General features: G+C 34.9%; 1 protein-coding gene across 4 annotated transcripts; it reads left to right on the top strand.

Annotated features, from left to right (window-relative positions):
- The first annotated feature begins 19,009 nt into the window (after positions 1–19,009).
- EMC2 (ER membrane protein complex subunit 2) lies at positions 19,010–70,839 on the top strand. Of its 4 annotated transcripts, none has more exons than XM_030303804.1 (12): positions 19,067–19,106; positions 25,859–25,972; positions 26,458–26,522; positions 29,563–29,648; positions 37,247–37,304; positions 48,915–49,000; positions 49,151–49,210; positions 54,784–54,865; positions 55,671–55,781; positions 57,882–57,986; positions 67,098–67,185; positions 70,668–70,839. In XM_030303804.1, exons 1-11 carry the CDS (start codon positions 19,067–19,069, stop codon positions 67,182–67,184), a joined length of 894 nt encoding a protein of 297 aa, XP_030159664.1. In that variant the 3' UTR covers position 67,185; positions 70,668–70,839. The 4 variants fall into 4 exon arrangements, with proteins under 4 accessions (XP_030159662.1, XP_030159664.1, XP_030159663.1 ...); XM_030303803.1 differs by having other exon boundaries at positions 69,981–70,837; XM_030303802.2 differs by having other exon boundaries at positions 19,010–19,106; positions 67,098–70,837.
- The last annotated feature ends 1,250 nt before the right edge of the window (positions 70,840–72,089 follow it).

Below are 72,089 nucleotides of genomic sequence, written 5' to 3'. Positions count from 1 at the left end.
GGCCTAAGCCCACAGTTACACAGTGTTTTTTCAAAGACCGCAGAATGGTTGTACCTATCATATGGTGGCAGAAGTGGGGTGAAATTAAGAAAGGACAGGCTTATTTGTTAAACTGCACTAAGCTATTCTCCTAACTAATCTGATATTATTTAGCATAGAGTTTACAACCAGATTTTCCTAACTCTGATAAAGTAATTTGAAAGCTTTGGCCAATGTTTAAAAGTTCAGATGACTTCTAGTAGTGAAGAGTGACTCTGGTAAACTAAAATTTTGTACTTTATTTTTAAGGTTGCAGTTTAAAGAGCAAAGCACATTAATGGGATCAGTGGCAAACACATGGCATTCTCCTTCTTTGGGGATGTCCCTGGAGCTTCATCACTCAGCTTGATCATATTAACTGAATCATTGTTCCACTCACTGAGCCAGTGTGTTCACTGGCTAAAAATTCACAACTCTGCCAACTGTGGCTACCACCATTATGGTGTGCTTTTTCCTGTTGGCTAATTTGCTTTTTATTAAGGAAAACTATAGAACATTGTAATTGAAATTTCTTTATGTAAATTCAGGAAAATTCTTCATGCTAGTTTTTTCATATTGAATTATTTTACCCTGGGGATAAACTCAGGACCTGGCAAGAGGGATGAGCAGAACCATCTTTTAGAAGGGAAACTAAATTTATACTACATGAAATGAGGAGAAAACTTCTGATTAACTAGGCATCAATTTCCTCATTCTCTTGAAGCACCAATAAAGTAAAGGAATAAAAAGAGAACAAAAAAAAAATGAAGGGAGATAAAGATGATGGGAGATTTAAATGGAATTCTCTGGGTGATAGAAAGCAGATGGAGAGTGGTGTTCAGTAAATGAAGCTAAAACGTGGGTATACACATAGGACGTTACCCAGAAAAAACATGTTTTTTGTCTTTTTTTTCTTCTTCCATTTTTCTTTTTGGTTTAATTTGCCCTACAGAAACATGGAAAGATTTAGGACATTGAGGCACAGGGTACTGGGGAAGTTGGTAGTGACACTCAATGCTAAAACCAAGGAAAATGGTTGAAAGTAGCTAGATCTTCAGATTTTATCTATTCCCCCACACTTCTAAGCTAAGTAATGCCCTCCCTATTTTCTTCCCACCTTCTACCCTGGAGGATATCAATGCTTCAGCTTCTAGATAATTTACTACATCCCAGAGGCTTTGGAGCACTAATCAACATGAGGTATGGGAAAGCAAATGGGGCTGAGGCCAAAAAGATAAGTCAAAATTTTTATACTGATTGATGGGATTCTGGCCCCCTTCTGGACCCTGCTCCTGGAATATAGGTGTTGAGACATATACCCACCCAGTTAGAAGAATAAGAGAATACTTCTCTGGAGAATCAAATGACCCCCAAAGAAAAGGCCTAATGAAACTGACATTGAGAGATCCTAATTAAAAAAAAAAAAAAAAAAAGCCACACCCTATTCATCATAAACACATAGTGCTTCCATATAACATTCTAGTGACTTATACTTAAATATGAAACAGACAGCTGAGCATCACAAGACATTGAGTAAAGTCTTCAACATGAAAGGCAGACATTAGACAAGATAAAGAGAAAATGAAACATCTAAAGAAAACAGACACTGAAAGGAGCAGAACATACTTTACATAGTATTCTCAGAAAGGTAACAGATGATTACTGCTAACTAAAATAAGAACAACATGCTATTGGAAACACAGGGAACAAGGAAGGCTTAGGAATAAAAAATAAGATAGCCCAAAGACCAATTTAATAGAAGATTTGGAAGATGATATTGAAGACATTTCCCAAAAAGTAGAGCAAAAAAGTCAAGGAGATGGGAAACGAGATGAAAAACAAAGAATTTAGAGGATCCAACAAAAGATCCAACTTGCAAGCAAGAAAATGGAGGGAATGAAATCATCTAAAGAATTACACAAGAAAATTCCCCAGAACTGAAATGTGTAAAGAACAGTCCAGGTTGGAACAGGGTATAGAAGAGAAATTAAAAGCAGAGAAAGAAGAAATTGATGATTGAACACTCAAAAACAGTACTGAAAAACTACAGTAAATTTAGACAAATAAATAATAAAAACTGGCAAATGAACACTTTAAGTAATTACTAAATCCAAGAAAAAATGAAAGGTTATAGAGATGGAAGGAAGAATTGCTGTGTTCTAGTTGGCCTATGATGGCAAAAGGTATTTGCGTGTTTGAATAAATTTGGGTGTTTGGGAAAAGTAAACCCTATATAAAAAGGGAATGCAAAGGGGAAAAGAAGCAGTGGCAGCAATGACACTGCTATACTGAGATAACAGTAAACAATATTATTTAGAAATACAGAAATAGCAGGGAAACATACATTTAGAAGAATTCAGTATTTGGTTTGGGTGAAGAAGATAGGCATTATTATAATTACTTCAGCAAAATTTGCCTTAATAAAAACTATGTACATATATTTGATAAAAATAAAAATCTAACACAAAAAGGAAAATCCAAGATTATAACAAGGGGTAAGAGAGACTAGAAAACAGTCAAGATGCACATATTTCATCTATATGTAAACTTTAAACATTATAAAAGAACTTTTAAGTGTAAAGCTGGACTCTATTTGTAATAGTTTTTTTTAGTATGATCAAATAATATTTATCTTACTTCACATTAGATTAATGCCTTCATTTATGAAATTTCTGCTTTTGTTTGACATCTTTACACTTACACATGTACTACCTTTTATTAAAAAAATTTTTTTTTAATGTTTATTTATTTTTGAGACAGACAGAGACAGAATACAAGTGGGTTGGGGCAGAGAGAGAGAGAGGCACAGAATCTGAAGCAGGCTCCAGGCTCTGAGCTGTCAGCACAGAGCCTGAAGCAGAGTCCGAACTCACAAGCTGTGAGATCATGACCTGAGCTGAGATCGGACGCTCAACCGACTGAGCCACCCAAGCGCCTCAACACACATACTACCTTTCAAAAACAAAACCAAAAGACCCAAACTGTCATACACATTCTACCAAATTAATAATAGTAACTTTAAGAATATAGTTCTGTAAAACTTTGTTTTCAAGTAAGACTAGGCTTACTTCTTACCTTAGTCATTGGTTGTAAGGAATACAGACTCACTCAAACTAATTAATTAGTGAAGGGAAATTCATTTAAAGGATAAAACACTATTTAAAAAACTCAGGGGCAGGTTTTTTGAGAGACTGGAACAAGGAAACAGAATACCATCAAGATCTAAGGCTGTTGATTTCATTCTCTCTATTCTCTCCCTCTAGGATCAAAGAGACTTTCATTTCTTCATTTTTTTATGCGCCTGAATCAATTTTTTTCTTTCTCTGTGGAGATTTCTGTGTTTCACTTACGCAAGCTCAAACATGGCCATTCCAGGGTCAGCTTTACATGGTCTCCCTAAGTGGCCCAAAGCTGCCAAGTAGAATTTCTAAATTCTAATTCCAAATGTTTGGAAGATGAATCTGATTGGTTCAGCTCGAGTCAAGTACCTATAATTAATACAATCAGCTGTGGGTTGTGTTTGAGGGATCTGTCATGTGACCTGACACTCACTGACAGGGACCATGGAACGAGAGAAGAGATTAACAAATAGGCAAATTGACTAACACACTTGCTCTACCTTTCCAGCTCTCTTGATAAGGACTCAAAAGGTTTCTTTTCACTCCTAACCCGTTCCTCCAAACAAAATAGACACTCCAAATTGGATTGACTGACAGGTATCCCAAATGAAGTGGTGAAATGAAAAAAGCATAAGAATGTATGTCTCTCTTTTTCTTGAATTTTTTTCTTCACATACATGAAAGTTCTAAATCAGGGAAGTTATAGGAAACTTCTTAGTATTATTTTTCATCCTAGAGACATTCCCACAATTGACCAGTATTTTAAGGCCAATATGATTCCCTGGTGATGTGAGTTATTACTTGATTTTCATTATGGCTATTGATGGTATGACAGTAGATGCTGTGTCACAGGAAAAGTTTCCAGAAGTTATTGTTCATGCTATTGTTGTTTTGCTTTATATTACAGGATTAAAATTACAATTATATTTCCAACTATGTGAAGCAAATTTTTGCATTCCCACCTATTTTATATCCCTTGTAGATAAGTATTAAGGAACAGGATTGGCATGAGTGATGAGCTGGAAGAAATACATTAGATTCTAACACAGGAGCTATTTGAACTAGCATTATGTTAGCCGTCATTAAAATATCCCATATGCTCTTTTCTTGATAACTGCTTTCATTTCCTTTCAAAGCTGAAAAAAGTAAAATTATGTTAAATGACACTTATACCTTGGCTTTTTTTCTTAAGGATATTAAGGAGAAATTCCAAGGAGAAAGAAACTCTTTATGTGTGGGAAGAGATGTGAGAACACATGTGATTATAATCTCATTGCATTCCACATCTTCATGGACAAGTTAAAGAGTGTTTTTTTTTTTAATGTTTATTTATTTACTTTGAGAGAGAGAAAGAGAGGGCGTGCAAGCAGGGGAGGGGCAGAGAGAGGAGAGAGAGAATCCCAAGCAGGCTCCGTGCTGTCAGCACAGAGCCCAGCATGAGGCTTGATGGAGGGCTTGATCTTATCAACCATGAGACCATGACCTGAGCAGAAATCAAGAGTTGGATGCTCAGCTGACTGAGCCACCGAGGCACCCCCATGGACAAGTTCGTTTTGAGTAGGCAGTTGCTTATTTTATAAACTTAAAAAACCATCTGAGTTTCCTGGCTATCTGGCTGAAAATTCAGAACAACTGCCTGCGGATTTTATAAATTTAAAGTAGATGGATTAGTGAAGTGTGGATAAAAATGTAACAAATAGCAATTATCTTTGTTTCTTCCAAGATATTATTGTCAAATCTACCTCAGGCTTCTATTTAACTGTCGCCAAGGAAATATTACACAATTTGCCAGATCATCCTTTACTAGAGCTGAATGATGAATGGAAAACAAAATAGAACTAGTCCATGACATGATGACTTCATTACAGTGATTATTTTTAACCACTTAAAGTTAATTTTATTCATGTGTCAGGTATTGTGCTATAGTTTCACAGCCATTTGCACATTTAATCTTCTTAATAACCTCCTAAGGTAGGTATTATTATCTTCTTTCAAATGACATAATCAGAGGACCTACACCAGGTCATGTTATGAATAGTTGGTAAAGTAAGAAATGAAGTCAAGGTTTTACGATTCCAAGGAATATCAGTGTTTTAATATATTAACTGCAATAGAAAAAAACTTCATAGAGTTTCTTTTCGGCAGTAGCTGTGAGAAATGGCATGTCTGTATATTTGTGTCATATATTTATTCAGATCACAATTTGCATGCCTACAATTTCATTTGAGTGTCTACCCCTTGGTGACAATTTCGTCAGAAACAATTGCCTCCTTATAGGCTTGCCCACTGGTAATTCAAAGACATATTTCAGAAGCTCAGCTACCTAAGTCTTTCAACAGAAAGGGTTTTTATAACTTCATTGAGTAATATACACCTCTTTCTCCCTCAAATTAAAAAAATATATTTATCTTTTCTAATTAAAAAATTGTCTATTTGAGTTAACTCATGCAACTGCTCTAAGGTGACTATAATCTGAAACTTTGGAGAACTCTCAGAATCAAATCAGTGTACTCTGGTTGAACTTTGGTTTTTCAGTTAATTGTGCTTAGCATGCAACTCAGGTTGATAATCTTGTCCGTGTTGACACTAAAGTATCTGCTTAGTGATATTATGCTGCCAATTATAACAATTTTTGTAAGTAATAAACCAAATTTAGCTCCTGATAGGAAAACTATTTAACTCTTATCATTAACACTTCTCAAAAAATGATATTATCAACAGAATTTTTTAATTTCCTAGCATTTTGAGAATGGGAAAACTTTTGTTCAAAATTAATGGCTCAACATGTTATTAGCTATTCATGAACTAAATGAAAACCTGCAAGACTATCTTACATTTCTAAAAATATATAGTGTAAATGTGACCTCTTGTGCCCTACACTCATACTGAATCAGGCTAGATTAATAATAATGATAAATACCATTTCTGGCCACTCAATTGTTCCTTAAGTTAATACATTCAGTAGTATCATAATTGCGACAATCAATATGTTAAAACAGATTACTTTTCATAAGTTTTATTTTACATGTGGTGTGTTTCATACCAGAGTCAATGTACTACTCTTTTATGTTGAAGAATTCTGATGAGGCAAAAAAACACTATGTAAAAATAGCATAATTCATCTGGAGAGTTTATAATGTAGAGAGATCTATAATTCACAAGGTTTCTATTTTTTATTCCTGCATGTGGGTTTGTTTATCTACTATTTAATTAAGAGGCTGGACTTAGGCTGTGAAATTTACTTGTGAAATAGTTTTATAACATAAAATAACATGGCTTTACTTTCAGCATTCTATTCTGTATACTATGGTAAGAAAAAAATGGACTAAAACCAGAATATTAAGGCCTCTTTTCTTTTTTCCCCTCAGGACAGCAACAAAGTTATAATACAAAGAAAAATAAGAATAAGGAGAAAGATATTTGTGAAGGCACAATTCAGATTCAGAAATCTGTCCTTGTCTGAAGCATTACAACAGACACAGCATGCAGGCAGGATCTTTAAGGGAGTCTCCTGTGTCATCAAGGCCCTAGATTACATCATCACTGATTTCATCTTTTCCATCTCCCAATTTTAATGTCTCTGCTTTTCCAAAGGCTGCTGTAATTTATCCCATGGGTTCTCAAAATAAGTGACATTTAAAATAGAAACATGGCTTCTGTGTTTTCTTTATTGTCTTTGCCATTTGTCGATACCACACCTATTTGAAGTGATAACAGTACCTTCTGTTCCAGTTCCAATGAAAATGCTCTTTACATATCCACTGTTTTGTCAAGAACTTTTCTGATTCGTAAAATGAATCACTAATAATACATTTATGTTGCTTTAGTGTGCAATTTAATCAAAATGAATTTTGCTTAATTTATGAGACAAGAGCTATATTCAACATAAACATGCCAGAAGTGTTTTGCGTCATGCGATGATCCTTCAACTATAATTTTATTTTTCTTCTTAGATCAGACTGGAGCAACCCCTCCCTGAACATGTTTTAAAGACAAACAAAATTACAGTAGCTCTTACTTTATAATATGTTCACTCCTTCAGGGTTTTGAATCCAAAATTCTTGAAGAGGCTAGTAAGTCCCAGCTGAGAATCATGTGCCAAGATGTTCAGTGACTTTTTTTTTTTCTTTAAAGACACAGATAGTAAGGACAAGAAACAAGTTTTAGCTATTTGGGAATGTTTCATTAAAAAAAATCTAGAAGGTGCCCCCTTGGAAACAGGTGAATTATCATTTCAAATCTACGTAAGTTACCTATCTGAAAGTAGGAAGGGACTTAAGAAGTTTCAGCAGTTCTCAAATGTGTCTGCCATGTGGTGCCAATTCAGGTAGAAGTTGTAACTGGTCTCTGGTAAAGAGGTTAAACACTCCTTTTCAGGGACTATTCTTTAGTGAATCTAACTCTTTTGGTGTTAAATAGCAATTTTAAGATAAAATTATTTGACGCTAAACTGTGGTTATTGCTTTTAATGTCCTCCCTTAGCAAAATATAAAGTTGGCAATTTATATTGACTCCTTCACCTTTTTCCTGGAAATTTTACTGGGTCATAAAGCCCCAAATAAGTAAGCATTGATCTAATGGAGCTTCTGCCTTTCTACAAATAATTATTGAGTCTCTGGGGACAGATCATGAACATGACACACAGATGTTGAATGGAGCTTAGAGTCTAGTGCTAGACACAAATGATGATATATAAAGATTATAATACAGTGGGATAAGTGCTTTTAGGGAGAGAGAATACTGGATGGAGCATATGAGCAGGGCACCTAACCCCAGTCTGGGGAAGTCAGACAAGGATCTCTGCAGGAAAGAGATACAAAATATGAAGTATAGTATCAATATACTTTTTGATTTCCTCACAGGTTTTGTGAGGAAAGTAACTCCTTCAAGTACCTGTCTAGGTACTTGGAAAATTAAACCAAAGTGTTGCTTTATCATCATGGAATTAGAGCAAACAGGTATAACGAGGGCCTGTTGAATTTTGATGTAATAATCATGCCTCAGCTAATACAACAGTTTTTTAGTGGGCAGATATCAATTTCTCTAGACACAGATCAGTGGGATAACATTTTTAAGGTAAGAAATGACATTCTCTTTTTCTGCCTGTCTCTCTGAAAGTGAAACTTGCCTCACCTTCCTCCAGACCCTGAATTTACTGTCTTAGGGAGTGTCAGGGAGAAAACTGGGAAGTCAGGAACCTCATCTCTCTGGTTTTGGTTTTCAAAAATCATCAGAGAGGATGTACGTAGGTGCCTCTGGAAAAATCACAAGACAATGCCTGGGGAATAAAGCATTGAGGATGAAGGGGTATGTTCCTTGAGACTGAAATATTGTTCACATAGGGTTGGGGAATGGAGGCCAGAGTGGTAAGGAAGAGGAGTCTCAAGGGAAGCCGATAAAATTTAAGTTTGGAGCCTCCTAGGGAGAGAAGCCTTATATCTCTTCAGGATCTCAAGGAGGTGAAAGGACCCAGAAAAATAAAAGACTGGAAATATGCATAAGGAGGGAACCTCAAATGCCCACTTTACCCAGAAGTAGTTAGGAGAGCCACAGGACCTGGAGGCACTTGTGGAGAGAAACAAGGACTGTACTGCTAACTGGACTTAGGTGGGCTTCCCAATGCCTTGAGACCACATAAACATGACTGGTATAGAACTGGTATGGCTGTACTGGTTGATAAATTATCAAAGTACTTTGCATTCACTGATAAATAGACATTTACCCAGAATCACCTACCCTCCCCAAACTAAAGGATAATGCCTCAAGTAGCAGAGGAGGCTCCAGGATGCTTCATAAGCACTAAAGCCAGTATCTATATCCCTTGTGATTGTTTGGTGTATTAGTTATCTATTGTTGTATACACTTCATTCCACAACCTGGCAGCTTAAAACAACAATAAACATTTGTAATCCCACATAATTTCTCTGGGTCAGGAATTTGGGAAAAACTTAGCTGAGCTGTTCTGGCTAAATATATATCATCAGTTTGCACTCACTAGGTCAGCTGAGTCTGAAGTCTTGACTGAGAATAGAGGACCAGTTCTAAGATGTGTCACTCACATGGCTTGCAAGTTGCAGGACACCTCAGCTCCTCACTATGTGGATCTCTCTGTAAAGCTGCATGATTGTCTTCATGACATGGGAGCTTTCTTCCCCAGAATGAGTGATCTAAGAGAGAGCAAGGCAGAAGCTACAATGTCTTTTATTACAGCTTCAAAAGTTATACTTCATCATTTCTGAAATACTGATAACACAGGTCACCCATATTCAGTGTGGGAGGGGCCATACATAGGGTGCTAACGAGGAGGTGAAAATCATTGGGGACCATCTTGAAGGCTCCTATCACAGTGACCTTGCCCCATGGTTTGTTCAATATTCTAAATATCACTTTCACATTAAGTTAGAGTAGCCTTGAAAAAGGAGAAGGCAGCAATGCAGGGGCAAATTCCAAACTGAGATTAAATTTTTGTCTTCTTCCAAGAAGATACTCAAATAGAAATTGAGTTTTATAAAAATGTAAGTTTTGTTCTTACACACCTGAATTTGTGCATTGAGATTCATAGTTTCTGTGTCCCGTGTAACTGTTCCCTGAAAATAACCACTAAAGTTTTTGTTCACCACTACTTTTTTGTTGCTTTAATTCTTTCTTTAAAAGGTACGGTCCTTCAATAACTTTGCTTATTCATTTGATTCTGGGAAGCACTCTGCCTTCTCCCATTAGGCACCGATTTCATTATATCATTCATTCTGGCAGGCCAGGATATGAAGCACGTGTAATACCCTTTTTAGAAGGGCATCTGTGCAGTGCAGCAAATGCTAACTAGGACCATCTTGGCATTCAGAAGGGAGAAGTACAGGTTGACAGTGAGGGCCTTTGGATTTATGCACCATTCATATTTCAGACCTGTAATTAATTTTGTTTTTTGGTGGTAAAGTATTAATAAAATTTGGCCTTACTTAAGTTTATTAACAAGCAATCATCAATGGTAGTATGGCAGCTACTCAATGAATTATCAAGGGGCATTGTGAGTACAGTATCTTTGGAATTTTCCAGTACTTTATGGAGATCTTGAGTTCTAGAATTTTAAAACTGCTGCCATTTTTCAATTATACTGTTATTCTTGGAAAGATGTTTAAAAATTCTAAATTACTTGTATATATTTGGAATCCTACTGAAAAAAGAAAGAAATATGAAATTCTAGGTAATTTATCAATGGCAGTGGCATGAATTCCAATACCAAGAAAAGAATGAATAATTCCTGATTAGTGTCTCATAAAAAAACAAGCAAATTTTCATGTCTCTGTGGGCTATATATAATCTACCATGTTTTTTCTTCAATACAAAACAACTATTACTGACCTAGTAATCATATGTGGGGAGAAGACATTCTGTGGAGTTGAAATGAAATTTCCATGCCTACTAGCTATGTTAAACAGCTTCTGGGTCTAGCTAGTTTTTCAAGAGACTTACTTCTGAACAAAAAATGGAAGATTACACCCAGAATGGAATAATATTAATAATAGCTCCTGTGGCAGCTAGGGAGGGGCACCGTCAGAATCTCGCTTCAATTAAGAACTTGCTATTCAACTGCAAGGGAGTTCAAGGAAGCTGACAGCCTCTAGTTATTAAAGCCTTCAAAATTTATCTCAGCCTCTGAGCAGGCAGCCCCTAGCCAACAAATGAACATGTGGTAGTTCTGGGGCCTGGTCATTTCTGCCCAGTGTAGGTTTCCTCTAATGGGTAATCTTTGCTCAGGAGCTTTTTTATTGAATTGGCTAATACTTTGTCAGATCTAAATCATGGCATGAGCCTCCTTCTGTCCAATCCAACTTCCTACTCTCTTTTCTTTCATGGGCATCAAATAGGCATCATCTGAAAACTTTCCCCACCCAAGCTTTCCCTTCCCAGAGTACCAAAATGACAAAGCTACTTTTTACTAAGATCCAACTCTGGGAAGGGGCATATCATAATTTATTTGGGCGAGTTATTTAACCTTTCCAAACTATTCCCTTATCTGCAAAGTGGGGTTGTTGTAAAAACTAAATGAAATAATCAACAAAGAGCAACTTGTAAAGGGCCTCGTACACAGTAAGTACTTAATAATTGGTATATAATTGTAGAGTATTATACCACATGCCAAACTCTGTGTGAGAAATTCTGTGTTTATTACTTGTAATCCTTGTTATAATCAGCAAGTATTAATATGCTCATTTGACATATGAGGAAAGTAGGGTTCAATGAAGTTAAAATAACTAGCTCAAATTGCTTAATCACATAGCTAGAATAGGCAACCTGGGGTTAGAGAGCAACGTACATATGTGTTGGCAAATAATCCATAGCTGTTACTTTGGAATGTAATGAAACTGCATACCTTCTATGACATGGTATGTACAATTTGTAATTAATACAAACTACTTTGGGGACTTTCACAACTTTTAAGACTGTACACTTAATTCCACCACATATAGGACATTAAAATCTGTCAATGGATGTCTAAGACTAAGCATTTGTCTAAAAGCTTAGAAGAACAGTATATGTCACTGTTGCTCTCTAATGACTACTACTGAGTTATTCTTGTAGAATGGCTCTCAGTCTGGGTTTGTCTGATGTTTTCTCAAGATTAGATTGGGGCGCCTGGGTGGCGCAGTCGGTTAAGCGCCCGACTTCAACCAGGTCACGATCTCGCGGTCCGGGAGTTCGAGCCCCGCGTCAGGCTCTGGGCTGATGGCTCAGAGCCTGGAGCCTGTTTCCGATTCTGTGTCTCCCTCTCTCTCTGCCCCTCTCCCGTTCATGCTCTGTCTCTCTCTGTCCCAAAAATAAATAAACGTTGAAAAACAAATTTTTAAAGATTAGATAGAGGTTATGTTTAATATTCTATACTCTTGCTATTGCTAGAAACTGCATCAATTGAAAACACCCGCCTTTGACAGCTGCAGCTCCCACCCCACCCACAGAAATGCTCAAACCCATTATTAAAAGATGAAAAAGAATCTGTATTGGAAGTATAATGGCAGAAGGAAGTTAAAATATTCTATTGCTCAAAAAATCTCCAGTAAGATGGCAGCAATTTGAACTGAATTGCAGCTTTAAAGCACACTTACATTGTTCCCTACCTCACAGTTCTAAGATAAAGAACCAGAATGAGATATCACCTTACACCTGTCAGAATAATTAAGCTCAAAAAGACAAGAAATAACAAGTGTTGACGAGGATGTGAAGAAAAGGAACCCCTGTGCACTGCTGGTGGGAATGTAAGTTGGTGCAGCCACTGTGGAAAATAGTATGGTGGTTTCCCCCAAATATTAAAAATACAATTACCATATGATCCAGTTAATTCCACTGCTGGGTATTTACCCAAAGAAAACAAAAACAATTCAAAAACATATATGCATCCTTATGTTCATTGCAGTATTATTTACAATAGCCAAAATATGGAAGTAACCCAAGTTACATCCATTTATGGATGAGTGGATAAAGAAAATGCACAATTAATACACAAGTAATAATTCTTCATTACTTAGCCATAAAAAAGAATGACATCTTGCCATTTGCAACAACTAAATGGACTTAGAGAATATAATGCTAAGTGAAATAAGACAGAGAAAGACAAATACTATATGATTTCACTCGTATGTGCAATCTAAGAGACAAACAAGCAAAGAAAAAAGGAAACAAAAAAGCAGACTCTTAAATACAGAGGATGAATGGGTGACTGCCAGAGAGGAGGTAGTTAGGAGGATGGGTGAAGTAGATAAGAGAGATGAAGAGTACACTTCTCATGATGAGCACTGAGTCATGTATAGAATTGTTGAGCCATTGGACTGTATACCTGAAACCAATACAACAGTATGCTAATTATACTTCAACTAAGAAAAAATAATTTTAAGTAGAATTTAAAAATTATGTTACATAAGTTTAAAAAAACATTTGACATTGTGCTGTTTCTGCAGGTATGAGATAGAAATGGATGAGGTTGGTAGAATGGATTTGGGGGATGGGCAGTTTTCTTAGTGAAATTCTGCCAAGAAACCAGACTTTTTCCCAAATAAATCCATGGAGTTGCCCAAGTAAGCCCCTGTATGTGCAAAAAAGCATACAATTTATGATCTGTAAGATAAGATGGACACTTAGTGCCCACTGTTGCTGCTGGCATTTCAGTCAATTCTAGCCAAAAATGGTCAGCATGACCATAGAGAGAGAAAGATGACCAGTAGAGGAAATGAACTTGTGCCCTGATGGCAAGGCTGATACATCAGAGCTTTAGGTTTGAATGAACAACTTAAGCCACTTGTGGCTAGAATGATGCTAACAAATCACAGAAGAGAGACTGTAGAAAAACAAAAATTGTGTCTGTAACAGAGTAACATGTACTTAGACAAAAATATGTAAGTTAACACTCAGTATATTTTTATGTGAATTTACCCATAATGCAGTTTATTCATTGTGAATAAATACTTTTTTTAATATTTCTTCAAGTAAAGAATTTAGTTATAGTTCTATTGTAGAAAATGAAGTCTAGATGGGCTCTAGAGACCATCAGGTCACTGTAATAGTTTGTAAAGACTCCTGGATGTTTGGTACCCAAAAGGGATGTTTACAAAAATGCCTTTCTGCACAAGGACTGTTTCATACGCACAGATATATGTGTGTATCAGAACAGAATATGCACTTTGGGGAAATTAACTAAGTATCATTTGAAAAAGTGGATTCTTAAGTATGGTTATAAATCTCAAAAAGAAACAGCTCTAATTTATTGCTTATGTGGGAGAAATTCTGGGTGTACTCTTTCTGGATGTACTTTCCTCTTCCCTGTTACAACTATGGCACAGAGCGGTAATTATCAGTTTGTGAATTCTACTATGAAAGGACCAAAGTGATCTCACTGGAAATGTTTCCCAGAGACTCTCCTTTATTTTCTAAAATAATATAATTGGGATGTGAAATGAACTGCTGGAACATTTTAAAACATATATACTGCAAATAATGGCAAAGATGGAAAAACTAGAAGTGCCTAAATGCTACAACTGTGCCAGCAAAGGGGGTATAGGCTATCTTGTTTGGACAGGCCATATAAAATTACAAAATCTGTAAAAAATGTAATAAAAACAATGTTCAGAAAGTTCCTAAAACAACTCCATGTTAACCTGGCTTTTGGTAAATAAAACTCTAAGGAAAACTTCCTTCCAAATGTGAATGTATCACAGTCAAAATCTAGCGACACGGAATGAAGATGAAATAAGTAATATTTTCCCTTAAATACAAAGGGATTTGTGGTTATGATTCACTAATTAGAAACAATAACACAATTTAAAAGCTATAGTAAATTTTATATGAAAGTTATAGTGATACAAATTTACTTTCATGGATAATTGTCGTAGTAAACAGAAGTTATAAACTGTGCTACATAATGTGGGATATTTTAATTCACTATGACTAAGACAGAACAAAACAGATAGTAGATTCTAAGTACATGATTTGATGATGATGTTGGATATTGCAAAATCAATTAAAATGGTATTATGCTCTGTCCTGTTAAATGATGTCCATTTTATAAATGTCATAAGGTTTATTACTCTTAAGAAATTGCTTTAGTCTTTCATAATGTCTGAGATAGTAACTGAATTAAGTAAACTTTGATCATAAAAGAGAAGCACTCCAAAGTGCTTTGTGGGCCAATCAGGCTTAATAAATAAAGCTTGTCCCATCTCAAAGAAAATAAAGTCTTATTCAAAGTTATTCCTTTCTGAATCTAGTTCATTCTGATGTATTATCATTCTAACTATTCAAACATGAGCCTATAAAAAAAATGAAAATCATACAATAGTGTCAAAATAAAAAAGGCATATCATAAACCATATTCATGTGCTTTTTTCATTGTTTAACTGAGATCATTAAATGAGATAGCATTTCCCATGGTGTCTAACATGGTATAATCCAATATTTGACTGCTTGGATATTTCCTTGGTATTTGTCACCAATGCTGGGGAGTGTTCAGTCAAAAAACTGAATTAAGTATTTTTAACATACATGAATCAAAGCTTCTTTTCCAAAGAAGTGAGAGAGTGAGAGATAACATTTTGAAAATATTTTATAAAAGTAAATTTATAGAAAGTACACTTGATGTTTATATTCTCAGGGTTATGGTTTTATCTATAGAAGATATTTCTTTTTAATTTACATTTACAATTACATTATAAAATGTTAGAGAAGAATAAAAAGTTTTGTCACTGACATACCAGTTTTTTCCTGAGTGTGCTGAGGAGGGCAAGTTTTATTAGATATCTAAAATGTTACGATATGTAAACACCGTCATTTTCCCGCTTCAGGAAGTACTATTGGTAAAAAAAATTTCCCTTAAATATATTTTTCCTATAAATATATCATCTTTTATCTAGGATCTAAACAGCTGATCTCCTTCATATGTATTTGCCATCTCTGTTACCCACTAGTGGCAAGAACTTGAGCAAATCATCACTTCAGGGCCTCAGATTAGGAAACATATACAACGTCCAATTGTTTTTCAAAGTACTGGCATTACCCCATTAGTGGGTTGCACCTAGTGTTTTTAGAAAACAAAATAAAATTGACTCAATTTGAATAGAAACTATAGAGGACAAGACACATTGTAGGGCTAGGTTGTAAATTTTGTTTCGGTTTTATACATAATGTACGCATACTGTGTGATGTAAAATGTATTTTCTTAATATAGGTTGCAGGCGAAAAAGTTTGAAAAATGTAGTTTTAACAATTCATAAATACCTTTTAAATCTAAAATGAAATCATTCAAATTTCCAGCTAAAAAATTCTGAAAATGACCTCCTTTAACACAATGTCATAAGGTTTATTGCCTGAGAGACAGTAGCAGCCAGTTACAAGGGCATTTAGTTGAAATGACTAGAGAATATTTACTCCCTTAATTAGTTGTAGTTGTTAATATCCATTGTAAGTATTTAAAAGATACCTCCTTGGGCTTCCAATTTCTTGAGGATTTCCCTCAAGAAATCCAACAAAATGTTGGGCATAAACAATTTAGTACAAATAGTAAATTGTAGATGTATGTCACAAATACATATACCAAATACTGTGTTAAGTGGCTGGGAGATGTTAAACAGATAGGTATGGTCCCAAACTCACTATGTTTATAATTTTTAGGAAAATATAGATAATATAAAGAGAGAACCTCCCATCCATAACCAAGGAGTAGAATTCATATGTTCACTACTATGAAATATTATCCTAACAATCACTTATACAAGCTGTTATGTTTTTGAGTATCCAACTCACTCATTCAACATTTACCATATGCCAGGTGTTTTCCTATGTTCAATTGACAAGGCTAAGATGACAAAGTCTATACTCTCAAGGAACTTAGATAATAATGAAAAATACAGAAAATAAGTAAACAGAAAAAGTGATAAGTGTCATAATGATGCAAAAGGCATTAACTAGGAGACACTTGTTATTGGAGAGTCAAGAAAGGCCTCTTCATAAGTAGATAGTTTTCAATACAACTGAGATATGAATGACAAAAAGAAGACAGCCACTTGAAGATATGGAGATGAACATTCCAGGAAAAGGGGTAATGGGCAAATGCCAGACTAAAGGCAGATAGGAGTCTGGCATGTTTGAGGAATAGGGAGTAGGGAGAACGGCTTGGGTCTAGTGAAGAAAGAATGGTAGGAGAGAGCCAGAGAGAGTAAAGCCCTGTAAACTGTGGTAAAGTGTTTACAGTATATGGGTTTATTGTCTGGGGGAGTCATTTGAGAGCCATAAGCATTCAGGTGAGAGATGGTTGTGGCTTAGACTGAAGTAGTAGCAGTGGAGATGCAAATAGACTTTGGGAAAAATTTTAGAAGTACAATACAGAATTTGCTGATAGACTGCATGTAGGGGATGGAGAATCAACAATACTTCTTAAAATTTTAGTTTGTGCAACTTCGGTGGACAGTGTCATCAACTGCAGTGGGGAAGGGCAACTTGGGGGGGCATGGTGGCAGGAATCCAGAATTCTGTTTGGGATATGCTAACTTAGAGATGCATATTAGCTATCTAAGTGAGTATGTCAAAAAAGCCAAACTAGGTTTCAGGGGAGAATTTCTGGAGTCATCAGCATATTTATATTTATAGCCAAAGGACTGGTACCTCCATGGGAGTGTCATGCAGTATCCTTTAATCTTGATAACAACTCAAAGTAGGTATTTTCTTTTTATATAGATATAATTAACTCCTTTTATAAATGAGCATCTCTGGTGCTTAGAGATACACATGCTGAAAGTCACGCAGCTACTAAATAGAGCCTGGACTCAAATCTGTGTGATTGAGTCCTTGTTTCCATCACACCAAGTTGTTTTATTGAAGAATTAGAATATGTGAATTTCTTTTATTTTTTAATAAAATTTTTTAAGTGTTTATTTATTTTTGAGAAAGACCCACCCGCACACACACACACACACACACACACACACACAGTGCAAGCGGGGGAGGGGCAGAGAGAGCGAGACACAGAATCCCATGCAGGCTCCAGGCTCTGAGCTGTTAGCACAGAGTCCTACAGTGGGCTCGAACCCACCAATGGTGAGATCATGACCTGAGCTGAAATCAAGAGTCTGATGCTTAAGTGACTGAGCCACCCAGGCGGCCCAAATATGTGAATTTCTGAGCGGAGTGTTTTTACTTTTTTTAGTGAAGAACTTCTAAAAAGTTCTGTTTACAGAAAATGAAGCTCATTCGAATAGAATCTACTCCAACTGTATAAGTTCAAGTCTTTTCTGCCCTTACATAACTTGTCTGTGGCGGGTGCCATTGATAGTTGTGTGTGTGTGTGTGTGTGTTTTCTTTTAAAATTGTACTCCCTTGGTTGTGGGATAGGACTCTCTTTTCTCCTTTCTCTATCTTGATTGCCTGTTCTTCACTGACCCTTAACTACAGGGATTTTTAGGCTTCTTTCCTCACTTTACATATTCTCTCTTTACGATTTTGTTCCATTATTTTTAAACACTAAATATATGCGTTTGAATTTATTATTATTATTATTATTATTATTGCTTCTCCTCCGGACATTTCTTCTTAGCTCTAGTAAACTACGTCTAAAAGTTTCTGAAAGCAATTAGCTTGGTGGGAAAGGGTGGGGAAAGAGGGCTTCCTTCCCCCTCCCCCCCCATTTGAGATTACAGAGGAGCGACGTGCAGGGGCTCTGATGGTTTCATTCGTACATTTATTCAGTATTTCTTTCATTCATTTAATTATAAGGGCTTACAAATTGGCTGATTTTACGAGATTTCAAATCTAGAGTGGCAGACAGTGATCCAGGTTGGCACGAAGACATTCACGTGAACGTTAAGAAGTCCTCGGCCACACAAACGTTATGTGCAAAGGCAGAATCCCGCTTAGTCCCTCAAAGAGATTAATAAAAAATTTTGGAGTGTATCAGTTTAGTCGAAATTCAAAAGGATATGGAAAGCAAATCCCATTTAGGAAGTAGGAAGATTGCGGACAAATAAAGGATTGGAGCAGAAAATTACATTGCAGCAGTACCTGAAGAGAACAAGATACTGACCGGGGAGTGGGAAAAGAATGAATACACCCATGTAAAAACAAGAAAAAGAAAAACCGGGTGTGGCGCACATTAAAAACTCATAGCATTTACTAAAACTCCCCGGTGAAATAGTCACCTCATCCCACGCCGACTCCCGCCTCCGGCGGTTAGCCGCTCTGTCCTCCGAGTCCCATAGTGCCGCTCACCCCCCAGCTCGCTCCGCCCCCTTCTCCAACAGCCCCTCCACGGAGCCGCGTGCACGTGCGCGGAGGATCCGGCCCCCTCCGCTCTCTCGACCAATGAGAAATGGTGTCGTAAGTCGCTACCGCCCGGTCGTAGGTCACGTGACGGTGTTTCCCCTCCCTCTGACCCCCTGCCTCCAGGTTCTGAGAAGATGGCGAAGGTCTCAGAGCTTTACGATGTCACTTGGGAAGGTAACTGGGAGCAGGGCGGGTGCGGAGAGACCAAAAGTCCTGGGAAGCGGTTCGGCAGTACCTGCTGCCGGTGGAGGCCTGGGTTTTCCGGTCTGTCTTCTGCACTTGAGCTCTGTCTGGACGGGCCAAGTTGAGAAGAAGGTTGAGGCCGGCTCCTTCCGTGGCCCGGTCACAGACTAGAATCCACGGTGTTCCCTCGCGGCACCCCCCCCCCCCCCCCCCGGTCCCCCGCTTGTGCTCCGATAGACTCAGTGACCCACATACCTCCGTTCCAGTACAGTGGCCCAGGGCAGCTTCCATTATAAAGCGGGAGGGACCTGGGGCTGTCACACATTTTATAGTGGCTGCTGGGCGGCGAAGAGGAAGCGGGGTAGTTGCTTGCTGAAGCTTCCCTGCAGCCAAGAAATATAGGGCCTGTAGGCCCTGTATTCAGTGCTGTGTAAGGGTTACAACTCTATGAAGGTCTGTGGAAGAGTCATGAACAAATCTGATTCTTCTACATGCCACTTTACATTTTGTTCTCTCTGCATAACTGGATCTCTGATTTCTCTTAATTATTCGCAGCCCCATTCTCTCTGAAAACACATTTATGCACATAACACAATTTTCTTCTTACTTCTTACTTCCTAGGAAGGGGTAAAGAACTGGTTATGTTGGGCATACGCTCAAGTGTGGTAGGTTTCTTTATCCATCCTACTTTAAGGTGGAGTGTGTTCTTTAAATTTGGAAGCAGCCAGACTTTGAACCAATTCTGTAAGAGAGATTTTTCTCTTAAAAACTTCAGTGGGAAGCATGGCTAAGAGGACAGCTAAGAGTTTCTCTAAGGCATGAAACTTGTGTAATTGAAATTTATATTCCCAGCATTTAACAGACTTCAGTAGCTTATTGGTTTAGTGAATGCCTTCTTCAGATGTTTAAACAATGACCTAATAACATGTGGACTGAAAGTTATATTGACCATTTAATGGTGAATATATCTATCCAGTATTACAGAATTGCAAACCTGTATGGGAAAAAGTAAAATCCCATTATACTTGAAATGAATTCAATAATTTATTATTGGTTTTGTGGTCTCTAGTGCACTGTGAACCTCAGTATTTCTACCTGTATTTGGAGAATTACTTATATTAAACAAAAGTATTAACTGCTTAGTGCTAAATCTTGGATATATTAAATAACACACAGTACCTACCTTCACGGAGTCTAATGGAGAAGTCTAATGGAGTTCTAATGGAGAAGACAGTCTAATGGAGAAGACAAACCTGTAAATACATAGTTTTAAAAGGCTTGTGTCAGGATATTTACTAGCCAGGTGGTAGATATGTGGCTGTTATTTTTATTTTATTTGTTTATTTATTTTTATTTATTTTATTTATTTATTTATTTATTTATTTATTTTTATTATTTGTTTTTATTTATTATTTTGACAATATGAAGTTTATTGTCAAATTGGTTTCCATACAACACCCAGTGCTCATCCCAAAAGGTGCCCTCCTCAATACCATCACCCACCCTCCCCTCCCTCCCACCCCCCATCAACCCTCAGTTTGTTCTCAGTTTTTAAGAATCTCTTATGCTTTGGCTCTCTTCCACTCTAACCTCTTTTTTTTTTTTTTTTTCCTTCCCCTCCCCCATGGGTTTCTGTTAAGCTTCTCAGGATCCACATGTGGCTGTTATTTTTAATGCTACTTTAAAAATGTTTCAAATATTTCATACTTTTTTTTCTTTTTTTTAAATTTTTTTTTCAAATATTTCATACTTTTTAGAAAGTGCTACTTTGAAGGTATGTTCAGTATAGGTTTATTAGATGGTAGGAACAAGTAGGTGTGTAACTGTCATACCTACCAGCAGACAAGGTGATTTAACTGGGTAACTTGGACCTTACCCTGTAGGCATTCTGATGAGAAGTAATGTAATTAGATTTAGAATAATAAATATTAACTACTTCACAGGTTTAAACAACAACAAAAAAAGAAAACATTAAAGTGCTTTTAAACTATTAAGTGCTTTATAAAAAAGATGGTTTAGCTCCTGTCTGTGTCTCCAGCTGTATTTTAAAACTATTTACCCCCTTACTCTATGAGCTGACTATGCTGACTTTTGTTGAATTCCCTAAACGTCTTATGCTCCTCTTGTCTTAGGGCTAGACAGATGTTATTTCTTCCACCAGGAGTGTTTCTCCCTTCTTGCCCTACACTTGCTACCATTATACATTACCATTTCTCAGAATTCCCTTTATAGGTCACATACTTCAGAAAGCTTTCCTTGACCACCCTACCCCACTCCTCCACTAAAATTTTTAAAAAGAAAAAAAATAGCAAAGTCAACAAAATATACCCTGGTCCTTTGACTCCATGTCCTCATACTACTGAAGTACTTATTCAGTTTGTTAAGTTTTAGAATTTTCTTTCCTAGAATGAAGGGAGGGACCAGGCATATCTTGTTCTTATGCTAGACATTTTGGAGGAACTCAGTAATTATTTGTTGACTAAATGAATTGTTAATGACATTAATAATAAACATTAACACATTTTCACAGAAAGACTGTAAATCATTTTTCTAGTGTTGGAATCATTCCTTTTGTATCTAAGATAGACTTAGGCAGCTCACTATACTAATAGGATATGTTTGCTTGTTTGTAAAATGAAGGTTTCAGACCTTTCCAGAAGCAAACTCCATTGAATAGCATCATGAATTAAAGCTATGGAAATGACTTATTCAGAAAGTACTATAATTCTTGTGATAGGAAAATTTATCATGTATAAAAGATCCGTATAGTGAGTCTAATACTCTTCAATTGGGATCTAAAAAAAAGTAGAATATATAGTTTACTCATTTGGCCAGTTGAAAATTAATGATGTTTATTATACAGAGGAGTTATGAGTTTAGAGGTAGAAAAGAGAGTTGTGGGGTTTCTGAGTGGTTCAGTTGGTTAAGCATCCGACCCTTGATTTCAGCTCATATCATGATCTCATAGTTCATGGGTTCGAGCCCCACATCAGGCTTTGTGCTGACAGTGCACAGAGCCTGCTTGGAATTCTCTCTCTCTCTGCTCCTACCCCCACTCGCGTGTGTGCTTTCTCTCTCTCTCTCTCTCTCAAAATAAATAATAAAAAAAAATTTTTAGAAGAAAAACTCTTTAAAAGAAAAAGAACTCTTTAAAAGAACTCTGTAAAAGAAAAAGAGTTCTAAGAAGGGTATAGTCAAATTTTTTGAAAGTAGGATAGTTGGCCAGGATATGGATAGGATGTCTAGCACAATGCCTAGCCTGTAATAGGCACTAAATGAGTATTTGTTGAAGACATATTTATAAAATGTTTGAAAGGATTTTAGTTTTTTATGCTTACTGTCTCTACTTCCTCTCTTTTTATTAAGACCTTCAACAAACGTAATTTGTTTTCCATTCTCTATCACTCCAATAGGATTTCTAGGGTGACCTAATGCCAGGTCTAATGAATGTGGGTTTTTGTTTGTTGGTTTGTTTGTTTTGTTTTTACATCTATACTGTATTTGTTGTTGTGGATCACTCCTTCCATGAAACATTCTTTCCTTGGTTTCATAATAACATAAAGGGTCTCCTCTTTTCAGACCTTTTTTTGTGAGTTTTCTACAGCTATTTGGTCCTTGATTTTTGGTGTTCTTAGTGGTTCTTTTTTTAGCACTCAATCTTATCAATGGTTATTGAATCTGAGATCAGTATACTCCTGACTGATGGAGGGGTGTTTTATGTGGCCTTTGAATTTCCTGGAATTATATGTAAAATTTAGTGTATGTAAATGTGTACATATTTCTGGGAAGAGAAAGTTCAAAGGTCTCATCGGCTTCAAAGAGTCTAAAATTGAAAAGTTAAATGCCTTCTTTGGGTGATCTTATCCATACCTAGCTTTAACTATTAGTTTATATACTAAATGACATGTTAATTAAATACATGTCTGAGTACTTTGCACCAAGCACTGTTCCAATTCTTAAGGATACAGTGCTAAATAAGACAGGCAGGGTCCCAGATCTCATGGAAAATACCCTGAGATTTCACTTCTAGGCTAAAGATCTGTATTTATGGAGATATATATATATATATGTTTTGTGAAGGTAATTTTTTCAAGGTAAGACCTAGAAAGATAGTTTGGCCCTTTGAGTGCTAGCCTAATTTGGGTGTCAGCATATGGGCAAGGGGTGCAGTGTAATGGAACATATCTATAAAACACTAAGTAATTTATATTCTCAAGGCATTTACTCTTTTAAAATAATCTGCCAGGTTGAAAGTGAAAATGGGTTTAAGACTATGTAAGTGAACCATGGCATAGGGGGATAATGTTTGAATGAGTTCTGAGAACCCATGCTGTGGATCTAAAGATAACATGTTATGTTGTGATATAATAAGGGATATATAGGGGCGCCTGGGTGGCGCAGTCGGTTAAGCGTCCGACTTCAGCCAGGTCACGATCTCGCGGTCCAGGAGTTCGAGCCCCGCGTCAGGCTCTGGGCTGATGGCTCGGAGCCTGGAGCCTGTTTCCGATTCTGTGTCTCCCTCTCTCTCTGCCCCTCCCCCGTTCATGCTCTGTCTCTCTCTGTCCCAAAAATAAATAAACGTTGAAAAAAAAAATTAAAAAAAAAAAAATAAGGGATATATATTTGGTCTTTGTCCCCAGTTCCTGTCACAGAGCTCCTAAACCCTTGAAATCTCCTGAATGGTAGGGTTGATAGGAATATCTTTTGTTGTATTTAGTCTTATTCCTGAGTTTCTGACACAAGAGCCTCTAAGACCTTTGGAGTTTCTAGAATGAGTATCTTTTTGTATGCTAATGGGATGATCTGTGGGTCATCCCATTATGCTGGATAGCTTCAGATTGAAGGCTGGTCACCCAAAAGACCATGATCCCTGATTGGAACTTTAGTCTCATTCCCTGAGTTTCTGGGAGGGGAGAGGATCTGGAGAACACTTATGCCCATGGAATGAAACCTCTATAAACCCCCCTAAACTACAGGGTTTGGAGATCGTCCAGGTTGGTAAGCACATCAAGGTGCTGGGATGGTGATTAGCTTAGAAAAAGCATGGAAGTTCCTTTGCTTCCCCTCTCCCCCCTCACTTTGCCCTATGTATCTCTTCCATTTGACTGTTCCTGAATTATATGCTTTAAAATAAAACCGTAATAGTGAGTTCTTATCTAAATTCTGTGATGCATTCTAGCAAACCTGCAGAGGAGGTTGTGAGAACCCCAGACTTTATAGCGAGTTGGTCAGCAGTACTGGTGGCCCTGACTTGTGATTGATGTCTAAAGTGGGGGCAGTTTTGTGGGACTGAGCCCTTAACCTGTGGAGTATGAATGACCTGCTTTTTTGTTTGTTCATTTCCTCTTCAACCTTGTCAGATTTAGTTCAGACCCTGTGGAGAATGAGAGTCCAGCTGATTTCTAGTTGTCAGTAGAAGGAATTAACTGTGTTAACTTGATTTGCTAAGACCATTTAAGATCTGTTTTCATCTTACAATTTTTATTTTCATTTTTAGACTTTGAGCTTTAGGGATTCAGATAATGCTTATAAAAGTAGAGAAAATCCCTTTTGCTTCTTTTATACTTATTCTTTAGGGGCCTGTCATTGTTTATTTAACTTATGTGTTCAGCAACAATGTAACTGTTTAAATCTATTCTGCATCTGTCTATAGGCGAGTAAGTGTGTTAGATTTTCAGAGGTAGAAGTAAGAAAGCATATATATGATTTGTGAATTGGAGAATTTTTTCTATCTTAACTATATGAAAAAGTGATCTTTTGTTTACTGGATTAGGTACTGTTTCTTCTTCTCAGTTATTTCTGCTATTATCAAATGCTGCTTTTAAAAACTTTTCAGTTCACTCTTATTTTATAATATGCAAAATTGTTCTTGTAACACTTTTGTTTGCAGGTGCTTTTTACCTTACTTTCTTCTTTCCATTTATTATTATGTGTGTAACTGAAAGATTTCCTTTATTCTGATTTTTTACGTGGTTTATTTTCCTGCATGGTTGTGTATCCTTATACATTATATGTACTGTTGTAATGTTATTAATGAAGTTTTGTGAATATCCTGTCAGTGCTGATACCAAATATGATCCTCTGAGTATGAAATTTTGCATTCTTGAGTGAGTAGGTGAGCTTCAGGAGCACCTTGGATTTTTGAGATTTCTATGCATAATTTTATGTGTTTCTTTTTTTCTGGGAAAATAATCCCTAGCTTTTATCAAATTCTGAAAGTTGTCTGTAACTTCAAAAAAATTAAGATCCATAGTTGCTTCAAGGGATGGGGGATCTTTGTGGCAGACTCATGCCATTTGTTACTTTTATAGTTGTGACATCAATTGTGATGTCTTTTTAATCTTATAAGGGGTCTATTGCTCTTGTTAAATTGATTTTCTGCTTTATGAACTTTGACATACCATAGACTTACATTAATATGACCTTATTTTCCGGGGCGCCTGGGTGGCTTAGTCGGTTGAGTGTCTGACTTTGGCTCCTGATCTTGCGGTTCGTGAGTTCGAGCCCCGTGTTGGGCTCTGTGCTGACAGCTCAGAGCCTGGAGCCTGCTTCAGATTCTGTGTCCCCATCTCTCTCTGCCCCACCCCTGCTTGTGCTGTGTTTTTCTCTGTCTTTCAAAAATGAATAAACATAAAAAAAATTTTAAATATGGCCTTATTTTCCTGAAAAGTTGATTTCAACTTCCTTGTCAATTTTTTGGCTTTGATCAAATATGTATGTAATAACAACTTTATTTTTTTCAGAGATGCGAGATAAAATGAGAAAATGGAGAGAAGAAAACTCACGAAATAGTGAGCAAATTGTGGAAGTTGGAGAGGAATTAATTAATGAATATGCTTCTAAGCTTGGAGATGATAGTGAGTTCTTATTCATGCTTAGTTCATGTTCTATTTATGGCTTTTAGTTCTTTTAAAAACCATCTTTTCATTATGTTTTCCTGCTGTCCAATCTGATTTGTCCCTTTTTAAGAAGAGTTTTCAGGAAGTCAATGATACATCATTTTGAGAAGGATTTCTAATTCCTGGTTGTAGTGGAGCTATCAAATAGGCCTTTTTGTTTTAATGCCCACAGGGCTATCATCCTGATCTGGTCACAATGTGCCTCATAAAGAATGTTTTAGAAGAGCCCAGGTATTAAACAACGGGAGATCTTTTTACTTTATAAGATACTAAGATATTTTTATATTACTGAAAGTATATGAGGATGCTTTCTTAATTCCAGATATAATATGGTATATCAATTTTTAGTTATAAGTGACTTTAAAATATTAGAAACAAGAAAAATCTCTAATTTGTGCTGGGAGATTTTGACATTAAATTCAGTTTTTTCTCTCTCTCTATAGTTTGGATCATATATGAACAAGTAATGATTGCAGCCCTAGACTATGGTCGAGATGACTTGGCATTGGTAGGTATTTAAACTAATTTTATTTCATTTTAAATTTGCTTCATGAAGTATATATAAGTAGCTAAGACTTAGTATATGGCTTGTATTTGAATGCTTTTATAGCTAGTTTTCAGTGCTACTCTTTTTTTTTTTTTTAAGTTATTTTTTTTTGAGAGAGAGTGTAAGCGGGGGAGGGGGAGGGAGAGGATAGGATCTGAAGCAGGCTCTCCCCTGACAGCAGAAAAGCCTGATGTGGGGCTTGAACTCACAAACTGTGAGATCACAACCTAAGCCAGAGTCAGGTGCTCAACTAACTGAGCCACCCAGGTACCCCTTCATTACTACTCTTAAGAGTAGGTAAGACTGACTAGGTACTTGGGGACAGCGAACGTTCTTAAATCTTCTTAACAGTACTGAAGAAGTTAAATTAGTTGGTGAAGATTATACACTTAAGAGTTGAATTATGCTATATTATAGATTTAAAAATAAGCAGCGGATGGTTTAAAACAAGTTTTTCTTTTGGGTTGTGGAATGACTTTCATAGCACAGACAGTCACAGACTTAGGATGATTTGACTTAGGATTTTTTTTTTTTAACTTTTTTTTTTTTTTTTAACATTTATTTATTTTTGAGAGAGAGAGAGAGCATGAGCAGGGGAGGGTCAGAGAGAGAGGGAGACACAGAATCCGAAACAGGCTCCAGGGTCTGAGCTATCAGCCCAGAGCCCAGTGCAGGGCTTGAACTCACGGACCGCAAGATCATGACCTGAGCCGAAGTCGGACGCCCAACAGGCTTCCCTGACGTAGGATTTTTTGACTTTACGATGGTGTGGAAGCAATATACATTCAGTAGAAACTGCTTTGAAGTTTGAATTTTGATCTTTGCCCGGGCTAGTGGTCGGTGATACCATGATGCTGGGCAGTGGCAATGGGCTGCACCTTCCAGCAGGCATGTGATCACAAGGGTAAACAATCGATAAACTTATTGCCATTCTGTACCCTTACAGCCATTCTGTTTTTCACTTACAGTACAGTATTCAATAAATTACATGAGGTAGTTGATACTTCATTATAAAATAGGCTTTGTGTTAGATGATTTTGTCCATCTGTAGACTAATGTAAGTGTTCTGAGCATATTTAAGGCAAGCTAGCCTAAGCTATTCTGTTCAATAGGTTGGGTGTGTTAAAAATGCATTCTTGACATTCAGTATTTTCGACTTACCATGGGTTATGGGATGTAACCCCATTGTAAATCGAATATTAAATACTCTTTTGCAGTGCTGTAAATGTATCTCTTTCTTAAATTACTAGAAAATCCTAACATACATAGAACATGACTTAAAATACTAAGTATAGCTTTTAAAATAAAAGAATAACTCATGTGGTAGGCACTGTGCTATAAGTGCTTTATAGCAGGCTTTATTTAATCTTCACTTTGATTTGTGCTTGACACTGTTATATTAATTTTATAAATCAAGAAGTAGAGGTTTCTGCTCTTTTATTCTATTGTTTTATAATCCTGAGTTCTTAAGTATCATCTCCTCATTTAAGCCAAAAAAAAAAAAAAAAAATACATGCAAACTGAAAGTTGAAATACCAGGAGAACATACTCCTATCTGAATTAGCATTATTTTTTCCAAGGTAATTATGTGATATTGTCTCTACACCTAATTTTAGTGGAACTGTTAGTGGTAAATAAATATTCCATAAAATCTTTTGGATTACCTTCAGAACCTATGACGTATAGTCTTTGTAATAGTCACAGAGGTGGCAGCTTACATCTTAAGGGAGATATTAAGGTTTTTTTTTAAGTAGCTAAATGCCATTTGACAAATTAGGAGATCAAATTATATAATATTGATAACCAAAGCAGGAGATCAAATTAAATGCTAACTTTTTTTGTAACTTAGTATTTTTTTTAATGATTCAGAATTTCTACACAGCTTGATTGACCAAATAATACGAGTTTTGTGTGGTGTCATAGAAATAAATGAACATCATCTTTATTTTTAACTAATTGTAATGTTTTTCTTAGTGTGGCAGGTTTTTAGCCACATACTTGGAAGCAATACTTGCAGATCATATTAAAACTTATTTTATTACTGATTAATAGTTTCTTCACTAATGAAATGTATTTTTTTGGTCACTTATGCTTTGGGGCACTAGAATGGATCATTTTTATAATCCTCGACATTTCTAGCATTCAGATGTTGGTGAGATCATAGTTGGTGCTCAGTAAGTATTTGATTATTTAAATTAATGGATGAATTATATATATTTCCCAAAGGAGATTGGCTCCATAGACTTGGTGTCTGCATTTTATGACCCCAAATCAGGTTATGTGTACTGACAAGATGATTGATTAATACATGATTTCAACAGGGAAAAATTGAACAAAGTGTTAATATTATTTGCTAGGGACTTGAGAATACTATCAAAGAGCTTAATTTTTATAAAGAGAATACTTAGGCAATAGTTAGAAGCAAAAAACCTGGAAGCTGTTATAAGCATGTAAGTTGGGTCTGGCACATTATGGAAGCAATTTTTTTTTAAAGTTCTTTTATTATTTCTGAGACAGAGAGGGAGAGAGAGAATGAACAAGAGGGCAAGGGGCAGAGAGATTGGCAGACACAGAATCTGAAGCAGGCTTCAGGCTCTGAACTGTCAGCACAGAGCGCAAAGCAAGGCTCGAACTCATGAATTGTGAGATCATGACCTGAGCTGAAGTTGGATGCTTAACCGACTGAGCCACCAGGCACCCCAGAAGCCATTTTTAAGGAGGAATAATATGGCAGTATCTCAAGAGTTATTAGTGTACTCCATGACTTGCTCATTTTCCCAGTTAAGATTTTGAGAACTGATTGTTACTCGCACTGTGATTTCAGACTTCTTCTTTTACCCCATTATTTATTACCAATTAATTTCATTTCATGTCATTAGATTACACAGATGAAATGATTTAAGAAGATACACTGAAGACTGTAGGCCATTCCTTGTGGCCCATTTGGTACATGTAATGTAATTACTACTATTTAAGCCTTTTTTACCAATTATTTTTTCAGTTTTGTCTTCAGGAGTTGAGAAGACAGTTCCCTGGCAGTCATAGAGTCAAGAGACTAACTGGGATGAGATTTGAAGCCATGGAAAGGTAACTGAATCTTAAAAACAGTGTGATCCCATTTTATTTATTTTTTTAATTTTTTTTTTTCAAGGTTTTTTATTTATTTTTGGGACAGAGAGAGACAGAGCATGAACGGGGGAGGGGCAGAGAGAGAGGGAGACACAGAATCGGAAGCAGGCTCCAGGCCCTGAGCCATCAGCCCAGAGCCCGACGCGGGGCTCGAACTCACGGACCGCGAGATCGTGACCTGGCTGAAGTTGGACGCTTAACCGACTGCGCCACCCAGGCGCCCCAGTGTGATCCCATTTTAAAATGGTAAACATGGGTATAGATGTAGGGCCTACCTACATGGCAACATTGTTAATTGTGCAAGATTTTTTGCTACTGAGTTTCAGAATAGTGTCAGTGCTTCTCAGCATAAGTTTTGCCAATTACTCCCAATAAATAGGATTTGACATAGGCGTGTAATTCATTTACCATCTCTGGCCTAGAGAAATGGGATCATGTTCTGGAGTAAGGACAGTTTTATATCCTCTTTCTAGGATTTATTAGCTGTTTACCTGACACATTATTTAACTTATTTTTGTTTAAGCCTTTTAGCTTTACTCCTTTGCAAAACAGGAATATTACCAACTTGTCAGGGTTGTTTTGGGAATTAGTAATGACGTATGTGTAGTATCCATACAGGCATTCAAGGTATAGAAGGTATTATTATTTTTTTAATTGAGATACAATTGACATTCTGTCGGTTTCAGTTGTATGATATCATGATTTGATATTCATATATATTGTGAAATGATTACCGCAATAAGTTTAGTTAACATCCATCACCATACATTGTTACAATATTTTTTTTTATGAGAACTTTTAAGATTTACTCTCTTAGCAACAGCTTTCAAGTACACAACAGTATTGTTAACTATGGTAACCATGCTGTACATTATATTCCCGGGACTTTAACTGGACGTTTGTACCTTTTGACCACTGTTACCTAGAATGCCCACCCCCACAGCCCACCTCTGGCAACCACCAATCTGTTTTCTGATTCTATGAGTTTGTGTTCTTTTTGATTCTACCTGTAAGTGAGATTATACAGTATTTGTCTTTGTCTTTGTTTTTGACTATTACACTTAGCATATGCCCAGGTCATCCAACTTCATAAATGGCAGAATTTCTTCCTTTTTTATGGCTGAATAATATTCCATTATATCAAACTTCTTTATATCCACTTATCTGTCACTGGATACTTAGGTTGGTTCCATGTATTGGCTACTGCAAATAATGCTGTAGTGAACATGAGTGTGGAAATAAATATCTTTTCAAGATAGTGATTTTATTTCTTTTGGATAAATACCCAGAAGTGGAATTGCCAGATCAAATGGTAGTTATATTTTGAATTTTTTAAGGAACCTTCATACTGTTTTTCATAGCGGCTCTGCTAATTTACATTCCCACCCACGGTGCATAAGGGTTCCCTTTGCATACTTGTCAACACTTATATCTTGTCTTCTTGACAATAGTCATTTTATTATGTGTGAGGTGATAGCTCATTGTGGTTTTGATTTTTGTTTCCCTGTTGATTAATGATGTTGAACACCGTTTCATATACCTGTTTGCCATTTGTATGTCTTCCTCGGCAAATGTCTTTTTCAATTCCTCTGCCTCTTCTTAGCCGCATTTTTATTTTTTGCGATTGTGAGTTTGTTTTGTTGTTTTGTTTTGTTTTTGTTTTGTTTTCATTTTAGAGAGAGCCAGCAGGGGAGATGGGCAGAGGGAGAAGAGACAGGGAGAGAGAGAATCTTAAGCAGCTTCCTTGGCCAGCGTGGAGCCCTATGTGGGGCTCAGTCTCACAACCGCAAGTTCTTGACCTGAGCCAAAGTAAGGAGTGGGACACCCAGGTGTCCCTGTATAAAGTCTTTATATGTATTAGATACTAACTCCTTATCAGATATTTGCAAACATCAGATGATTTGTAAATATTTTTTCCCATTCTGTAAGTTGTCTTTTCATTTTGTTGAATGTTTTTTTGTTGTTGTTTTACAGAAGCTTTTTAGTTTGATGTTGTCCCATTTCTTTATTTTTGTTTTTGTCGGCCTTTGCTCCTTCTAAAAAATTATCACCAAGACTCTTGTCAGAGAGCTTATGCCTATGTTTTCTTCTAGGAGTTTTACGATTTCATATCTTATGTTGAGGTCTTTAATCAATTTTGAGTTGATTTTTGCATATGGTATAAAGATAGTAGTCCAGCTTTATGTCTTTTGCATATGACTGTCCAGTTTTCCCAGCATCATTTATTGAAGAGACTATCCTTCTCCCATTGTATATTCTTATCTTCTCCTTGGTAAATTAATTGACCATTTATGTTTGGGTTTGTTACTGGATTCTCTGTTGTGTTCCATTAATCTGTGTGTCTCTTGTTATGCCAATACCATAATGCTTTGATTATTATGCCTTTTTTATATGGTTTGAAGTATGATGTCTTAAGCTTTGTTCTTATTGTGCAGGATGGCTTTGGATATTCAGGGTCATTTGTGGTTCCATACAAATTTTGGGACTTTTCTAGTTCTGTGGGAAATGCCATTGGAATTTTTATAGGAATTGCACAGAATCTTTAAATTACTTTGAGTAGTATGGAAATTTTACCAATAATCTTCCAATCCATGGGCATGGATATCTTTTGATTTTCTTCAATTTCTTTCATGAGTGTGGTATAGTTTTCAACATACAGGGCTTTCACCTCTTTGGTTAAATACATTCCTGGGTAGTGTATTCTTTTTGATGACTTGTAAATGAGATTAATAGATTATTATTAGTATATTATTAGTGTATTAGCTTATTAATAGATTATTATTAGTGTATTAAAATGCAACAGATTTTTATATCTTGATTTTCTATCCTGCAACCTTACTGAATTCATTTATTAGCTCTAACAGTTTTTGATGGGATCTTATGTTCCATTGAGCTATGTTTATCTGTATTGATCTATCTCTTAATTTTAGGGGCAGTGGTTTACTTGGTCAATTTTCTGATGGATCTAAAAAGAGTTGTTAGTTTGTTCACTTTGTTTAGCTTTTTTCTTGTGAGGATGGGAGTGATGACTTTCAGAATCATCATGTGCCAAACCAGGAACTAGAAATCTTGAGCATCTTTTCATACAATTATTGGCCATTTGGAGAAATGTCTATTCATATTTGCTTCTAGATGGGAGTTACTTATAAGAGTTCTTTAAATATAGTCTAGATGCACGTCCCTGGTCAGATAATATGATTTGTAAAACTTCTCACATTATGTGAGTTGTCTTTTCACTTGCCTGATGGTATCCTTTGATTACAAAAGTTTTTTATTTTTTATGAAGTCCAGTTCTGTTTTTCCATTGTCACTTGTACTTACGGTGTCATGTAGAAACCATTGCCTAATCAGGGTCACAAAGGTTACACCTGTCCTTTCTTCTAAGAGTTTTATGTTGCTGTTAGTTTTTATATTTAGGTCTTTGATCTGTTTCAGTTAATATTTTTTATGGTGTGAGGTAGTTGCCCAACTTTATTCTTTGGCATGTGAATATCCAGTTGTCCCAGCATCTTTGTTGAAATAACTTTGCTTTCCCCATTTAATTGTCTGGCACCCTTGTTGAAAATTAATTGAATGTAAATGTGAGGGTTGATTACTGGGCTTTCAGTTCTGTTCCATTGATCTATATGTTTATCACATACCACAGTGTATTGATTCCACACTATTGATAGTGTAGCTTTGTGGTAAGTTCTGAAATTTGTAAGTATGAGGCCTTTGACTTCCTTCTTTTCTTTCCCCAAAGAGGATTTTGTCTATTCTGAGTCCTTTGAATTTATTACATGTGAATTTTAGGGTTAGCTTATTGCCCCTTACTTTTTTTTTTTTTTTTTTTTTTTTTTCAACGTTTATTTATTTTTGGGACAGAGAGAGACAGAGCATGAACGGGGGAGGGGCAGAGAGAGAGGGAGACACAGAATCGGAAACAGGCTCCAGGCTCTGAGCCATCAGCCCAGAGCCCGACGCGGGGCTCGAACTCACGGACCGCGAGATCGTGACCTGGCTGAAGTCGGACGCTTAACCGACTGCGCCACCCAGGCGCCCCAACCCCTTACTTTTTTAATTTGGTGTTTTAAGTAAGAGGTAACTTGTACCTAGTTACAGTAGCTTTTAATAAGCAAGATGTATTGATATAATTTTTCTTAACCCTTTTGTTCCTTGGCTTTTGGCTTACGTGTTTGTTTATATGTACATTTTAATCTCATTGGATCTTCTCTGTAAGCAAGCAAAGGGCATAAAGAAAAATAAATAAAATAGTATTATTTTAGGTTAACAGAAAGTAATTTGAATCAGGGGACAGAATGGAAGAAATCTACAAAGGATTGTTCCTGAATTAGTGTTCTACTCTAATATCCCTTTTTGTTTTATTTCAACTATAGTATATCTAGTATTTTTAGACCATTCTTAAAATATGTAAATAGCCAAACACATCCCAGAATCCAACATGAATGATTTTTAAAATTATCTTGTAAAGGTTTGAGAGGTACTAGTTTCCAAAGGACACATTTTAATAGTTCCTATCCCTCCACCCCCTTTCTAACTGTATAAAAAATTGATATGGTAACAATAATTTATTCTTAAGTCAAGTTTTCTAAGATACCTAGTGAACTTTAATTTCTTTACACCTTGCTCTTTAATTGAAACTCATATAATCATTTTACCTAGTAAAGTTTTGCTGTTGTGTTCTTTAATTTTTCTTCTCCTGAAAGAGTGGCTATTATGTGTCTTTGTTACATGGGGCCATTAACCATTGATTCTCATATACGATTGTGTGAATTAGAGTGATCTGTGCCCTTTAAAAAAAAATACGTAGTTGCCTAGTCTCCATTTTACTGAGATCAGTTTGTTAGTGGTGTAATCCAGAATTTTCTTTAAAGGAAGCCCTGCAGGAGAATTGACAAGTAGATTTGAGAACATTGCTGACTAAAGGTAAATTTTTGTAGACCTGCAGTGTATTAGGAGTCTCTAGAGAAACAGAATCTAGAGGGTATTTGTATACATATATGGGGTAGGAGGAGGGAGGTAGGATGCAAAGGGAGAGGGAGAGAGATTTATTATGAAGCAATTATGGAGGCTGAGAAGTCCCAGAATCTGCTATCTGCAACTTGGAGAGCCAGGAAGTTGGTGCTGTAATTCTGAGTCCAAGTCCAAAGGCCTGAGAACCAAGGGAACTAATGGTGTAAATCCCAGACTGAGGGCAAGAAAAGATGAGATGAGATGTCCCAGCTCATGTAGTGAGACATGAAAAAGGGATGAATAACTCTTTGCTCTGCATTTGTTCTTTTCAAACTCTCAAGAGATTGGGTGATGTCCACCTACATTGGGAAAGGCAGTCCGTTTTACTGAGTATACAGATTCAAATGCAAATCTCATCTGGAAACAACCTCAGACATGCCCAGGAATAATATTTAATCTGGGTATCTCATGGCCAGTTAATACATCACACTCAGTTAAAAAAATTAACCACCACATTCAGTTTTTACAGAACTGAATATTTTGGGGGCTCCTGGGTGGCTTAGTTGGTTAAGTGTCCAACTTTGGCTCAGGTCATGATCTTATGTTTCGTGAGTTCAAGCCCCACGTTGGGCTCTGTGGGGACAACTCAGAGCCTGGAACCTGCTTTAGATTCTGTGTCTACTTCTCCACTCACGCTGTCTCTCTTTCTCTCTCTCTCTTAAAAGTAAATAAACATATGGGCACCTGGGTGGCTCAGTCGGTTAAGCGTCTGACTTCGCTTCAGGTCATAATCTCAGGGTTTGTGAGTTTGAGCCTTGTGTCAGGCTCTGTGCCGACAGCTTGGACCCTGGAGCCTGCTTCAGATTCTGTGTCTCCCCCTCTCTGCCTCTCCCATGCTCATGCTCTGTCTCTCTCTGTCTCTCAATCATAAATAAATGTTAAAAAATTTTAAAAGTAAATACATAAACATTAAAATTTTCTTTAATAAATTACTATATTTTTATTATAGTAAAACTTCAATGTAATATAAAACTAGGTATTAATAATGTCTTATGTGTATAGTTTTTATATAGCTGTAAAAGCAATGTAAGTTTTCTAATAAAATACTCCCCAAAACTAGAAGACTACTAAAATTCAGATTATCATTATATTAGTAAAAGGAATGGTTTCCTACCTTCCTGTGTCATTTTCTTTGTATTTCCCAGAGTTTACATAGTTGGAGAAGGATTCCCAGGGGATTTTTATGTACCGTGTCTTATATACTGTGTCATAGAACCCTTGCTCTATAGCATTAATTTTATCTTTATATACTTCATTGTTTTGCTTTATTAATATTTAATGATTTTATTTTAGATTTCCCCATTTAATTGCAGGTTCTTTTGAGGCTAGCCATACTTACTATTTTAGCATGTATTTGAGGTCCAAACTAATTTTATTTGAACTGCTTTTAAGTCTAATTGACTTAATGTGCAGTGATGCTGTTTGGCCTTCACATGGTATGGACCCATTTACAAATTAAGTCTGCTTTTCTTTTTCTCAGTTGTCTGCTACAGTTGAAATATTCTTACCTTCTGGCATGATCATAATCACAAAGAGGCTTGGGCACTAAATTTGTGGGGCAGTATTCAGTTAAAAGATGTGTCATCATAATGATCTAGAATATTTATATATTGAATATCATTAACAGAAAAATATAAAATTAAAAAACTCTCTTAGGAAACTTATGAATAGATTTCAAGAATGTAGCTGTTGTTTCTAGTTTTAGAAACACTGTTGTGAAAGTTTTTAAATACTGTTTTTGTTTTCTCTAAAGATCTGTATCTGGAATAAAGAAATTGATTTGGAATGGAGTTGGGGTTGTGGATGTTGTTAGGAAGGAATTTCAGGATCACTTAGCTATTTTCTTGCATCCTGAGCAAGATTACCATTTGTAAGACTATATGATGTTCTTTATGTGATTTTTGATGTATTCCTCCCCTTGATTCCCTATGACATAATGTTCATTTTGGGTTGTTAGTTATATGCTGTCATGTTTGATTATTTTTTTCATTTGATAAATTGTCAACTATTTTTCTTATAAGATTGTAACTCACTAAAGTGTATTGCAAGTGTATATTTAACAGGTGCTTAATGAATTGAACTGAACGAGCTCAACTAAGAAAAGCTATCATAAGTATTCATTAAAGGAGAATTAAATCATAGATCATTTACTTGTGAATTTGTTTAAAATTAAACTTGCTCTTCTGCCTTACTGGCTGTAATTCTAGGTATATCTAAGACCACAAAAGTATCTCTCTGTGCTGCTAGTTTTTACCTTTGTATTTGGCCAAATTGAATCCATGTATTTTTGTTCATCTCTGTTTTTCTTTGTTCATGAATCAGTATATTTTTGAAGTCAGTTTTTTTTTTTATAAATGCTTTTATACATGAAGCTTTTCTGTAAAAAATTTCTAGCAAATTACTGTTACATGAAGATCAGAAGAGAGTTGGATTCCAATTGTCAATGCATTTAAAGTCCTGCCAGTTTAATGTTTTTCTGTATTTACTATTTGTCACTAAATATTAAGGTAATGATTCTTGATGTTTCTTTTTTTTTAAAATAGATACGATGATGCTATACAACTGTATGATCGAATTTTACAAGAAGATCCAACTAACACTGTAAGTTAGCTGACTGTCTAAATTTTATTTTAAAAGGTGAAATTTATTCATTTTTGAAATAATGTGAAAATACATATGAAGCCAGGTTTTAGCTTCTTATTTTAAATAATTTATGTTGAGGGTGCCTGGGTGGCTCTGTCGGTTAAGTGTCCAACTCCTGAAATCAGCTCAGGTTCTGATCTTGTGGTTGTGGGATTGCATAGGGCTCTGTGCTGAGCATGGAGCCTTCTTGGGATTCTCCCTCTCCCTCTCTCTCTTCCACTCCACCATTCACTTGCTTTCTCTCTCTCTCCCTAAATAAATAAACCTGAAAAAAAAATATATGTTGGACCACAGTTTTAAAATAGATTTAGGGGCGCCTGGGTGGCGCAGTCGGTTAAGGGTCCGACTTCAGCCAGGTCACGATCTCGCGGTCCGTGAGTTCGAGCCCCGCGTCACAGGCTCTGGGCTGATGGCTCAGAGCCTGGAGCCTGTTTCCGATTCTGTGTCTCCCTCTCTCTCTGCCCCTCCCCCACTCATGCTCTGTCTCTCTCTGTCCCAAAAATAAATAAACGTTGAAAAAAAATTTTAAAATAGATTTAAAACTCTTCTGTAAAATTTGACTCATAAGATACCTTATTAAAAAGAAACTAGTGGAGGGACCCCTGAGTGGTTCAGTCAGTTAAGTGTCTGACTTCGGCTCAGGTCATGATCTCACGGTTCCTGAAGTCGAGGACCATGTTGGGGTCTGCCCTGATAGCTAGGAACCTGCTTGGGATTCTCTCTCTCTCTACCCCTCCCTTGCTCTCTGTCTTTCTCTCTCTGTCTCAAAATAAATAAACTTAAAAAAAAAAAAGAAAAGAAACTATTGGAAATTTAGAAAGAAAGAATTTTATGTGCTTGCAAAAAAGCCCAGCAGAGTTCAGTGGTTTTGTAATATTTTTAAGTTTATGATATACTAACTTGTTTTGTTTTGGTAGTTATATTTTAGTTGTCTCAATGAATAATGAAGTCATGACAGTAATTGGTATATAGAATTAATAAAGGTGTTTTGTTTTTTTTCGGTCTTATACCTAGATAAGAACATATATATGTACGTATAACATACATGTATACATATATACACATAAAGAAGAAAAATAGGGGCGCCTGGGTGGCGCAGTCGGTTAAACGTCCGACCTCAGCCAGGTCACGATCTCGCGGTCCGTGAGTTCGAGCCCCGCGTCGGGCTCTGGGCTGATGGCTCAGAGCCTGGAGCCTGTTTCCGATTCTGTGTCTCCCTCTCTCTCTGCCCCTCCCCCGTTCATGCTCTGTCTCTCTCTGTCCCAAAAAAAATAAATAAACGTTGAAAAAAAAAAATTTAAAAAAAGAAGAAAAATATATTGTGTTTCCCATAAGATAACATCTTTAATTATCCTGATTTGAACAAATATATTAGTGTATTGTGCAGAGCATTTGTTCCAGATATACTTATGGAATGTTACTTGTTTTTAAAATACTCTGGTGAAGATTTTTTTTAATTTTGAGAACATTTTAGTTTACTACTTTTGCATAATGGCTTTCCTCAGACTTATCTTTTATTCAATGAAAAGTTAGATTTTTAGATAACATATCAGGCATTTTAACTTTTTATTATGTCCATGCATACATATGCCTGCTAAAAGAAAATATTTTTAGAAATTTTGAACAAAAACCAGTTTGATGGGGCGTCTGGATAGCTCAGTCGGTTGAGCGTCCAACTTTGGCTCAAGTCATGATCTTGTGGTTTTGTGAGTTTAAGCCCTACGTCGTGCTCTGTGCTGATGGCTCAGAGCCTGGAGCTGCTTCAGATTCTGTGTCCCCCTTTCTCTCCACCCCACCCCTGCTTGTGCTCTGTCTCTCTCTCTTTCAAAAATGAATAAACATAAAAAAATAAAAAAAAACAACCAAAAACCAGTTTGAGTTTGTTTTGTCCTTTTAGAGGAGGAGAAATTGTTATATTAGCATAATACAAATACATGAAGGTTTTCTCTTTTTGGCAAGCATTTCATTCAAAATACACATTTTTGAAAAGTCATTTGATGTATGATTGTGGATTATAAGATGCAGAAATACTGAATATTAAACATTAGGTACTTGATTTGTTTAAGTAAATTATGCATGTTGGGGAATTATTTAATATTGAACTGTCCAATATTTAGTTAGCATTTATCTCAGGCATTCATTAGTCATAAACCCCCAATCTCTGCTATCTCTTCTGATACCCTGTAGTAATTCTTATGTTTGTTGCTTGAATGATAAGCTTTTTTCAACTTTATTGAGATTTAATTGACAACATTTCGTAAGTTACACATGGTGGTAATATATATCTATGTAGTGAAATGGTTTAGATTTTTGCTGTTAATATTATCCCATCCCAGGGAAATTTTCTCTGGAAACTTCCTAGGGTTTTTTGGGAGGGGCTGGGGGAATGGAGTGTAGAGGTAGATATTTGAATGGCAAGGATGTATTATTTTATGAGGATTCTCAGCATATAGAAAGTTCAGGGAAAAGTTTTGACAGAGCTGCAAGCCTATCTGTTATTAAAAACAGAAACAGAGTTGTTATTTATCTAGATATTTCCAATAAAAAGGGAGTTAAAATGGGAAAGTTTTGAATACTTTTTTTAATCTTAACTATCGTAATTGCTTGCCACCTGTTTTAAGAAAATGGCAGTTTTTCTTTCCTTACAGATTTTCTCATGTACTTATTTCAGTTATAAGACTTTACCACAGTTTCAAAGGTATTCATTTTTAATGCAGTCATATATTGAAAATACAAACTCACGTTTCTGAAAAGTTTCAAAACAATTTTTTTGATAACAGTTAAAAATCAATAGCTTATAACTTAATTTCTTGGAATTATGGGTCAAACATTTTACTTATGTGTCATTTTAAGTGGGGGATATTTTTAATAAATTATTTTACTTTTTCAGGATTTAAGATAGTATGTAATTATTTTTCTGTGTTTGTAGTACTTTCCATGTTCTATGGCTCTAAGACTGACTAAAAGAGATATCCAAATGGTTTTACTCGTAGACTATGTATGAGGCTGGTAGTAACTAAATCCCTTAGTTGCCAGGTAAACACTTTAGAACAAAGTAACTAAATTCAGCTTTGCTTAAATGTATTATTTTTTCATTAAATATTATCTTTATCTAATGTCCCCTTGGTCCCTTCTGTCCTTCTGTAAATGTTTATTGAGTACCTGTCATGAACCACCAGAATGTTGGCGTTACTAAGAATAAAGACCGTTTCTGTTTATGTATCCATAGAAAGCACTGTGGTAGACACTGAGGGAGATAACAAAACCATGAAAGACCTAGAACTAATTAAGTCTAGTACGGGAAGACTTTATTTGTATTAAACAGTTAAGTGGCAGTGTAAAAGACTTCAGTTTCTTTTTTCAAAGCAGCTTTAATGTATGACCTTAAAGGTGGGAAAATCTGGTTTCATCCTCATCCATAGTTATAACTCAAGCTTTTACACTGTAGTTCTTCTTTGCATTGTCTAAAAGTGATCATAGGACTCTTTCATTGGTCTTGTGCCTCTGTTCCTAGATATCCAGTATAGAAATTAGCTTGTTCAGTCAAGCTTTAAGGAGCTCTCCTTCCTTCTCACATGCATTCATTAATCTTTCTTTTTTTTTTTTTTTTTTTTTTTTAATGTTTATTTACTTTTGAGAGAGAGAGACAGACAGACAGAGAGAGCATGAGCTGGGGAGGGGCAGAGAGAGAGGAAGACACAGAATCCGAAGCAGGCTCCAGCCTCTCAGCTGTCAGCACTGAGCCCAACATGGGGCTCAAACTCATGAACTGCAAGATCATGACCTGAGTTGAAGTCAGATGCTTAACCAACTGAGCCACCCAGGAGCCCTGCATTCATTTATCTTTCAAAAAATATTTGTTGAGTGCCTGTAGTATGCTTGGTGCTGGGAATAGAAGAACAAATTAGACACCCGCTTGACTTTGCACTTAGGGATGCAGAGTGATATGAACAGATTGTGGACTTTGACAATAGACTATTAAATTCGTATTCTTTAGTGACTTGCTGGGTGATTTTTTGAGCCTTGCAGGCTTTGAAGGATGAGTGTGGTTGAAATGAAGCAAAGATGATGGGCTGGGGAAAGTCCTCATATCTTATGAATGAAGCCTTCACACTGTTAAAGTACAAAGTTTACCGAGGAAAGAAAGAAAAAAGTGATTAGAAAGGAAGTTTTCCATTTTCTTCTGGGAGGGTGCTAAAATTTATTTTTCTCCCATCTATTTTTTAAAATTTGTTAAATATTTTTTTTGAAGATGTAAAACCTACCCATGTTTAAAACTACAAACAATACAAAAGAATATATGGTGAAAACTAAGTCTTTCCTCTTACCCCTGATCTCAAGTCCTCCTTCACTTAGGGAAACATTGTTAACATTTCTAATGTATTCTTCCAGAGACTTTTTCCTTGTGAACACACATGCATGTATGCATGAGTGTATCCCTTTTGATAGAGTGATTTGAAATGCAAATTATGGCATACTCTACTTCACAACACAGTGTAAAGATCATTCTATATATCAGCACATCCTTTACATCATCCTTTGATTAGCTACATAGCATTTTGTTGTATGATGTATAGTCCCTGTCTTGAAAAACAGTTTTAAGTTAAATTAAAACAGTTTGATGAACCCTTGGGTTGATTCTGATATCTTTCTCCCAGGAACAGTGTTGCAGTGAATGCCATTTGTAGGATGGATTCCTACTCTGCAGTCTAAGTCTGGAGGTCTATACATTTTAAACTTTGATAGGGGTGCCTGGATGGCTCTGTTGGTTGAGCAAATGACTTGATTTCGGCTCAGGTCAGGACGCCATGGTCCTGGTATTGAGCCCCGTGTCAGGCTCTACACTGAGCATGGAAACTGCTCGCTCGCTCGCTCGCTCGCTCTCTCTCTCCCTCCCTCCCTCCCTCCCTCCCTCCCTCCCTCCCCCCTCCTGCTTATGTGTGCACGGGTGCTCTCTCTAAAATAAAAAAAAAATTGTTTGATAGATGTTGCCAAATTTCCTTCCACAAAGGCTTTTTAGCATCCTTATTCATTTCTCTGGTGTATGAGAGTGCTTCTCCTGTATTCTCCCACATGGTATACACTATCAGCTTTTTGGTTTTTAACCTTTGCCAGTCTAATTGGTAAAAAATGTTATCTTGTTATAATTTGCATTATGAATGATGTTGGATCTTTTCATATACTTAAAAAGCCATTTGTACTTCTCTTTCTGAACTTCCTCCTTTAATGCCTTTTTTAGATGAAATTTTATTTCTATTCTTATTGAAGAGAGGGCATGGTACTGTGCTCTACCTAGTTAACTTCTTTCTTCTTCCGCACTCATTGACCTCTGAGAAAAACTAGGGTTCTGAGGAACAATATTTTGTACCTTTGAATTGGTTCTTTGTACAGAGTGACTGGAGATGCAGCAAGATGGCCTTATTTGTGAACAACCTGGTATTGTTACATTTCCAGAACTTAATTTTTATTCTTAGAAAATGCACAATGAAGTCAAATTTTGATTAGGGAAATACCACCAGATATTTTTAGAAATAACTTTGTTAATAATACGGGAGATAAGGACGCCTGGGTAGCTCAGTCAGTTCGGTGTCCAACTTCAGCTCAGGTCATGATCTCACGGTTTGTGAGTTTGAGCCCTGTATTGGACTCTGTGCTGACAGCTTGGAGCCTGGAGCCTGTTTCCGATTCTGTGTCTCCCTCTCTCTTTACTCCTCCCCTACTCATACTCTGTCTCTCTGTCTCTCAAAAATAAATAAACGTTAAAATAATAGAAAAATAATAATATGGGAGATAGTTTGAAGGAGATGCGATGAGATGAAATAATTTGTAATTTGGAGGCTGCTCGGTCTTAGGCCAGAGATTATAGGGATCTAAACCTAGGACAAGTAGAACTGGAAAGGATAGGGAATGGATGAAAGAATATTTTGCAATGAGAGTACAAAAAAATTAAAATTACTGGGGCACCTGGGTGGCTCAGTCGGTTAAGTGTCCGACTTTGGCTCAGGTCATGATCTCGCGGTTCATGAGTTCAAGCCCCGCGTTGGGCTCTGTGCTGACAGCTCAGAACCTGGAGCCTGTTTCAGATTCTATGTCTCCCTCTCTCTCTCTGACCCTCCCCCGTTCATGCTCTGTCTCTCTCTGTCTCAAAAATAAATAAACGTTAAAAAAAAATAAAAATAAAATAAAATTACTTAGATGTGAATGTTTTTAGAAAGGTAACTCTCAAATATACCTATCAAAGCCAAGTATTGGATTAGGCTCACTGTGAGCTTTTATCCCTTGGCTTACCTGAGCACCAGTTTTTTTGTTTGTTTGCTTTCAAAATAAAAGTAGGCTTTTCTTCCTTTGAAAGTTCCTTGAGGGAAATCATTATGTCCATTGCATGGACTAATGCCTAGCATATGGTAGGCCTTCAATGAATACTTGTCAAACTTATATGCCTTTCAGAAAAGAGGTATAGTAATTACTCCCTTTTTAATTTAATTTCATATTTCAGAAAGATCAGATTTTGCCTAGAATTGTAAACTGCATAGTGTGATTTATCAAATATTTGAAGTTTTGTTTTGGAATTAGATGTAATTGCCTCTGTGCCAAAGATGAAGATGCTTTCAGAATGCTACATTTCTTCGGGTAGTGGGCATAAGCCTTGGAAGAACCTAGAATTCTGCTTTCCTTCTGTAGGTCAGTGGTCTGTTTCTTCCTAGGTCCCAGCATCTGCAGTAAGGGAGTCTAGATTGTATTTTGCTGGTAGATATTAATCCTTTAATCTTTTCCTAGGTGGCATTTCTTCCCCACTGTAGCTTATTTTTTTAAGATATGACAAGTGTTTCTGGAAGAATTGCTGGCTAGCCTCTTTGTATGTAGTGTTACATAAAGCATGTAGCAAGTTTGATGAAGATTTGTTGGTGGTCATCAGTACTTTATATTTTATTATAGAAATATTTTATAGAAATTTCTAACTGCTGTTAATAAAATCACTTGTGAAGTGGAACAGTTTTCACTTTTTAAAAAAATGGTTATTTATTTATTTTGAGAGAGAGAGAGAGAGAGAGAGAACATGCGAGCCAGGAGAGGAGCAGAGAGAGAGGAGAGAGAGACTCCCAGACAGGCTCTGCACTGTCAATGCAGAGCCTGATGCCAGGCTCAATTTCACAAACTGTGAGATTATGACCTGAGCTGAAATCAAGAGTCGGACGCTTAACTGACCGAGCCACCCAGGCACCCCTGGAACAGTTTTCATTTTTTTTTTAACATATATATTGTTTTTATTTTTTTTCTTTTTTGAGAGAGAGCGTAAGCAGAGGAGGAGCAGAGAAAGAAGGGGACAGAGGATTTGAAGCAGGCTCTGTGCTGATAGGCTGACAGGAGCAAGCCCAATGAGGGGGCTTGAACTCACAAACCATGAGATTGTGACCTGAGCCAAAGGCTCAGCTGACTGAGTCACACAAGTGCCCCGAACAGTTTTCATTTCTAAGACTCAAACTGACATTTGCAAAGCTTTTTCCAAACAAGACATTTAGAAAAATTCAGAACATTGGCATGCTTTTAGGAAAGAAAGTATAAAAAAGAAATAAATGGAAATTGATAAATATTCAAGACTTGACTTAACTTTTAGTCCAATTAATGCTATTTTAAAACTGTTTTGACATACAATTGATGTAAAATAGACTGGACACATTTAACTAAGGTGTGCAATTTGGTAAGTTTTGACACTTGGATATACCTGTGAAGCCATCACACAATCAAGATTGTGAACAAAACTATCATCTTCAAAAGTTTTTACTCCTTTCCATTTTTGTATTCCTGTAATATAATCTTGAGCTTTCTTGTGGTATACAAGTTACTTGGAAGCAATTTGATCCTTTTGGGTCTTTGTTAGAGAGGTTCAGAGCAATGTATATAGGGCTAATGATACCTCATTACATCCTTCTGGGCACTCTGTCCATTGCCACAGGAATCATGGCATTTTCTAGTCTGGTTGGTGGGAATAGGCACTATTCCCATCCCCGTGTGAGCTCAAGACACTTCCCCTTAAGCCTTTCTGGTGATTCTTTCCTTGGCTTGGGTAGTGTTTTCACTCACATGCACTGGTCAGTACAAAGCTGAATACTCCAGGAAAACCCTTCAGATTCAAGGGGAATCTAGAGTTCTTACTCTGTTTCTTTTTTCTCTAGTACTATGTCCATAAGCTCTAGCCTTTGATCTTCCTGATACTCAGCTCCTTTTCCTGAACTCACAGTCTACTGAACTCAACCTGTTTTCTCTTCCTGCACAGGATTCATTCCATGAAACTCCCTCAAGGTAGCAAGCCTAAAAATAGGGCTCACCTCATTTGTTTCCAGCCGCTCAGGGATCACTGTGCCTCTTGTCCTATGCCTTAAAAGTGATTGTTTCATGTATATAGTCTAGTTCTTTGGTTCAGGCAGGAGGGTAAATCTGATCCCTGTTACTCCCATCTTGGCCAGAAATGAAATCCCTGCTTAATGCTCACTTAAAATTATCATGATAAAAAAAGATTGGTTCTTATGCTAGCATGTGGTATTATTTTTCTTTTAGGAGAAACAACATGGAAAAGACTGTTGCATAGTATATAACTTAATAATATATCATTGCCTATATGACAGTTGTTGCCACATAGGTATTTCTTTAAGCTGTCATACATAGTTTAATTAGGAAGACTGTCCTTGCCTTAGTTGAAGTGTTACCACTTAAAAGTTTGTTTTAGACTTTATGCTATTAGGAAATAAAATGCTATATCTTAGGTTTTACATGATCAATCAATATATTGCTTATATAGTAGAGATTTTTGGGCACTTTTCCCAAATTGATTAATTAAAGCCTTATATTTAAAACTTTCAGTTACAAAGTTAATACTGAATTCTGTTTGTTTTACATTGTTATAAAATTATGACATTTCACCTACTACAAATACACATAATTCAAAATAATAGTAACAGTTATTTAACCTGTAATATTTCAGATTCTTTTAGGAAGTCTAGAAGGTTCTAGAATGGGAATCAGAAATTTCAGATTCTACTCTTAATTCTGTCTCTTCCGATGCATTTAAGTTGTTTAAATCTGTTTTCCATCATTTATAAAAGGTGTGTTTTTTAAAAGGCATTTTAAACATGAATTATCTTTGAAACCTTACAGCAGTGCTTTACAAACTATATTTTGCAGCATGCCGCTGACCTAAAAATATCAGTGTATATTCAACAGTAGAGAGATGGTTCTGCTGTTAAATCACCAAGAAAAAGAATTAAAGTTAGATGGGTGTTTTTAGTATACCCTTCTTCATGAAACTTATATTGTACATAATGGTATCCATTACAATGTTCATACCGTACTTCTTACCAGGGAAGTATTCATTGTTATTCATGTTCATACTTAGACCTTTTGTCTGATATGTCACATTTGAATCTAATATTTTCAACAAATTTCATTACATCTTTGTAATATCTCAACTGGTGCAAATCCTATAAAGATTGGACAAGATATTAGTATCAAATGAAGCAACCTGTTCTGGGCTTTTAAAGATCTCATAGGTAGAATTGTATTATGCTTAACATAATGTTAAGCATAGAATAAAGGAGAAAGGAAGGAAGATACTATTTATTCAATACCATTATATACTGTCTACTGTGTTAGTTGCTTTACATTGGTACTTGGAGATTGGGGTATTATGCACATTTGGGAAGGTTAAGTATTTTGCCTTTGGTTAGAAAGCTGGTAAGTGCCAAGAGTTGGTATTTATTTCTTATCTTTTTTATTTTAAAACATGGACTCCGTTCTACCATATTGCCTGTAGAGGAAGTAGTATCATGATAGATGAAAGGAATAAACAGTTAAAATATGCTTCAAATGATGTTGGATTGGTGGCATTAGATATGATATATCCAAAAGAAATTTGTTTCTTAGTTATGTGTTAAGTTATCCATCACCTGTTTTCAGAAGAACTTGGAAGAAGGCTCTCATTTGAAGTCTAATATTCTTCCTCAAGTATTTAAGATTGAGTTACGTTTAGAGCTTTTCTCTTACTTTTCTTTCTGAATTCTTGAGGCCTTTTAAATGGTACATTTATTATAGCACGTTCATTATTGTACATAGTGAAATTATTCCAAAAATATTTGAATACCTGCCATATGGCAGGTATTGTATTAAGCCTTCAGCATGAGCTTAATAATCAAGGATATACATTTTAACACATTTCATTTTTTCTTACCAACATGTTTTTTATCATTGTTATTACAAATATCACTCATGGTCTTATTTATTGGAAATCTCTTGATTTTCTCTGATTTTTTTTTTTACTTTCACTTCTTTCGAGCAAAACCTCCACCTTTTTCACCTATGAAAGGTAGCTCTACTAGTCTAAAGAGGTCCCATTCATTTTACTTCCCTTGTCTGCATTTTTATAGAGTATGTATTGTATAAAACAATCGCAATCATGTTCATAATTCATAAACTTGGCCATAGTTTTGGTTTGTTTTATTGTTTAGCTATCTGCATTGAATTAAATAGAGATGGAAGAGATATAAATTTAATATTTTATATAGTGCCCTCCAGTCCCTATTAATTCCCCCCTCAGATAGATAGTCTGGATTATACACAATGTTGCTGTCTGATTACACATACTGTTGGTGTCTTCTGTGCCTTTGTTTCTGTGTTCCTTCATCTGTGCTTTGTCCTCCACACAATTTCCTCTTTTGCTTTTTTAATGTCTACTTGCTCTTTCTGTTTCAGTACAGGTATCACATCTGGGAACCTCTTTGCTTCCTGCCCTTACACCTCCTTCACTCTGCCACAGCCTGTGTTAGGATATCCTCCATGTTGCCACAACACCCTAGATATCTCTATCATTGTCTTTTTTATTTGATTGGTCTTTTTTTCATTGCTCCTGTAATGAATTATCTATTCTTTTTTATCCCCATATTTTCATTATCTTGCACAGTGCCTGTCAAACGATAGATGTTTAGTGCATATTTGATGAATTCATAAATGGCACTGATATTTATATTTATTGTTTAAAAAACTTTAAAATGCAAGTTTAAAGTTTTGTTTATTATAAAATATTTTTTTCAAGTTCTGTGCTATTCTTTTGAAAGACTTACAGGTAGGTTTTTTCCTTAAAACTGAAAAAAGTTATTGGGAGCTGTATTTTATAATGACATTCAAGTGGCCATGGTGAGATTTTTTTTTCTAATCTCCACTATCCCTCTATCTCTTAACATACAAATCTTATGAATGAGACAGGGTAAAGGAGTTTAGGCTGGGTAAAGATTAGGATTCCCTGCTGGCTTGTAATTATCAGAATCTGGATGGTTATTTATTTGAATGAAATGATGCATATATTGTGTACATCAAAAGTAAAGCATATGTGATTGTTAGAGGAATGTTTGAATTCCCCAGTGGGATGTCATGGGGTATGTTTATAAACTCCCAGTAAGCAGTATTTCTACAATGGAATTTCACTGGCATTGAGATAATAATTTGCACAGTCAAATTACCTTCTTTACAAAAACCCAGGGAATCATGAGGGCCTAATCCTTTATTAATGTCAACCCACAGGCTGCAAGAAAGCGTAAGATTGCCATTCGAAAAGCCCAGGGGAAAAATGTGGAGGCCATTCGGGAACTGAATGAGTATCTGGAACAGTGAGTGTCTTACAAGAGGATTGTGTTTTGTTATTCTGATAAATCTTTTTTAATTAAAATGGAATTTGCATTTGATTTTCCTTTTTGCCTCCATGCTGTTCATTTACAGAATATCTACACACTTATTTTCTTTCCCTTTCCTCTCACCAGATTTGTTGGAGACCAAGAAGCCTGGCATGAACTTGCAGAACTTTATATCAATGAACATGAGTAAGTTATAAATTTTGTTAGGAGTGTAGTTTTTATCACTATTATAGAAGTTCAGAGGATGTAGTGGTTTCTGAAGGATTGGTGAGAAGTTATGAGTCATGTGTCATTTTAAATGAACAAAATAAATAAATGAAACCTAACAAATCAACAGTTTGTTGGTTGTAATATGTGAATTGCTTTAATTAAGTCATTTGCGTTTTGCTAAGTTATTTTGTTTGAGAAATAAGTTTTTCTTTCAAATATAGATGGATTCTTTGGAATTAGAAAGACCTGCTTTCGCTGAACTAAGGCTATTTTTACTGATTCAAAATTGTGAATTTTTAGAGTCTAAATTGTTCTTATATACAAAGAGTATTATACACCCTGCTGTTTAAAAATTCTGTCAATTGTATGCATTTATTAGCCTTAGTATTAAGAGAATCAACTCTTCCAGAGTTAGAAGCATTCTGTTGCCTGGGTAAAAGACCAAGAATAATCAAGAATGTTGAATGCTGTAGGAACTTACTTATTGGATATTTAATGTTTTTGTTAGCTTTTTTTATTGATGCAGTGACAGGAGGAAATCCCAGTGTGAGAGGATTAGCCTAGTCTTAGTGCAAGTTTTCTAATATTGCAGCATTAACGCCAACCTCTATCTACAGGCAGGATTTTTTTTCTTTTTTCCCTTAGTTCTTCTAAATCTGAAGTATATCACATTGTTTCTTTTCTTCTTTCTGAGAGAATAGCCTCAGATCCTCATGCACATATTTTTACTGTGTATGAATAGTTAACCTCAGTCTCATACTATAAATAATTGAAACAGGAAATAAAATAGAATTAAGGCACCTACCTCTTGCCTTTACCCAGGGCTATGTGTGTGATGTGAAATGGAGAATTAAGGTAGTTATCTGCATGTAAAACTGGAAGCTAAAATAAAAGTAATAGCTGTCATTTAATGAATGTCTGTTGTATTCTGGGAACCATTCTTCAGTTCTCTTTTCTCAGCTGTGTTCTAGCTGTCAGATTCTTTTTGTTTCCTTTGGAGAATTATGTCCTGAATTATGTGCATATAGATGTATGTATGATTCTATGATCACATATGTAAAAATACTCAAGATTTTCTTATGTATGTGAGAGTGATACAGTACATTTTGGTTTAAATGGTGATGTTTCCACTTTTCATAGCTTTTTTTCAAAATTTATTTTTATTTTTATTCCCATGTATTTAACATACAGTGCTATATTAATTTCAGGTGTTCCATTTTTCATAGTTTTAAAGTCAACCTTTATAAAGTGTACAGTATATAGTTTAACATGAAGCTGAATTTTTGGAGTGCAGTACAACAATTAACATTCGTTTTATTTTGTCCTTAAAACAGATGACCGTTATTTCAAATATTTTAGCGTCTTTTGAAGATCTTGAGATTAAAGGCATTTAAAAACACTTCATATTAATCAAGGCACTTTTTTTAAATTAAATATCTAATGAAGAAAGTTTGGAAAATGCAACAAAGAGTAAAGACAGAGACCAAAATCCTAATTGGATCATCCTCTTAACTTATCTACAATTTATATTTGATTTTTTTCCTCTGTACCTTTTGAAACAGAAACCTAAAATAGAATTATCTTTTATAGCTTATTCTTTTTACTTTGTTATGTTTTGACATACATTCCTTATCACAATAAATATTTTAGTAGCTTTCTATTATTCCATCTTATTAATGTGCTCTAGTATTCTTTACCAGTTTCCTACGGGAATGGAAAGCTTGGTCTTTTGTTTTTGTTTTTTCATTTTTGCTGTAATGCTATGTATGCTAATTATTTTGTTTCCTGGTCTTAATTCTTAGAAGTAAAGTTACATGATTATATGCTCATTTTTAGTGGTTTTGGTAAATGTTGTTCACTAGAAATTTACTCTCACATCAGAAATTATTAGTGTCCCCTTAACACTGGCTGCTATCATTCTTTTTAGTCTTCATAAATTTTGTGAAGTGGAAATTGGTTAAAACTTTTTATAAATTTTTAATAGCTTTTTATACAAATGATGTGAGTGCTCACTTTGGCAACATGTATACTATATAAATGATATGAACCTTTGTCCTGTCAAAAGTATATCCTTGTTTGATATGTATCTTTTTAACATTGATTCTTTTAACTTACAAAAATTTCATATTTTTATATGTATTTCAATTTTGATTGCTTTCATGTCCTCTAAGAACTACATAAATGTATCACCTCGGTTTTCTGTTTTCTTTCTCGGTGTTACTTTTTTGTATGTATTTCTTATATTTCTGTATTTAGTTCTAAAATAGATCATACTCTATTTTTAACCCATAATTAAGTTTATTATTATTATTATTAGCTTCACCTTGTAATAGCCACATTCAGTTTTTCTTTGAATCTAAAGACTTCATTGAGATAGAGTTGAATATACATATACTTAAGAGAAATGAACTGAAAAATCCCAAGAAATCAAGAAATACAAAGACAGAAAATTATCATTTCCCCTGAGAAGAAATTACATTTTAGGTACTTATTCTGTCTTTGTGTTTCTCGATTTCTTGGGATTTTTCAGTTGTTCAGCCTACCTTTTTATCTTGTATCACAGAACTCTTTCTGGTCTTAAAGCTAGTTATTTACAAAATGACCATTTAGTTTTTTTAATTGAACACAGAGGGAATATTCAGGTTTAGGGTGAGTGGAAATATCTCCAGATTTTTTGAAACTATATGAAAATCAGAATCTGTTCATGTAATTCATTTAACCTGTTTGCGCAAGTTGCTGTGGTAGTTAGGTTTGTTGTTGTTGTTTGTTTATTTTTGGTAGAAGAGGTAACTTCTGTAGAATGTCTCTACAGTTTTGTGGGGATAGTGGCAAAATGTAGCAAATTAGGAGTTGCTAGATATATTTATCATTTTGGCATTCTTTCTGCCTAGGAGTAGTAGTTATAAGCTCTTTTAAGTAGAATAGGTCACAGGCAGCATTGCTACTCTAGATCTAGAGTTTTTACTCCAAATAAATTTCCAAAACAGAATGTTCATATAAGCCTATTCATTGTGTTAGAGAGGTTAAAGAGGATATGGAATTCTGCCATGTGTGTTTTTATATCTTTAAAAAGTTACATTTAATTTTGCTTCTTATTTATAAATTTGATTTATAAATTTCTGATTATAGTTCCTGTTTAGTGATTGTAGTGGTATATATCACACCAGTTGACCATATTGAGACATTTTACTTGTTCTAAATATAAAAAATTAGTTAAAATGTATATATTAGCACCACCAATACAAATTATAAAGGAAAATATGTATTTTGAACAAAGATACCTGATTTTTTCCCCTTGATTTATAGTCAGAACTAGATGTTATATCAGCAAGAAGCAGTTAGTAATATAAACTAATTATAATTGTGACTATATGTAGCCTTAACTATAAAATTCGGTAACAGATGGAATTATCAATATCCCATAAGGAAAAATCATAAAGTTGATAAAGCAATGCAGGGATAAATATGATCTATATAAATGCTTTTGTGAGGAACGGAAGAACTTGGAAAACTTTATTTAGTCACTGACATACTATTAGTAGTTATTTTAAATAGATTCAAATAATTTTAATTCTCTAACCGTTGAGTTATTGTATGTAATGAATTATCTTTTTTATGCATTTGGAATGAAATTGGCTAGGTACCATTCTTGGGAGAATTGAGGAAATAGTCACTCAAGTTACTTTCCATATGGTTTAATACTCTTGAATGAACTGCTGCTGTGAAAACTGTATTAGACTGTCTTTTGCTTCTTTCAGCTCTAAGTTTATTTGATTTTATACTTTATCCACCAAATTAGTATTATTTTATACTTTGTAAAACAGGGGGAAGGTACCCTCTTCTTTGTGATACTAAATAATTTTGAGAAAAATACCTTGGCATTCAGTTTTCAGTAGAAACTCCTACCTGCCTATTTTATCTTACTCTGTGATGTATAAGAACCAGAATGAGAGTTGTGCTCAGCCTATTTAAATCTGTAAGAACATTTATTCTTAGCACTAATATGAATTTTTGCATCATCTTGATAAAAGGAACACATTTAGAAGGGAACTGTCTTTTTGGTAAAGTTGAGTGTTTAAGGTAAACTTTCCTCATCTCTCATAGAATATTAGATAGGTAGTCATAATACTTTTGTTCTAGATATTTATTCAGTTATTTGTTTAGTGATTTATTATATACCTATCACATGTCAAGAACCAGTGCTGCGTTTTGGATATAAAAATGAAAAGGACTAAACAGCTGTAGGATCCTTGATGATAGTATGTATACATAAAATCTAAAACGCTGTGATATTTAGGTCATCTATAGGGTGCTTTTGGTTTCTGAGGCCCTTTGGGTTTGATTGTTGTACCTGTTTTTATGTTATCATTGACATCTTCATCACTACCATCATTACCATGGTTTTTCATTGTGTGTAGTGCATAGAGACAGTAAGCATAGTGGTTAAGAGTAGGCTGTCTGGAGTGGCAGAGCCTAGGTTTCAGTTTGCATCTCTGTGCCTTCTCAACTATAAAATGATAATAATAATTTTCTCCTTCCTAGGGTTTGGGGAGGATTAAATGAGTTAATACATATAACATACCTGGAGAAGTGCATGATACATAAAGAGCATGTAATAAAAGGTAGCTGTTATTAGTCACATATATGTGAAACTGCAGCATGTGTATTTTGAACAGTATATCAGACTTAGTGTAAAGATAGGTAGCTTTGTACATTGGTGACAAATGCCAAAAATAACTGGAGATGCCTTTTTCTGTTAGGTACTATTACCACCTTTTCACTGGGAATAAATCTTGTAACACCTGTGTTCTTTAGGATTTCCTATAAATGCTGAGGATGCACATCACTTTAAACATATAAAATACATTAAGGGGAATTACAGTCATGTGGTGTAAAACTATTTTTCCAGAACCCTTTGTAGCGGTTCTCTCCTCAGGTTTTTAGCAAGATACTTGTCCCTTTACCACATGATGAAATAATAGTAGAGTGCATATCAAAACCACTAACTTCATCTATTTTTCATGGGTTTAAAAATATATAACTTCATTATAATTTTGTATTTGACAAACAAGTAATAAAAAGTCTTTGTAATAGAATATATTAGTAAGTATGTATCAATAAGGATTTTTGTGAATAGATAGTATTTAATAAAATGTTCCTCATTACACTTTAGCTATTTGAATATTTAATTCAGTGATCAATGGACTTGATGTTATTTTATATGTAGCCCAGTCCAAGGTCGTGAAGTCTGTGTTGTGAATAACGTTTGGATGTCATAATGGTGACCCAGTTTTAAGAAGGTGGTATCTACTGATTGTTCATAAGCTGCTTTAGGATTTAAGCATTTGTTATTTGTATTTATGAATTCAGCATAACAAGTATTTTATTAGTAAAGCTATTTAAATTTTGGGAGTAAAATGTCTAACATCACTAAAATTGTTTTAAAGTTATTTTCAGTCATTGTTTTAAGTTATTTTTAATTATTTTTAAGTTATTTTAGCTACGATGATATTTCTGACTTTTAAAACTGATTACTCCTCATTTTTCAGCTATGCTAAGGCAGCCTTTTGCTTAGAAGAGCTAATGATGACTAATCCACACAACCACTTATACTGTCAGCAGTATGCTGAAGTAAGTGTTTTCAGAAACAACAGTTGTATATGATTTTATTTTTGTGGGTGTTACGTATTATTTTAGAACTATAAATATGTCCTATTTAGTATGAGGCAAGTATATAAATATTTAACACATCCGATGAAAATTAACTGTATGAGTAAAAGTTTTAAATTTTTAACACTGTAATAGGAATATGACTTTAAAAATAAAAGCATTTCAAACAGTGAAATTTTTTTTATTATATACTATTTTATTTCCTAATTATGAACGATGATGTCACAGCTGTCACCATTTAATGGCTTCTGAGACATTTATAACAATTATGATTTTTAACTCCATATTCTAGGAAATTCATATTAAGATCAGTAGTTTTGGAAGTAGCAAGTATTTATCTCACTAGTAAGAATAATGGTACACAGTTGAATGCTATGTCGGAAGGATTTTATTATTAAGAAATGTCAAGGTGGCTAGAAAAGGATGACTCAGTGTTTACATGTAGATTTAGAATGCTAGTGATAGAAAATACAAAGTTGTGAGGCATTTGCAAGGCAGTTGAAATAGAAATTACGTTGGCTTTTTTAATGACAGCATTTTGTTTTAAAAACTACTCTGATCTTAATGTTCATAGAATAGGCTTTTCAGGGGAGGTTATGTTTTAAAATTTAGATTAACTTCAACAACTTTAAGATGAATTCTTTTAACATCTTGCATTTGTTTACAGAATATCTGTTTTAGTTACTCATGCCTGTGGTATGATGAAACATGCTGTATTTCAAAGTAGTAAAATAAACAGATTTCAGCACTTTGCAATTTTTAACAGGTTAAATATACTCAAGGTGGACTTGAAAACCTCGAACTTTCACGAAAGTATTTTGCACAGGCATTGAAACTGAACAACAGAAATATGAGAGCTTTGTTTGGGCTTTACATGGTGAGTAGAGGTGCATGTTTAATGTTATTTTCTGAATTCTGTCATTTAAACCCATTAAGTCTATCCCATCCATTCATTTCTGTCTTGTTTTTTGTGTTTTGTTGATAGCATATTTTTTCCCCTCTAGTTAAATATGAGCAATAGGTTGTAAGGCAGTTTTATTTTTGAAAGTTAATATATCCTAGATATTTGACATTTTATTTTAAAAAATCTTTTATCAGAATTTAAGTCTGCCCTTATTAAATAGTAACAGATACAAAACCATATTGTATATATCTTAATTGTTTTGATATTCTTGGGTTTATGTCCATCATTTTTGTTTTTCTTACCTTAAATTTTATGACATATTTTTAAATTATGGAGTAACAGACATTAGAAAATAAAGTCTCTATTGTCAAATATAAACTTCTTATATGGTACAGAAGAAGAGCTTAGAAATTGTGGGAGGCATGTAATTAAATATTTCTATGGTTTATGTATGCCAGATGACAAGCTTAGAAAAGTCAATTAACAAGGGCTATGGGAAATAGAGGAAGAATTTGCTGAGCTTTAAAATATACATAAAATGAGCCCCTCTCTCTACAATCAGAAAACTTTTTTTTTTTTAATAAGCTGGTTCTTTGAAATTTTAATTTATCCTGGTCTTTTCATGGACTTTTGGATGAATGTCTTGTTAAGGCTTAGTGAAAGAGAATTCGTTGCAGAGATAGAGGCAGGAAGAAACATAAATGAAATAATTTTCAGGAAAAGAATGACAAAATATAATTAGAAAACAGTTCAGAGGAATTTCAAGAAATTTTTTTTGGATCTACCAGTGCCAATTGTAGTGGCTTGGACATACAATATAGTAACGGTGACTCTTTTTACCAAATAAATGAAATACTAATAAACATATATATAACAATAGATTATTAATAGTTTACACATAACACTTTATGTGCTAAGAATTTTTTTGAGCTCTTTTTAAAATTTAAATCATTAAATCTTCACATCACCTTTTTGAGAAGATACTGTTATTACCACCGTTTCACAAAGATGTGAAACTAAGATGCAGAGAGATCTAATTAATTTGTGGAAGGATAGTTACAGACCTACTGAGTGATTGAACTGGGATATCAGCTCAAGCAGTTGAGTCCAGAGGCCTTCTTTTAATTGCTCTGTTTGCTGAAATTCATACCAAAAAAGGTGACATGAAAGACATAAAGGTGTAAATATAAGATTTTGGCATATAAATTCCTGATTGATAGAGGAGGTGATAGAGGGAAAGAGCCTATAACACAGGCTAAGTATGAAAGAAAGGCTTAATTTGTTTTTAATAACATGACAGAGCCTCGTAAGATTAAGACATATTTAAGCATAGTATAAAAGATCTTCTCCCAAGAAATGTGTATATAAATACTTAAAAGTAAGCATATAATTTTGGGGGTGTACATATTCTTTCATGGATCCTAGGTTAGGATGGATCAAATTGCAGTGATTTTAACTGGTGCTGTGGAACATAGTTTGGAAACTCTGGATGTAGTGAAAAGAGAAGTAGATTGGAAATGAAGATCTCTTTCTTTTTGTAAGGCTTTCATTAACTTGCTTTGGTCAAGTCACATCACTCCTAAGTTTTTTTCACCTGTTAATGTAGGAAGTTGGACTAAATTATTTTTGAGATTCCTTCTTACACGAGTATTCAATAATTCTATAATTCTGACATAGGATATAGCTGAAGTAATACTGTGATAAATAACTAGAAATAATAACTTAATAACATAATAATGACCAGCAATCTTCCTACAATATTTAAGTGATTTAAGTGATATTCTACAGTACTTAAGTATTTAATTTTACCTTTATGAGTTGTGGTAGAGAGCTAATAAAATAAATGAGATATTATGTAAGATATTCATTCTTTTTTTTGTTACCTTATTCTATATTTGAAAATATTTTTTCATTTTTGAAAACTCTATTCCAGTTTACTTTTATTTTTAAACTTGTTTTGGTACAGTTTTAAAAAACTCTTTGTTATCCCAATGCAATTATGACCTTTACATGGTTTTTTGATTATCTTGGCTAGAAGAAAGGAATTTTTTGATGTTTCTTTTTTGTTTTTAGTCGGCAAGTCATATTGCTTCTAATCCAAAAGCAAGTGCAAAAACAAAAAAGGACAACATGAAATATGCTAGTTGGGCAGCTAGTCAAATAAACAGAGCTTATCAGGTCAGTATTGATCATTTTATGTTGTCATTCATTATAGGTCAGTTAATGTATTTCTTACTTGTTTTTGTTTCAGCAGACTACAAAGCCACATGTCTGTCATTGAACTTTTATGCCTTTGGGTCTTAATCAGATGTGTTTTAACTGTGTAGAATTAACTTGTAGGATCACTTGTTCTTTTTCTTTCTTCAAAAAAAAGTCTTACTGGGGCAACTGGGTGGCTCAGTTGGTTAAGCGTCTGACTTGATCTCAGCTCAGGTGTTGATCTCACGTTTGTGAGTTCAAGCCCCACATTGGGCTCTGTGCTGGGCGTGAAGCCTATTTAAAAAAAAACAAACAAACAATACAGTTCTACAAAAGAAGTCCATTACTATTTTGATCCTATAATTAGCCTTACCATCTGGAAATTTCAGTAGTTTGGCATTTGGCAAATAAAAAGTAATTCTAAAAATTCAGGAAAGGTAAACAAATTGCATAATGTATTTCAGAAGCAGATTGGGTATGTGAGTTGAGTGTATTATTAATTAGAGGTATCTCAAGTCATTAAAAGGGAGGAAGAAAAGCCTAAAGGTAAACTAACCAGATTATATAACAAAGGTTTTGTGCTTTGCTTACTTGTCAGAGCTTATCTGAAACTTCTCTTTTTTTAGTTTTCTGAAGCTGTCTCTATGAGATTCTCCAGGAAGCGTTCATGGGAAAACATACCTTTTTACATCTTGCATGTTTATAAACTTATCTCTCAGTAGTCTTTGTATTTGAAGGATAGTTGGGCTTTTTATACAACCTTTGGCTTACGTTACTTAAGTATCTTAAAAATACTGTTTCATTGTGTTTTAGGATAAAATATTGCTGTCAAGAAGTCTGATACATACTGATTTTCTTTCCCTAAGTGACTTAGATTTTTTGTCTGGATGTCCAAAGGAATTTTTCCTTTATCATTAAAATCCAGTAGTTTTACTACAGTATGTTTTATTGATTATTATTGGGTCAGTTTTCCCAAATGCACAGTAGACCCATTTAGTATGTGGATTTAATCCTCTTAATTTGAGGAGTTGCTTTTAGAATTATAGTGTTAAATAATTTTTCTGTTTAATTACTAAAGTTTTTTTTTCCAGGATGTAAGTTTATTGGATTTCCTTTCTCACCACCTTTTTGTATCATTCATTTTCTTTCAAATCCTTTTCTGTCATTTTTGGTATTTTCTTTTTTTTTCTCTGTAATGCTTTTTTATGAAGTTAGTCTGTATTCTTTTTTTTTCCTTTCTTTCTTTCTTGTTAAATCAGATAGTTTCTATTAGGAGGAGGTTTTTGTGGAGTGAGAATGTCAGAGCTAGGATATAATAACTCTCCCAGCTCGTCTTTTTATGGCTTCCTCTTTGTTACAGAGAACTTAAATATGACCTCTGTGTATATGCAGTCTTTCTTAGAACTAGGTCTGATTGAGAAAGATTTTCTGGCTTCAGCCCTTGAGCTCTGTAGATCTTGAATTTTGAGTTGTTGCTCTTAGCTTTAAATGTTGCATTTTGTTGTTAGGTTTCTTCCTTTCATTCATTCTTTCTGGGATTTGTTGCCTGTAGGCATCACTACCTTCCTCATCACCCCCACCCTTCCCCTTTATCTGTACCTTCTCTCCCTCTTACCCCTATTGTTTCTGCCCTGTTCAATTCAGTTTTAGTTTCTGGTGATTATCCTTCAGTGTGAGGTTTTTTCCCTCCTAGAAGAGGATGTTTGCTGGGTATTTTCAGAGATTTTGAGGTTGTAGACTGTTAGACTTGTTTAATGTCACATTTGCATGCAGCTTTTAAGACCTATCTTTGATTTGGAGCCTTTGAGACTGCCCTACTTTTGTAGGCCATTTGCGGATTCAGCCAATTCATACTTTTTTCATTTGTGTGGCTTGTAGAGTAGTAGTAAGTTGTCCATACCTATCATACATACATACCATGCTCCTACCATACAGCTTTTGATCTTTTGTAGGTCTTGTCACTGTTGATAAGGGTTTTTTTTTTTTTTGAAGATTGCCTGTAATGTAGTTGTTTTGAAGGTGTTCTCTTTGGGCTTGTTTCCAATTATTTTGGTTTTGGTGCTGTTTTTTTTTGTTTTGTTTTTATACTCCTGGTTGGAGAAGGTTGGGGAGATTAAAAAATTCAGTGCCCCCATGATCACATTATTTAAAGTTACTTTTGTGTACTTTTATTATATATAATAGAGGTTATTAGTTCTGTTGGCATATTGTAAGTCAGAATATTTATAAATACTAGCTAGACTGTGCTTCTTCAAATGCAGTTAGTTTGAGATAGCACAGATCATAATGGGTTCCACACATAGTAGTAGGCCTTGAGTGTGTGTGTGTGTGTGTGTGTGTGTGTGTGTGTGTGTATTTAAAGATAAGACTTTGATAATATAAAACTGGTGGCATGCAAACTACATCCTTGTTTTTAAGATATTTTTGAGAAACAACTAGCTGCTCAGAGTGCTTTTTTTTTTTTTTGACCTGGCATGATTACATTTTTAAAACCAATTTTTATTATAACATACATAGAAAAAAGAACCCAAGTCATAAATGTACATTTCAACAAATTATACAAGGTAAATGTATCCAGGTCAAGAAATGGAACCATTTCTTGTTTCCCAGGGCACCCAGAGCCCTCATAGTATATCCTCTTAATTTCTGCTCCTATCAACCTCAGGAGTATTGATTTATAATCCCATTGTTTTGGCTTGTTTTTGAACTTTCTGGAATCATATAGTACATAATCATTTTTGTCTAGCCTATTTCACTCTTATGTTTATGACATTATCCCTCTTTATGTCTGTAGTTCATTCATTTTCATTGTATTGTTTATTGTATGCACATGTTACAATTTAGTTAGCTATTGATAGGCATTTGGGTTATTTTCTGTTTAGGGCTATTATGAATAATATTGCACTGAATATCCCTGCACAGTCTTTTGGTATACATGTACTTCTGGTGGGTATATACCTCTGAGTGGAAATACTGAGTCATAAGTTGTTTTCCAAATTAGTTGTTTATAGTCCCACCAGCAGTGTTTGGCAGTTCTTATAGTTCCACATCTTGCCAATACTTGGTGCTGTCAGTTTTTATAATTATAGCCATTCTGGTATGTGTATAGTCATATCTCATGGTTTCATTTTGCATCTCCCTGATGACCAGTGAGATTGAACACTTTTTCATATGTTTATTGGCCATTTGGATATCTTCTTTCATGAAGTCTAGCTTTTTCATTGATTTATGACTTTTTATTTTGTTTTTTTGAAACAGTTTTCTTATTATGAGCTTTTTGTTTGTTGTATGTGTAGCAAATTTCTTCAATTCTTTACTTGCTGTCTCAAATGATTTTGATGAATAAAAGTTCTGATGTTAAATATGTTTATTTTCTTTTGTGGTTTGTGCTTTTTGTGTTTTGTTTAAGAAATCAGTTGCTACTCATAGTCATAAAGATAATTTTGTGTGTCTTTAGAGGTTTTTTTTCTTCTACATTTTGTATTTAGATCCACAGTCCATTTTGAATTGATCTCTATGTATGATGTGAAATAAGGGTATATTTCCTCTTGTGTAGGTATCCAGAGAGTTTCTGTCCATCTCTGTATTTGGTCATGAGTCCCATTCTGTGGATGCTAGTACCATGTAGGAGTTAAGAGAAGAACACAAATGCTAGATCCATATTGTTGTTTTCAAAGTTTGGCGTTGACATTTGTTATTTATGTGGCTTTGGATAAGTTGTATACTATCACTGGGCTTAGCTTTTCGTCTGCAAAATGGACACAATTGAAGTTTTCTGAGGATTAAAGGAGTTAATAAATAGTATTCACCAAGTCACACTAATCCTCATTACATTGTATTTACTAATCACATCCTCCAAGTTTTCTTTATGATGCCTGCTGTATTCATTGCAATTATAACAACAATAATAGCTACAAGAGCAAATATTTACAGACAATTTGTTACAAGCTAGGTACTTTGCCTGTTCTACAAATGAAGAAGTTAAAGCATGGAAAGATTAAATAACTTTCCCGAGGTGACATAGCTTATTAATGACAGCTGTTTTGTATGTATACTCCTCTATAAAGAAATGTCAGGTATAAGTGTATCTGAAGGTATAAATACAGTTTTTCACTGTCTTCTTAATTATTTTCTCATGTGAATAGTTGATAGCTTACCCTCACTTGTGTCTCTTTCAAGTTCAGTTCAGAGCTTTAGCTCTAAATAGTAACTACGTTCAGAGTTTTATTTTGTTTTTTGTGTTTTCTTTCTTCCTGTCTCTTCAGTAATACAAGACCAGACAAGCATGCTTTTCTCTGCCTTATGAGATGCATCACTGGACATGAATCTATCATTTCAGTATTTTAAGCCATTGTTCATAGAAACAAACCCTGTTCTTTAGTAATATTTACTCTTCCTGCCATTCTTTTTTTTTTCTTTTTTAATTTTGCCTCACTAATTCCATTCTATTTATAGACATATAAAGTCTCAGTGTTCTTTGGAAAGAGCTCTAAGAGTGTCACTGGTACTCTTCAGTATTTGAGTTTTGCATCAGAGATTCCACAGTCCCCAGAGATATTTTACAGATCTTTACTGAAGACATGATTTGCCTTCTCTTGACTCTGTAGGAAAGGATAGAAAAAAGAACTTTTGCCAGTTTCTATCATTTTAGATACCACTGCAGGAAAGATAACAAATTTCTCAGTTCCTCATGTCAGATTTCTGTATAGCAACTTCCAATACTCCTCAACTAGGAATCATACCCATCATGCAAAATTTATTTGCCTCTAGATACTAGTAATAGGCTTTAAATAAAATCTCTTGGTGGTTTTAAAGCTTGCATATTTTTTGCTTTTTCTGCAGAGGTTCTGGGTTCTTTCTGTGAATCAGATTCTGTAAATATTTGTATCCATTACCTTTTGCTAACTTAGTGATTTGACTAACTTATTTGCTTATGATTCTATAGGTAGGCTGTTTAGCTTGGGCTCAGTTGAGTAATACTGCTTGTCTCGACTGGGCTTATTTATATTTCTGTGCTGTGCTAGTGGTTGATGGCCTCACTTAAATTTATCTGACTGTTGGCTTGCTGTCTGTCAGCTGGAAGTGCTAGGCCTCGTGTTTCTCATTTGGCAGACTAACTTGGACTTGTTCGTGTGGTCGTCTCAGGGTTTCATGAGGAGCAAACAGCCAAACTCCAGTGTGCAAGGGTTTTTTGAGTCTCTATTTATGTCATATATTGCTAATTTTCCATTGCAATGCAAGTCACATGCTCAACCCAGATCCAGGGGATGTAATACTTCACCTGTTAATGGGAAGATAACTATGTGGTCATTTGGCATCTTATTACACGGTTGTATAAGCCCATAGTCCCCGCCTTCTGTTTTCATTTATTTTGTCTTTTTCTTTTTATCTGATTTATTAAGGTATGACTTATACACAGTAATGTGCGCACATTTCAAATGTACGGTTGAGTTTAGACAAATGTATATTCCCTTCCCACCAGCACCCCATTCAAGATTTCCATCACCCGAGAAAGTCCCTTCTGCCACTTTGCAGTCAGCCCCACTTGACACTGCAGACAAGCACTGATTTGATTTTTATCACTATAAATTGGTTTTGCCTGTACTAGAACTTTATATAAATGAGATCATAGGTTACATACTCTTTTGTGCCTGGCTTGTTTCACTCAGTATAAGGTTTCTGAGATTTATCCATCCAGTGTTCCAATTTATTTATCCTATTACTTTGTCCACCCATATTATTTTCCACAAATTATGTAAAGGTAAAGTTTAGCCCAATTTATCCCAGTTGTCATAGTGGATAAATTATTGACCTTTGAATTTGATAAATCAGTTTTTATGATTTGAATGTGCTTTCTGGTGAGTTATCTTTAAGATCATAGGGAATTATGAAAACAGAGTTTATTTAAGCAAAATCTAACTGTATGAAAACAAAAATGCAGAATTTGTGATTAATGTGGAAAGTATAACTTTCAGAGATTGACATTTTAGTAATTAGATAAATCTCTGGGATCTAATTGAGAATTTTATGACTCATGTCTCGGCATATAAACAAGTATAGAGTATATAATAAATACTCCTTATTGTAATGTTTTTCTAGGCATTTATAAATTAGAGAAAATGAGATTTTAAGAACTGCTTTTCCTTCTTTCTTTCTACTTAATAATGAAACAGAATATGGCTACTACTTACTCTTCAATTAGGTAATTGGTTTAGCATGTTCAGTACAGGCAGGCAAGTTTGATTAATGCTCATGAAAAACTTTAATGTGAACCTACTCACAATAATTTTCCAGATAAATGCTTCTTTGGTACACTGTTAAATTTGTCTGTGCTAGCAATCCATATGTTATTTATGATTGCAGAAGTGATTCTGTTACTATCCTTTTGGGAAATGGAAAATTAAATCATGATTTGAGGGAAAAATAGGATTCCGGCTTAATCAGTTAAATTGCCATATAATTCTGGAATAGACAAAATAATTGCATGTCAGGCAAAATTTGAAGTGATAGATTTATATTTCTAACTTTCTTTTTATTTGTTCTGACACAAATAAGTTTGGTTTATTCTAAATTGCACTGGTTGTCAGTAGTATTGACACACAATCTTTAGGTGATTTTTAAAATTAGCTAATTTAAAAAATCACAAATTTATATTTACTCTTATTATGTTTGAGTACAAGTCAAGAAAAGTTCTGTATTTTAAAATACTGGTCATGACTTCAGCTCTACAGAAATTTTTCATTTCTATTTTGCTAATTAACAAATTGGAGTGAATGTTACTACGTGGTATCCTATTTTTCTCCAACCCATCAAAGCTTTTTCTTAGAATTAGGCCTTCAAGTATCTGATTAGGGCCATTCCTGTTTACTTTGGATAGGCAGTAGTAAAATAAAAGGCTTTCTGTTCTTGGTAAGTCCTTGCGAAAGTGAATTTATCAACTGGATTATAGGAGTAATGACACACCCTACATCCTTTAGTCACCATGGGAAATTATGAAAAGGCAGAGTTTTAAATGTTGTGTTGCTGTTACCATATTTTGTAATTATGAGTTGTATACTTAACATTTGAATTCCTTAAATTAGTAATGTCATATGAAAGGTAAAGTAATCTTGATTCTTATGAGGAGCTTTTCTTTTTCCCTGGCATTTCTTCTAGAAATCCCCTTTATTTACTCTATCAAATCAAGATTCAACCACAGAAACTAATGGTTTAGGAAGTAGGAGAATCATAATGTTAACCTGCAGCCAGTGAGGTCAGAAGCAGGTTACCAATTTCTGAACTCTATTGCTTCTGTGATTTTACCTGTACTCAATCACTTAATCTTTCTTAACAGGACATGAGAAGTTTGCCAAATTAAGTTAATTACAAAAGAGAAGGAGCACATCATAAATCAAGTGTTAAGTGCTTAAGACAGCATTGGTATTTTTAGGGAAGATCAGTCATTTGAAAATGTATTGAGTGCTTGAATGTTAATTTGAAAATATTATATTTTGCTAATAACAGAGGTCAATCAATACTTTAACCAGGGGGAATGGGTAATATAATAAACCTTCCCTTACCCCATAAGGACCACTTCTGTAGTAAATCTGTAGTAGCCAGTCAAACTGATAAATGATGAGAATTGTCAGTGTAGTTAGAAAACTCATTTTGAAATCAGCATGGGGTATTCAGCAGTGTTTCCCTCACTGATTATGTGCACTATATTGAATTTAATATGCCATGAATTTGCTTTTAAGTGTGCAAAGATACTATTTTTAATGCATTGTATTTTGTTTTCATTATGAAATCCAATGGTTTTATAAAGTAAATTACAACTTCACAAACTAGAAATGCATATTTTAAAACGTTTGCATCATTTTAATATGTAGCATAGAGTTTTGACAGCTCTTTGCTGCTGAAACATACCATCTAATCAACTAATAATTCCAAAATTTTTTTAAAGATTGTGACTTATTTTAAATAATTTTAGAGATATCTTGCAACTTTAAAATATTTAGTAGAAATTACTTTACATTTACATTTTACTTTTGTTGAAATTGTAAATATCTGTTTAGAGGGCTGACAAGTAGAAATGGTTCACATTTTTTACTTATAAATTATGCTTTTTATTTCATAAAAGTTTTCTTGTCTGGAAAGGTTAGTTTTGAAATGTATGTTTTTATAGGTTATCACACTACATAAACACTTAAATCAGTCAATTTTGCAGTGAATTCTTAATACACTTCAACTAAAGATGAAACTTAATGAAAATGTCTGTAAAGTCTAAATTTTGAGGAAATTGGACTTCACAAATTGATAAAAGAAATTAAAGACAACACAGGCAAATGGAAGGATATTCCATACTCATGGATTAGAGAACAAGTGTTGTTAAAATGTGCATACTGCCCAAAGCAATCTGCAGACTTAATGCAATCCCTATCAAAATACCAAAAGCATTTTCACAGAACTAGAGCAAATAATCCTAAATTTGTATGGAAGCACAAAAGACCCTGAATAGCTATCTTGAATAACAAAGCTAGAGGTGTCCCAATTCCAGATTTCAAGTTATACTACAGAGCTATAATAATCAAAACAATATGGTACTGGCACAAAAATAGAGACATAGATCAGTGGAACAGGATGAAAAGCCCAGAAACAAACCCACGATTATATGATGAATTTATCTTCAATGAAAGAGGCAAGAATATGCAGTGGATAAAGGGTAATCCCTTCAACAAAGGTGCTAGGAAAACTGGACAGCTACATGTAAAAGAATGAAATTGGACCATTTTCTTACACCATACACAAAAATAAACTCAATGCATTAAAGACCTAAATGTGAGACCTGAAATCATAAAAATCCTAGAAGGGAGCATAGGCAGTAATTTCTCTGACATTGGCCATAGCAACATTTTTCTCGATCTGTCTCCTGAGGTAAGGGAAATAAAAGCAAAAAATAAAACCCCAATTTTGTTTTATTGGAGAAAAGATATTTGATTTCACGCTAGTGATAAAATAGATAACGTTAACTCTCATTAGCAAAGTGAAGGTAAGATTGTGATTTTGAACCTGCCATGAAATTGAGCCTAATTGCATTTTTTTAAAAATTAGTTTGCAGGTCGAAGTAAGAAGGAAACCAAATACTCTCTTAAGGCAGTCGAAGACATGTTGGAAACGCTGCAGATCACTCAGTCTTAAGGTTTCAAACTCTTTCACATTACATTTCACAACTGCACAATTGAACTTACTGGCCTGTGACTTATTTACTAAATGCCTAGTGCTATTTATATACTGATTTTTTGTTAAGAGGGCAATTGTAAAGAATGTTTATATAAACCTAAAAATGCCTTTTATTGCTAAGCAGGAAGATGGAGAAAGTCCATGGAAGAGAGATTTAACAAGATTTATATTGATTGTACATCATTCTCTTCATATCACACATAATATAAGTGCTTTTAAGCCACAATCTGATGTAGAAATCTCACAAATAAATTATGATGATTTATTAAACTTGCATATGAAGATTCTAGATTCTTTTTGTTAAACTCAGAGAATATGTTGTTTTAGAACTCAGTTTCTAGTTAAATTCTTTTTATTTGTGATAAGAAATACATAGCATTCACAGCTGACAAGGAAAATGCTCGCACGTTATTTTGATTCTCTTTCTAGTGTCAAGTTGGATTTTGCTGTGCATTCCGGTGGGCTTGTTTTATGTGCTATGTTATTCTGATAAATATTGCTTAAAATATGTTGTTCTCCAAAGTTCAGTCATATCTCTTTGTAAAATTTTTGTTTTATATGTCATTCTCCAAAGTTCAGTCATATCTCTTTGTAAAATTTTTGTTTTACCGTAGGACATAATTGAGATTTTTACCTATAAAAAGCTTTAAGGTTCATGTATACTATAATACTCAAATTTAACCTTTATGAAAGTTACATTTTTTGAACTTTCAAGTATAAATTGCATAAAAGAATATTAAGAGATCATAGAGAATAGGGATTAAAAGGGTTTCAGTGGCAGGAAAAGAAAATCTAAAGTGTCTAAGAAAATCTTAACTGTCTTCAGGAGAAAAATTTCTATTTCTGATATTTCTTTACCTTCTTAGTAATAATTAGAATTTTTTTTCCTTTTTCTCCTTTCATGATAAACAATCATATGCTTCAACAATATTTTGCATGTTTCAATAGAATAGAAAGAACTTTGAGAGTTAAACACTATTCAGACACCTGTTTTTAAAATAGGCAATTGGTCATTCAAGGCATGTATTATTAGTAGTAGCTTGCATTTTACATATATGCGTTACATTTTGTATGTATCATATACATGTATAATTACATATATAAATATAAATACGTAGTTTACCAATTGTATACAGAAGCTCTTCCATACTTGTCATTGTTAGATTTAGGCAAATGGGGTTCATAGAGGAGGAATTGACAACTTGGAAGTCTTTAGGAAGAAAATTATTGTCAACATCAGTTTTTTAAATTTTTTGAAAATTCTGTTAGTAAATTATTCTCCATATCTGGTCTAATTCTTTTATTTTGCAGTCTTTTTCATTTTATTCTTTCATAAGAAGTGAGCACATGTGAAATAACTCTCCTCATATAAAGGCAATTCTTATCAACTAATCTTTGTTATCACAAGATACAGTGTTTTTTTGCCCATAAATTTAGTAACTGCATTTTCAACATAATCAGCCATTTAAGATGTGTTTCCTATAAAGAAAGTAGTGCCCGTATATTATTCCATTACCTTTCTTTCTCTCCTGCTAGTCACTAGAGTAGTATTTACTTTAGCAATTATACTTGTGTAAGTTAGTGCCTTTTATAACTGTCAGCCTAAGTTTCACTTTATTTTTCTAATTTTAATGCCTTCTTGTCAAGAATTTTTTATGAAATACATTATTGATGTGTAATAATCTATAAACCTCAGTTTAAATGTACAGATAATCCCATCGTGGCAGATGTTTGCCAACTGCTTTTCCTGCCACCTTTTCCTTGTTAACAGTATCTTACATTGTTCAGGTAGGAGCAGAGATCCCTGTTCTTTTAGGAGATAAGGACCTTAACCTTATGAATGATCTAAAACAGAAGTGGTTTCATTTCTTATGGTCTGTGATATGCCAAGGAAGAATTTTTTGCAGTGAAGGAAATATTCTGTATTTCTACTGTCCAGTTTGGTAGCTACTTGCTGTACGTGGCTATTGAGCACTTGAAATATGGCCAGTAGAACTGAGAAATTGAATTTTTAATTTAAATTAAATTTAAATAATTGCATGTGACTCATGGCCATCAGAGTAGTGGAAGTGTAGATATCTAAAGTGTGAGCATGTGACCTATTTAAGGCTAAGAAAATGGACAGAAGCCTGTTGAGAAGGGCTTCCTTTCAAATTAAAAAGTCAAAGCATTGTGAAGTAAGGCTTTTTGCCTCTTTCTCTTCCTTTCGGACATGAGTGTCAACAACATGGTTGGAGATAAAACAGCCATCTTACAACCATGAAACAATAAATAGTATGAAAGCTACCTTTCAAAGATGGTTTTGTAGAAAGATTAGGGAGAGCCTGGGTCCCTGATGGCATGTTGAACACCTGAACCAACATGAACACTTGCCAACCTCTACACTTACTACATGAGAAAAATAAACTCTGTTTAGATGTTTGGATTTTCTGTTACTTTTGCCATGCATATTTCTGACTACTATATCCATCGTTCAGCTTTTTTTTTTTTTTAATATGCAAAACTCTTATTTTAGACATGCTGGGAATGGTGTTTCATAATGTAATGGTTTAAAGTAGAGAAGCATGTATAACAAAAGAAGTAATATTTTGTTGCAGTTCAGCACACACTGTTTAAGCCAACTTTATAGGATAGTATTGACTTGGGAGCAGAGGAGGATGTAGAAAAGATAGAATTGGAAGACTAATGTTCAGTATGCTGGGAGCATATAATTTTTATTGGTAAATATTTCAAAGAATCTTTTTTTTTTTCCAGTGCCACATTTATTCTCAAATAACTTCATTTTACTTCATTTCATAGAACTGTAGGATTTTAGAAGGGACTTGAAAGATGATTTAGTTATACTCCATTTTAAGATGAGGAATTGAGCGAGGTTCTGAAAAATTAAGCCCTTCTGTGATAGAGCAAGACTAGGATGTTAGGAGTTCCCAAGTCAGTGTTCTTTCTAGTGTACTCATATGCCTTTTCTGTGAAATGTTCTTCCTATTTTAGAGTGACAAAATTAAAAGATAGATATAGCCAAGAAACATTGCTTATTAACAGAGCAGGTATTAGAATTCAGATTTTCTGACTTGTAAAACAATTTTTTTAGAGGAATAATAGTCATAATTTCTTTTTTTAAGTCATAATTTCATTTTGAATTAAATTGAACTTAAAACTCAATTGACCATTTAAGCCGTTACTTCATGTAACATTGTGAGAAGTATTTAAGACTATTTAGAACTATTTCAAGCCTTTTACTTTGAACCTCTGATGTATCCTATCTCCCTTCGCACTCTTGACAAAGCAACCTTTTGTTGCAGACTGAATTGTGTCCCCCCAGTACTCCTATGTTGAAGTCCTAACCCTAACCCCCAGTACCTCCGAATGTGATTTTATTTGGAGAGAGCCAGTTAGGTCATAATGAGTGGGCCGTAATCCAGTATTGATTGATATCTTTAGAAGAGGAGATTAGGACACAGACACACAGAGGAAGGACCGTGGGAAGACAAAGAGAAGATGCCCATCTACAAGCCAAGGAGTGATTCCACAGAAGAAATCAACTCTCCTGACACCTTGATCTTGGACTTCTGGCCTTTAGAACTATGATAAAATAAATTTCTGTTGTTTAAGACATCAGTTCTCTGTGTACTTTGTTAAGGCACCCCTAGCAAACTAATAGAGCTTTCTTACTATTTCACAGAGAAAAAGAGAAGTCACTGGATAAAAATATACCCTGTATCAGACATTCTTGTACCCACCTTCACCTCTTTTTCTCTTACAGTAGAAGTAGTCCTACCCTTTTCTGAACTATTTCCCACCACTGTCTCCCTCATTTTTAATACTTCAGCCTTACCTCAGTTTCATGAATTGCCATATTCCCTTCTACCATAGAGCATCCTGCCTTCCCCAAAACATCACATCATCTCTTATTCACACTTGTCCTTAAGTTGTTTCTTTTATTATCTCTTCTCCTTCATTTCAACTAGGTTCTTCCTGTTAACACTCAAATACGCCCATTTCGTTACTTTTTAAAATATCTCCCCTCCTTTTCACAGTCCTCCTCTAGCTACAAAACCCATTTCTGTTTTGTTTTTGTTTTTTTACAGCCAGATTCCTTCAGTTTTCTAAACTTGTATCTGTCCCCCTGCCACCCCATTCTTTAAATTGCTCCAGTCTGACATTCCCCACCCCCCACCATTTCCTTTGAAATAGGTTAGTTCTGTATCACCCAATCTGATGGGTATTTTCTGTCTTTTAAACCATAACCGTGTTCCATTTATTTTATGCTGCTTTATACATTTCATGTCAGTTCTTCTCCATTTTCATTGTCGCCACCATCACCTGACTCCTGAACTACGATGGTAGTCAGAAAGCTAGATTTCTCAATTTAGCCACATTTAAATTCCATGGAGTTGTTAATGCTTTCTATTTCCACACACTTGATACTTGTTCCCTCTATATAGAACAAAGCCTTCCTTGACTCCTCTTTCAAGGGGTATGTCCCTCTTTTTTTCTTTTTTTTCTACCTGTTTTTTTTTTTTAAATAATGTTTTATTTTATAATACTTTGACTCACAAGAAGTTACAAAAATATATGGGAGTTCCCATGTACCAGCTTCTTCCTATTATCTTAACTGCAGTATATTATCAAACCAGAAAATTGACCCTGCAGCATGCAGCAACACAATTAACTCAGATACTGACCTTATTTGGATTTCACAATATTTACAAGCTCTTTTTCTTCTGTTTATAAAATGTTATATTTGTGAATCATGTTATTATTACCACACAAAGGATATGGAACTTAACATCACAAAGAAAGTCTCTTGCTGCTCCTTAATAGTTATACCTTCATCTAACCCTAATGACTGGCATCCACTGA

The sequence above is a fragment of the Lynx canadensis genome, chromosome F2, assembly GCF_007474595.2.
Source record: "Lynx canadensis isolate LIC74 chromosome F2, mLynCan4.pri.v2, whole genome shotgun sequence".
Taxonomy (NCBI): domain Eukaryota; kingdom Metazoa; phylum Chordata; class Mammalia; order Carnivora; family Felidae; genus Lynx; species Lynx canadensis.
The sequence above is the reverse complement of the archived record's forward strand: the minus strand, read 5'-3'. Positions and strand labels throughout refer to the sequence as shown.

Bases quoted from the DNA above. Each gene is read 5' to 3' on its own strand.
- EMC2 (XM_030303804.1), top strand. From the start codon at position 19,067: ATGGCGAAGGTCTCAGAGCTTTACGATGTCACTTGGGAAG. The intron at 26,523-29,562 runs GTAGGTATTTAA...TTATTTTTTCAG, and splicing joins GTCGAGATGACTTGGCATTG to TTTTGTCTTCAGGAGTTGAG. The intron at 49,001-49,150 runs GTGAGTGTCTTA...TCCTCTCACCAG, and splicing joins CTGAATGAGTATCTGGAACA to ATTTGTTGGAGACCAAGAAG.